This window comes from Myotis yumanensis, unplaced genomic scaffold, assembly GCF_028538775.1.
Source record: "Myotis yumanensis isolate MYYU_CA2020_CCGP unplaced genomic scaffold, mMyoYum1.0.hap1 SCAF_1, whole genome shotgun sequence".
Lineage (NCBI taxonomy): Eukaryota > Metazoa > Chordata > Mammalia > Chiroptera > Vespertilionidae > Myotis > Myotis yumanensis.
The window spans coordinates 193,188,955-193,261,043 of NW_027223752.1; the positions used below are offsets into that span (position 1 = coordinate 193,188,955).

The following is a 72,089-nucleotide window of genomic DNA, read 5'->3' on the forward strand; positions in this document are numbered from 1 at the left end:
TATTATTATTTAAAATTTTGTAGAATCAAAGGATAACTTTCACAGTACAAGCTGAAGATAACATTTTTAAGGGTTTCAACATAGAAAGGCAAATTTCAGTATAGAATAATATTGGGAATAGTGTAGAATTATAGAGAATATAGACACATCCTACATATGAAAGCTTAGGTGTGTGTCAGTTAATGTGGATCTGCATTTTAAGCACAGTGGTGGAATAGGAGAATGAGGATGTGTTTCTCTAACATCTCCTAAATCATTAACATGTTGCCTTATAGCAACCATGTATTTGTTTTAAGGACATTTGCCTTCAACTTCTTATATGCTTGAGATGTCCAAAACATACCTTGGAGAAAAAGAAAATCAAATGTCTTCTTTATGAGAGAAAAAACTTTTAATAAATATAAAAATCTCATGAGCTTTCTTATATTACTTTTGGAATGTCAATGAATAAAAATAAATGGCTAGATCACAGAATTTAAAACAAGTTTTATTCATTTCATTGTTAAATTTCCAAAATAATTTTTGGACATGATTAGATCATATCAAGAGTAAAAGTGTGCATGAAATAATTCAGAAAGGCCTCTGTCTCCACCACTACTTCCCTCAATGCCATTTCTCAGATGTAGTCACTGGTATCCATTTGTTTTGGGTTCTTCTGGTAGTTATTATAACTTTACATAATACAGTGGTAGCTCTATTCTTGACTTCAGTTTTAGACATTATTAAGTTCCTCTAATGAAGAAAAAGAACTATAATACCTGACACTGTTCCCAATTCCATTTGGTTCCCATTTTTTTGTAAGTTACAGCATAGTTGTATTTTTTCTGCATTCAGTTGCCTTTACGAAAAGACTTTAAACAACATACTTTAAACACTGTTTTGGATTTATTGAGTTTACATAGAACATTTTTACTTTCTCTAAATAAAAAATAGAAATGAGTTTATGCTACTGTTTTTCTTTTTTTCACTTTTTACTTTGTCAATTTCTAATCTCTTTAGGTTACTTTATTACATTAATTTTGCCCTATTTTGTTACTCCAACATCCTATTCTATTACTACTAGAGGCCCGATGCACAAAATTTGTTCACTGGTAGCGGGGGAGGTTCCCTCAGCCTGGCCTGCGCCCTCTTGCAATCCGGGACCCCTTGCTCCTAACCATCCTCCTGCTCACTTCTAACCACCCGCTTACTCGCTCCTTACCACCCCCCTGCTCACTCCTTACCACTTGGCTCCCTGCTCCTTAGCACTGCCGCAGAGGCGGGAGAGGCTCCTGCCACTGACGCTTCACTCGCCAGCCGTGAGCCCGGCTTCTGGCTGAGCAGTGCTCCCACTGTAGGAGCACACTGACCACCAGAAGACAGTTCCTGCCTTAATCGTCTGCCCCCTGGTGGTCAGTGCATGTCATAGCGACCAGTCGTTCTGGTTGTTCTGGTCATTCCACAGTAATAGTTGCTGGGCTTATATATATATAAATAATTAGTGTCCTTTTGCTTTTTTATATAGATTATTTTTAAATTGAAAATCAATAAATAGCATTTGCAACATTATAGAAACAAGCAATACATTGCATCTGTGAAGAAAGATGTCATTTAAATTCTGCTGCTCAAAATAGAATCTTGTCTATCAGTCTATCTCAAGGTGTCTTTCTATTTTGTTTTCTCCTCTTCTTATGGGTCATATGATCTGCTACTCTTTCTTGAACGACATGTCATTCCCTGTCATGTTCTTCCATTTAGGTTTGTTTTTTCCTCCTGGAATTTCTCCTCAGATAAATTTTTTGACATAGGGTTGTGTGAGTGTTAAATTCTTATACATCTTGAAATGTATTTTCTCTTACATTAGGTTGACAGTTGGCTGTATATCACATTCTACTTTCAAATTATTCTGCTCAGAACATTATAGTCACTGCTTCATTGCCTTTCGCTGCCCAGTGTTGCTGCTGAGAAGTTACATATCACCAGTATAACACATGTTATCACGCCTGTATCAGTTATAAGCTTTTAGGGGTTTTCTCTCAAGGAATATGGTAATGAATTGTGGATGGTATTTTAAAATAAAACAGAAGATCACCATTCCATTTCTTTTTTTTTAAATATATTTTATTGATTTTTTACAGAGAGGAAGGGAGAGAGATAGAGAGTTAGAAACATCGATGAGAGAGAAACATCGATCAGCTGCCTCCTGCACATCTCCCACTGGGGATTTGACCGGAATCAAACCTGGGACCCTTCAGTCCGCAGGCTGACGCTCCATCCACCGAGCCAAACCAGTTCTGGCAATCACCATTCCATTTCCATGCACTGTTAAAGCTTTCAAGTATAAGTAAATTTGATTTTTTTTTAGCTGTAAATACTTTTAAATGAAATTTTAGTTGAATAAATTAAAAGGCTTAATAATTCTGACAATAAAATGAAGGACAGAATTAAAAATTCTTGATATAGCTTTAAGTGAGAAATATGATGCATTTTCCACTTTTATTATTAAATGTTCTGTACAAACTAAAGTATATTTATAATGTACATGTCATTTTACAAATGAAGTGTTAAAAAAGAAAGAACACTTGGGTATTATCCATTCTCTAAGTTCGGTATAATTGACTTTCACCTGCATGATGTTAGGAAATCATTTGAGATTGATTCCTAATCAGATGTAATGATTTTTTCCCAAATGATTATTATTTAAACCACTGGCTTTCCCACCTATGGTTTTGTTCTAATTCATTTCCACCCCAAAGTTTTAATAGACTTCAAGAGGAACTATGTGGGATGCAAAAAAGAGGCAGATGACTTTCTATAAACATACTGTGTACTGTCTGAGTCATAACCATTTTGTTGACTGTTTACTTTCCCTGTTGTCAGCACTATAGAGCTGACACCAACGACTTGGAAGTGAGTTACACACTATTCTTAGTTTATTACCATCAGCTCTTGATAACTTAGGGACTCATGTACTCTGAACTGGTTTCATTTCTTACTGTGGACTGGAATATGGCCTTGCCCTGAGCATTAGACCCTTTAAAATAAGATGTTTATCACCGTGTTAAAGTGTAAAGTTTCCACAAAAAATTGAAAATAGAACTATCATAGCACCCAGCAAATCTTCTTCTAGATATGTATTCAAAGGACATAAAATCACTTTCTCAGAGATATCTGCACCCCCATGGTCACTGCCTCATTAGTCACAATAGCCAAGAAATGGAAACTGCCTAAGGGCCTATCCTATCTAATAAAATATGTCAGACAGAGGAAGATGAGTACTATATGATCTCACATATGTGTGGAATCAAAAAATGCTGAACTCATAGAAATAAGGATTAAAATGGTAGTTGCTAGGAGTTGGGAGGGTGGAGGCAATGGGATGTTGATCAAAGCATTTAAACTTTTAGTTATAAGATGGATACATTTTGGAGACCTAATTCATGACGAGCTATTACTAGTAAAACAATTAAAATACAAAAATACAGAATAATAAAATAAATACCAAAAAATATGAGGATATTAAGTAGTGGATAAAAGTTTGGCTTTTGGAGCCTTTTTTCAAATCTTGATATTTCTACTTATTACATACTAGAGGCCCGGGGCACAAAATTCGTGCACTGGGTAGAGTGTCCCTCAGCCCAGCCTGCACCCTCTCCAATCTGGGACCCCTCGGGGGATGTCTGACTGCCGGTTTAGGGGTCGGGTCTAAACCGGCAGTCAGACATCCCTCTCACAATCTGGGACTGCTGGCTTACAACCGCTCGCCTGCCTGCCTGCCAGCCTGATCACCCCCTAACCACACTCCTGCCAGCCCAATCGACGCCTAACTGCTCCCCTGCCAGCCCGATTGCCCCCAACTGCCCTCCCCTGCCGGCCTGGTCATCTGAAACTGCCGTTCCCTGCTGGCCATCTTATGGCTATGGTCGCCACCATCTTTGAGGGCAAGGCAGTCAATTAGCATATTCCCTCGTTATTGGCTGTGGGCGCTGCTATCTTTGTGACGGTGTGAGGGTAGATTAGTATATTACCTCTTTATTGGATAGGATAAGACTTGTAAAGTTACTTAATCTTTGATTGCTTTAATTTGCTAATCTACAAAATGGTAGGGTTATTGTGTCTCAGTAGACTGCTGTGAAGGTTAACTAAAATAACCCACATAAAACACTGTTTTTGGCTAATTGAAGCACACAAAGACTACTTTATTTCTTCATCTCTTTCTTTCTCTCTCTCGCTACCTCTCTCTCTTTCCCTGACACATATTTTCTCACTCATCGACCACTACTTATTCAGCCTGAAACTAAATCCTCTAAGGAAGCCTTCTATGACATTTGCCCCCTAACCCAGAGTGCATGCCCTTCTTACATATCTCCAAGGCACCCTGTATTTTCCCCACCATCTTGCAATCCCTAGTGACTACCATGTGTTCCAAATTGCACTGAGATGTTAATGAGACCAGGGTCAATAATATCTTGAATGAATCTTCAGTGGAGGACCCTTTACTTACCCAGGGTCTAGCACTGCCTAGCACATGAAAGTGCTCAATGAATAATTATTTAATATTTGTATAGTTCATTAAAAATCTTTTTAAATCCATACTTATACATTCATTTGATTTTTCTACCAAGATGCCAAATCAATTCAAGGGGGGCGGGGGGGAGGGGGCGGAGGGAAGGTCTTTTTAACAAATCTTGCTGCCACAACTGGATATCCATATGGAAATAAATGAATAATGATACCTTCTCACTCCAGTTATGAAGATTAATTCTAGATCCATCCTAAATCTAAATCCCAGAACTTGAAAACTTCTTAAATTATTCTGTCACATATAGTAGTCACTAGCCACATGTGTCTACTTAAACTAAATACAATTTAAAAATCAGTTTCTCAGTCATACTAGGCACATTTAAAGTGCTTCACAGCTGGGTATGCCTCCAGGTTATTGTACTGAATAGTGTAGCCATGGCAAGAAGTTTCATCATCAAAGAAAGTTCTATTAGGCTGTACTGTTCTAAAACTAAAAGTGTGAAAAATCTTATGACCTTGGCATGGATAAAGATTTTCTGGACAGGACAGAAAAACACTAAACTATAGAAGAAAAAATGATCTTTTTTTTTATTTCTTCAAAATTTCTGAGTCTCAAAAGTCATCATTAAGAAAGTGAATAGACAAGCCACAGACTAGAAAAAAAAAATTTATAGCACATATATCTGACAAAGAGTTTCCATCTAGGTTATACAAAAAATTCAATCAAACTGACAACACTAAAATGAACCATCCTGTAAAACAATGGGCAAAGACATGAAAAGACATTGTACCAAAGATTATATGAGTGGGCAATACATGAATGAAAAGTTACTCACTATCATTAGTCATCAAGGAAATAAAAATTAAAACCACAATGAGATACTGTTTCACAACCACGAGAATGGTTAAAATCGAGAAGACTGACAACACAAAATGTTGGTGATGATGCAGAACAGCTAGTCTCACCTCCATTGGTGGTGTGAGTGTAAAATGGTGCAACTACTTTGGAGAATTTTTCGCAGGCTTTAAAAGGGCTAAACTTACATCTAACTTATGACCCAGCAAGTCCATTGAGTTGGGAGGAGTGAGGTTACTGTATACTCCTTCCCAAAGTTTTCATGAAAAACTAAGTTTCAGCACCTATTCTCTTCCTATCTCCCCCTCTCCACCTCCTATACACCAACTTCTCCCCAAGCTTACTTAAAGATATGAGTATTTCCAAAAAAAAAACTGACAAAGATAGCAAAAAATAATAATAATAATCTCTCTGTTAAAGGTCATTTAGCAGAGACCATGAAAAGCAAACTGGAGGCCAGAAATTGAGTGAGAGGAGAGTGATACCTGTGGAAAGAGAAAAACACAAAATCTATACTGATGCTGAGCCAGATATTTTGGCATAAATGCAGGCAAGGTGGCTCTCAGTTTAGTCTCATTTTCTGCAATAGGAAATATAAATGTCTATAGAAAACAAGCCAAAAAAATTTTTAAAAAATGACAGGCAGAATCCTGCTGCCCAGAGCCTTAATATATTTATCTTCCTGCTGTCCTTTCCTCCATCCCTTTCTTCCTCCTTTTCCTCCTTCTCCCTTTCCTTCCTTTTCTTCTTCATAGATGGTAAATTGAGTCAAAGTCACAATGGAAATGATATCTCAGGGAGAGAAACATGTACATGAGGCAGAAGTGAATAATCTATGTTTTTCCTCCATATTTCAAGGAATTCTACCATTGCTACAAGCTGTCATGTTTAAATACCATGTGTCATGGGGAGGGAGGAGTGGAGACAGTGGAAATAGGGTTGTCTTTCTTCTTCACATGTCCTTGGCCTTCTGGAGCACCATGGCACAGCAGAAAGCATCAACTTTGGAAGCAGAACTAGCTTTACTTATAAGTTATATGATCTTGAACAGGTTGTTAAAAGCTCTTTCAGTCTCAGTTTCCTCATTTGATAAATGGGGACTAAGGAGTATTTTCTAGGCTCCCAGTAAAGGTTGGTTCCCTTCCCTGTGCTGCAACTTCACACAGTTTATGTCTTCGTTCTCCCCCACACAACACAGGTTGTTTTCCTCATCTTCAACAAGGAGGTAGATGCATGTAAGATGACCCTTGGTAATACAAATTAAAATATTTTATGTTTATTAAGTGCTGCACAGTGTACAAAGAGTTTTCACACACATAAATTAAGAGCATCTGGGAAAAAGAAATGAGTAAGCAGATAAAGGGAACCCCTAGGACCTATATTCATCTTCTGAGTTTTTGCTCAGAGAAGGACCAATTCTCATATTATACTCAAAATAGTTTACTTTTATTTGCTTTAGCTTTCAATTGACTAGCCCATTGCAACAAATAAGCTTGCTTTATTGCTTTCAATAAAATTATTTTATCAGTATAATTTGCATCACTTGTTTGTTTTATTCATTCATTCTTTTAATAAAAATCTATTTAATATAAATAAATATATTTTAAAATAACATTTACCAATTGCTTTTCTAGACATTGGAGATGAGCAGTGAACTAGACATATGAGGTCTCTGCTCTCATTATAATTTGGGACACTAAATAAATAAGTAGATAGATAAAGACAATTTCAAATGTAGATAAGACTGTGAAGAAAATAAAGTGAGTAAGAGAGGGCTGGGGTGATTGTGGCTACTGCATGTTGAAAAGGTCAGGGGAGTTCTCTTCCACTATGCATTTGACCTTGGACCATGTATAGATTTAGGTGGAGGGAATAAAAAGCATAAAACCCTGAGGCTGAAATATACTTCCCTAGGAGACCTAAGGACAAGCATATGGTGGGACTAGTAATCATATGGAATTTTATAATCTGTGAGAGGTAGTTACAAACATTTCCAGCCACCTGTTCCCAAATTAATAGAATGGACTAAGATTTTCCAGTATCTAAGTCAATAATCTATGATCACCTTTTATCCACAGGAGAACCAGGCTTGTGTGTCCCCATAAGAGACTTGTTGAATCACTTAATGTAGTGAGTTCTATTATATTTTATTCTTTAACCTTTTCTACCATTCAAGGAAGTGTCGAGAGGAATGCAGAGATAAAAGAGTTTTGTCCACATACCCTTCTCTGCTTTTACCCCCACTTGCTTTCTTGTTCTCTCCACTTGCTTTCTTACTCTCTACAGAGGCAGCTGTGACATCCTGCATGGATAAGGAAATGATGTATATCTTCTGCCACCCACTTAGAAATACTTTGGTGTCATTGGCTATGAATATTTTTCTCTCATCCCTACCCCCTTCTCTAGCCCTGCCTATCCAGTATGAGAACAAGAAACTCATTTTGGAAAACTTGATCTATTTGATCCCCAAACTTGACCTTGCTTATTCTTGGGTGATTATGTTAAGGATGGATTTTTTTCACTGTATTCTACTGTGGGTTGTTTTGTGTGTGTTTTTTCAGTAAATATAAAAAGTTATAGTTTTCTTATTTTTAAAAGATATGTCATCTCATAGTACAAGAAAATGATGGGTGGGTAGATTTAAATATTAACTTAATTTTCTTTATTTTAAAGCATTCTTCAGAGAACTATTTTCAGTAGCAAAGATGTTGTAGTGCATTTAAAATACATTTGATTCAGTCAGGAATGTTAAGGACATCTCTAGTACAAAAGGAATTAAACTTGCTGGGTGTATTATGGCTTTGGATAAGATAAACAGTTTGAAAAGGATATGATATCACTCATCTCTTTAGGAAAGCATTTCTCTGTCTTAGAGTTAAAGCTCCAGGCAGAGGAAATGGGAAGGCGGGAGAACATGGCCCAGTTCCAGAGGAGATGTTGGGTCATGGAGAATGAATGAGTCAACAGGCATCAGAGGGTGTGTAGTGAGGGACTGGAAAGAAGGAAGAAAGGAAGCAGTGGGGCCTTTGAGCGCCCTCGCACCTACACCCATGCACACACACCAGGTTTTGGGGAATATGATGATAAGTCCTTAGTATTTTCAAAGAGTGACTGTGTACCCCAAGCAACCAAATCACTTCCACAAACCGGCTTGGCTCTGGGGGAGAATCTGACACACCAAAGTTAGGGAGGTGATGAAAGTAGAAGAATCTCTACAGTAGAAGAAAGAGCATTGTAAATTGTCAACATTTCAGTCTTTTGTTTAGACAGGTTGGGAAGGAAATGAGAAGTCAATTCTTGAGAAGCAATGCAAATAAAATTGGTGGCACTAAGTTGAGGCAAAATTAGGTGTTTAAGGCACCCCAGAGATCTCTTTATGGCATCTGTGTGAGGTATTTTCATTTCCCAGTGGACATGGATAGGTGAAGGACCCTTGTTTCTGTGAATATCTATGTATTTCTGCAGCTTAGGCCTCTAGCACATAGACCTGACATTTGACCAAGTCTTTTATCAGATCTTGTTCATCATATTTACATTCCTAGCATTAAAAATTATTTGAATTTTTGTAATATTCTGAGGATCTTAAATTTTTTTTACCGGAATTTCTTACTTAATACCTATGCACTTTTAATTAAACAAATGGAACCACTGCTGTCATCCCCGCTATATCATATGGCTTTACGAAAATTTGCTACCCACATGAAGCAAGTAAATGAACAAAATAAAAGTATGGCCTTAGTCTTTTCAAATTAATGTTCTAACTTTTTGACACTTTCTCCTGAAGTAAACCAAGTATGCTTGAAAATAAAATAAAATAAAATAAAATAAAATAAAATAAAATGCCTTAAATTTCACCATAACAGCTTCCAGTGTGATCTATTAAACTATTAAATAAGATTATGTTACTTCTAGTAACTAGGAATTTTTCCCATAAGAAGGAAAAAACACACACCTAATAATTTCATTACAGCTAAAAGCACCTGTGTGATCTGGCCTCTGCCTGCCTGTATGGGTGGTCACCATGCACCTTCCTCTGTATCTAATTGTCTTAAAGTAATAAAGAATGCACTCTGCTACTCTAAAAAATATTGTTAATAAAGTAGGTAGTCACTCAACTCCAACCTTATTTTTTTGCCCCTGCCAAAAATGTCCCTCCCTCCTGCCTGGAACACATTTCTTCTCTTCATGTAAACATTTAGGCCTTTGAGTCTGCTGAAACTCACTTCTGTATATCCCAGTATAGTAAGTGATTACACATGTCATGATTTTCAATGATTTATTTAAGTTTATATTTTTAATATTGTCTTCTCCACAGGACTCTGACGCAAGAGCAGGACTGATATTCTGATGGTTCTACTGTAGCCTGGCAAGGGTGCTGTGTGTCTGCTTTTTCCATCATGGATACCGAGTGCCTTGCATAGTGTCTACAAGGTAGGCACGCACAACATTTGGTTAATAAATGAAAAAATGACAAAGCATGCCCTCATGAAGTCCATTTTCTGAATTCAATTAATCCAGCCTTTAGTGACCTCTTATCGTTGTCAGACATCAAGAGAGTAGTTCAGGAACCATCAGAATCAGCTGGTGCTTGATAAAAAGACTGAATCTCAGGTACAAACCTGCTGAGTCACAATCTACTATTTAACACGATACTCAGATGCTTCCAATTGCACATTAAAGTCAAAATGCAACAGTTTACAGTTATGTACTAAGCATGGGAAAATAAGAAGCTGACTACTTGGCTGGCCAGCATGGCCAGTGGTTGAGCTTCGACCTATAAACCAAGAGGTCATGGTTTGATTCCCGCCCAGATTATAGCTAGATCCTCAGTAGGGTTATGCAGGAGGCAGCCAATCAATGAGAAGCTGATTATTCATACTCTTCACTTTTAAGCAACTTTCATGGCCTACCAAATGGGCCAATTCCTATTTTAGATGTGGATAAAAACTTTGCTAGTTATCCTAAAATCTGTACATACTACCTCCTGTATTTCTTATAACTCACACAATAAAATAACAAATTCTATTAGAAAGTTTATGATTTCTTGTCTTGGCATGTTGTCTTAATCTAAGCAAATATAATTAGATTTGGGGTCTAATCTAAAATATAAAGGTATACAGACTATTGAAATTCTACTGTGGTTTTTAAATAAGTACAATTATCTCATTTAAAAAATATGAGTGAATAAAGGTAAAATCATAGTGATACATAAGAAACTCACTCAGATTGGTGACTCACATATCTTTCATGCATGTCTTCAAAGGCTCAGTGGACTTTCACATAAAAAGAATTTTTGCCTTTTACTTACTTCAGCAGAGTCAATTGATTTCCTGTTAATCAAGATTTGAAAATGTCACTGAGGTTTATTTTAGAATAAACTAGGACAATTTAGAAGGACCCAGGCCAATATCCGGAATGCCAGAGGTGATCAAATGAACTTTGACTCAAAGCAAACAATGTTACAAGTTCCATAGCTGTTCTGACATTCTCAACTCAGGAGCCTTCTTTATCAAAGGGCAGAGAGAGAAAATGCATTTGTGCATGCCAAGGCGTGTTTACGCTTCACATTTAGCATATGAGGTAGCTGCCAAATACACATCTTGCATATTAAGCGAAATTTGATTGATAATTATCATTGTACTCATTAAAATTTTTTGACTCATAGTATTGAAAAGATAAGGTAAGATACTAATTTGTCCTATAAGACCCCAAACCCAGAACCTAAAATCACAAGACTATTCATGGATTACTAAATTGAATATTTTATTGCCGTGTCTATTAGTGTAATGGGGTGCTTTAGCTTACTTCCATTCGATTCTGTAACTACCCAAATGAACAGAGACAAAGAACTAAGTTCTGGTGAAGGTGAATTCAGGGCACTGCCCAAGTATGGAAGTGTCCAAAGCTCTTCAGAAATGTCCAAGAGACCTGTGGGCGGCTCTGATATTGCTGAGGTGGTACAGTGTAGAGGCTAAGGCATAGGCTTTGGTGTCATAGGACTGGACTCAAATCCTGATGCCCATTACTTGCAGTAAGCCTCACCTATGGATCAATGATAAGAGTTACCTCTGAAAGGTTTTCAAGGATTAAGTCAAATAATCAGACAATGTGTGAAATTTACTATTAACAATTAAAATAGGACAACAGAATTAAAACAAAACTATTTTAAAAATCTTCAAGCTTTCTGGGGGACTTCAAAAGCACTGGTGTAAAAATGGCTCTATCTTAACACCATTCTTACTAGTGGCTAGCTTTGGCCAAATCATTCATTCATTCAATATATATTGATTGAGAATCCATATTGCATTATGACAATTACTATGGATCCAAAAAGAACACAAAAAGGTTGTAAAATACAACTTGGAGTTTAGTAGAGATAAGATTTTTAAAGTAATTAATATACCATCAAAAACTATGTGAATTGTTATAAATATGGAATAAAATTATAGTATGCTATTAGAATATACTAATATATCAAGAAAAATGAACTTAAATTGCAAGGTAAGGAGAAAAAGTGACATTTCACTTGATATGTGAAGAATGAAGAGGAGCTTGCTAAGGCAAAAGGATATAGGAGCTGTCCTGGTAAGATACAGTTTTGAGTCTGACAGAGTTTACACCATGGGAAGAGCTGATCTGGCAGAGTGGTGGGAAATGGTGCAAACCCTGGGGGTCTTTTACCCTGAGCACATGGGCTACCACTGAAGGGTTTTAAGCAGAGGTGGTCTGAGCATCTTGGTTTCAGTATGGTGGATGAATTAGAATGTGACCATAGTGGAAGGCAGGAGACTAGTTTATTATGGGAAAGTCTTAAAACACTGGAAACTGAATTTACCTTTCGCACATTCTCTGTGTAAGGCAACTTTACTGTAGAATGAGAAGCATGGGGCAAGTTAGGGTTTTACAAGTTCACATTCCAGTTCCCTTTTAGATTAGCTTAGAACATGTATTTGCTGAGGGATTAACTAAAACTGTCTATGTTGGCTCATCCACTTCCAACAAATATTTATTAAGGTTTCTCATGTGCCACTTACCATCTTAGGTCCTGGGAATAGAGCTGGGAATAAAACACATGAAGACATTGCTTCCATCAATATTTCATTCTAATGGAAGAAGAACTTAAACAAGTAAACAAATAAATACATCATATATAATAGGATAACACTATGAAGAAAAATAAATCCAAGTGAGAGGATCGAGAGTAAAGGAGGGTGGTAGAATTTTAGAGAGGTCAGAAAAGATTTCTCAGAGAAGGTGATTTTTGAGCACAAATGAAGACTAGATAATGTAAAATCCAAAAAGATCATTTCAGGCACGAAAAACATAAGTAAATGCAAAGGCCCTGAGATGAGTGCTGTGCTTAAGGTGGGAGGATGGGTGAAGGGAGGTGGAGGAGAGTATAGGGAGGACAAATGGTGATAGACAGAGACTTGACTTGGGATGGTGAATGTACAATACAGTGTACAGATGATATGTTGTAGAATTGTGCAGCTGAAACCCATATAATTTTGTTAACCAATGTCACCCAAATAAATTAAATAAAAAGACAAAAAATTTAAAAGAAAAAGAAACAGAATGAATATGATTGCATCATCTCCACCACTAACACTACCATTGTCATATTTATCACCACCATCACTACCATCACCACCACCCTCAGCATTATCACCATCACCACCACCACCACCACCACCACCACCATCATGATCATCCTGTAACACTGGGAAACTTTTCTAGAGGCTTCATAGGTCATGCTCTTGATTTGGCTCCATTAGAGATAGTCTTACATTAGGCAGAACATAGAGCTCAACAAAAGTCAAAATCTTTAAGGATGCCCAGGTTTTATAACACTGGGATTTTAAAAGTTAGGAAAACAGAAAGAAACCAAGATGGCGACATAGGTAAACACAGGAGTTTGCTGCCTTGAACAACCACTTCAAAAATACAACTAAAAGACGGAACGGACATCAACCAAAACCACAGGAAGGCTGGCTGAGGAGAGACTCTTCAACTAGAAGGAAAAACAACAGCATTACGAGGCTCAGAGGAGGCGCAGTGTGGAAAATTTAAAGGTACGGTGGTGCGGCGGTGCGCGCGCAAAGCGGGCTGGTGGCTGAGGGCGCGGTTGTCGTTTTCAATCAGGAGTGAGGCTCAGACTCTGGGCTACAGATCCGGGCGAGTCTCTAGGGACCCTGACTCAAACGGGAGAAGCGGGACTGTCTGGCTACGGTCCCTCCGAGGTTTGCAGCGGTTGCGGGGACAGAGAGGCAGAGCCCCTGGAGACGGACTGAGAGCAGCCATAGCTGCTCCCTCCCCCCGCTCTGTTGAGCCCGCCCCACCCAAGCCCTGCTCAGAGCCATTTGCCGATCGCCTCAGGCAAAGGCTGGACTAGCGCCTCCCCAGAGGACTGAAGTTTTCCACACAGCTGATTCCTACAGCCAGTCAGCCTGGTGGTCAAATCCCTCTAGTGTTAACTACAACAATTAAGGCTTGGCTAGAACAAGACTGTACACAAAGACCACAAGGGGGTGCACCAAGAAAGCATAAAAGATGCGGAGACAAAAAAACATGACAGAAATGGAGGATATGGAGCTAAGAATCGCAATTTTGAGGGCTTGCTATAAACTTGAGCAGAGCCTCACGAAAACTAATGAGACCCTCGATGCTACGATAAAGAAATTAGAAAGTAAGCATACACGGACTGAAATAAAGAATATTATACCCAATAGCAGACCAGAGGAGCACAAGAATCAAACCAAAGATTTGACAAAAAACACCCAACTGGAAAAGCAAAATGAAAAAAGAATCCGAAAGTGTGAAGATAGTGTAAGGAGCCTCTGGGACAGTTTCAAGCGGACTAATATCAGAATTATTGGAGTGCCAGAAGATGAGAGACAGCAAGATATTGAAAACCTATTTCAAGAAATAATGGCAGAAAACTTCCCCCACCTGGTGAAAGAAATGGACTTACAGGTCCAAGAAGCGCAGAGAACCCCAAACAAAAGGAATCCAAAGAGGACCACACCAAGACACATCATAATTAAAATTCCAAGAGCAAAAGACAAAGAGAGAATCTTAAAAGCAGCAAGAGAAAGAGACTCAATTACCTACAAGGGAATACCCATACAACTGTCAGCTGATTTCTCAACAGAAACTTTGCAGGCCAGAAGGGAATGGCAAGAAATATTCAAAGTGCTGAATACCAAGAACCTACAACCAAGATTACTTTATCCAGCAAAGCTATCATTCAGAATTGAAGGTCAGATAAAGAGCTTCACAGATAAGGAAAAGCTAAAGGAGTTCATCACCGCTAAACCAGTATTATACGAAATACTGAAAGGTATCCTTTAAGAAGAGGAAGAAGAAAAAGGTAAAGATACAAATTGTGAACAACAAACATGCATCTATCAACAAGTGAATCTAAGAATCAAGTGAATAAATAATCTGATGTACAGAATGAACTGGTGATTATAATGAATCAGGGACATAGAAAGGGAATGGACTGACTATTCTTGGGGGGGAAAGGGGAATGGGAGATTCGGGAAGAGACTGGACAAAAATCGTGCGCCTATGGATGAGGACAGTGGGTGGGGAGTGAGGGCGGAGGGTGGGGCGGGAACTGGAAGGAGGGGAGTTATGGGGGGGGAAGAGGAACAAATGTAATCTGAACAATAAAAATTTAATAAAATAAATAAATAAATAAATAAAATAAATAAATACATAAATAAAAAAGTTAGGAAAACAAGTTGTTTTTAGGCAGATATTTTCGTTTTCAGCATGAGTAGGAATCAACTGAGCTACTTAAAAGTGCCATTCCTGTATAAAGATCTTGATTTATTAGATCTAGAGTGAGCCCCAGGAATCCATATGTGCAACAAACATTTTAGTTGGTTTCTTGATGCAAGTGGTCCAAGGACTATTTTTTAAAAAATTCAATTTTAATGTCTTTTTAGGTATTGAGAATCTCACAACTTTTACAGTTTAAAATCACTTTCATCATTGCACATCTGTGCTTGAACTCAATAATGGGGACCTAAAATATTGTTCTCCAAATCACAAAAGTGACAGACAAGTCAAGACAAACCAACCTTAATGAGAAAACATCTAATATCTAAAAACTGATGGAGAAGTAAGACCAAAGAGTTAAAATTCATTGTCACTTGAATTATGACACTGATGACAATAATAATTTTGTTTTAATGTACTTTCACTTTTCGAATTGACATCAATGACAAATCTTTTACTCCTAATATAATTTATGAGGAATTCCTCAAGTAGATGCTATTTACAAAAGGTCTGGCACCTTACATTTCTAGAGAGTAATTTCATAGTTAATTAAGGTGTGCCAAAGATGATTTACATAAATATTATTTATTTGCAAGTAGTAGATTATACAAATATTCGTGGCCTTTAAATAATTCTTTATAATATTTCAATATCCCATTCTTATTATCACAATAATGAATAAAAACTATCAATGTATTGAAAATTTTAAGGAGTCCCAATTAATAGAGGACTTTGGTTAATAAACTGATGGATAATAGAAAACTGATGTAACTATATTCCTTCCTTGCAACATAGAAATGTTGTGCTTCCTATAAAATGTTTCTTGCCTTTATGTCAAGCATCAATTGATAATTTCATCTTGCTTAATTACTTGGTAGTAGCCAAAGTGTCCTCTACACAACCTTCATGCCAAGATGATTATCTCATTTTCCAATCTTTACAAGTAGTTACTGGAGCATCATCCTGTTCTGCCTTAGAGAGGGAAAGTGACACCTAATATGGGTCAGCTGTTTGGGTATGCAGTGTGCTTTTTTCTTTCCTACTACTTAATTCTTTTTATTATCTCATTTCAAAAGGTTAATAAGGGGCTGAGAGACATCTGTTCCTGAAAACATAAACCTGAGATTAGCATTCATAGAAACATAGAGGATATTAATACAGAAAACTAATTTTAGATCAGACACTGAGATTCTAACCTTCAGATGATTTACTATTCTTTTGTAAATAATTTTCAACGTGCTTTCTAACATAATAATGGTTATTGTGATTATAATTTTAGTTGAAAGTTGAACTTGAAAGTAGACTGTTTTTTCATCCATGTGCATCACACATATGTATACTTAAAATTCAAAATATCTCTTCTCCCCAACCCCACCTCCTCACCTCAAGTCTCAGTATAGTGGTAATTTTTTAATCAGTTGTCTGCATTGAATATTATCCTGCTCCCAGTTAAGCACAAAGAGATTTTTGAACAGAATCACTGCTGTTTGTCCATTAGGCTTGCCAGCATTCCTAAAAAGTCATTTGATCACAAAATCCAATAAGCTTGGATTCTAAAATCCACAGCAGAATTTTAATAGCTGGAAGCAGTTAAATTTTTGGCCAAAGAACAACCCAACCCAGCCCACAGTCTGGGTGCCGGTGAGCCAGTTGAGCCAGGATGCTACTCTGAGTAAAGTAGGGCCATTTATGATCATTTTTCTTCATTTTCCTTCCTCCTTCCCAAGGGCAGGATTTTTTTTTTTAATTTAAATTCTTTATTGTTTAAAGTATTACATAAGTCTCCTTTTCCCCCCATTGACCTCTCCCCAGCTTCTCCTGCTCTTTAGTACATGCCCTTGCCCCACTAGTGTCTGCGTCCATTGGCTATGCTTATCTGCATGCATACAGTTCTTTGGTTGATCTCTTACCCCCTCCCCTGCCTTCCCTCATAGGTTGGATGGCCTGATCGATGCTTCTCTGTCTCTGGATCTATTTTTGTTCATCAGTTTATATTGCTCATTATATTCCACAAATGAGTGAGATCATGTGATATTTATCTTTCTCTGACTGGCTTATTTTGCTTAGCATAATGCTCTCCATGTCCATCCATGCTGTTGCAAATGGTAAGAGATCAGTATAGTATTCCATTGTGTAGATGTACCACAGTTTGTTTTTTTTGTTTTGTTTTTTAGTTTAAAACATTTAAATTAGATTATAGCTTCACTCCTTCCGGGACAATGTCCGCTTCTCCATACGAGATGTGAGCAGGAGTGAATGTCCTCGCCAGGCCAGGCATGCATGACTGCTCAGGGATGTCGGTGCCTGACATCCACACCCCAGGCACTGTCCCCTGGAACCAGGAGCTGGCCTGGCTGTGGAGCAGCAGGAGGGTGCAGCCCCTTCCTGGAGCAGAGACCTTAGTGTAGTGACTGGCATAGAGCTTTCGGAAGAGGAAGCCCTGAGTGTCAAAACCCAGGCATGAAGGTCTGGGACACTACATGTCTCTGGGGCCTGGAGCCTGGCTGGGGTCTGTCGGGGGGGGGGTGGGGGGGGGTGGGGAAGCTCTGCAGGACATCCCGGTCCAGCATCACGGGGCCCAGCAGCCCACTGTGGAAGGCCCGGAGGAAGTCACGGGCTGCTGCAGAGTAGTTGGGCTGGATGACGTTCACGTTGCCTGTGCCCGTGAGCACCTTCACCTTCTGCGTCTTCCCCAGCTTTATGGCCACACGCTTCAGCACACTTGCCACGTCATCGCAGGCCTCGCCCAGGCCATAGTGCTGCACGTACCCAAAGAGCTGGTGCCTGTTGAGGGTGTAGAGAAGGTAGTCGGCCAGAGTCTCCTCCCCAACCAGGTGGTCCTACACGGTTCCACATAGGGCCAGCTTTAGGCCCGTCTCCACGCTCTCAATCCGAGGAGCCAGCACTCCAGGCGTGTCCAGCAGGAACATCAGCGGCCGCTCACTCACCTGAATTTGGACATCACAGCTCTAGTGATCCCAGGCTCGCTGCCCACCCTGGTGGCTTTTCCTTTCCTGAGGTGCTGTCTCCTGAGCGAGTTGAGTGAGCACTTGCCCACGTTGGGGACGCCAATCACCATGATGCAGAACTCCACATTCTCTCCTCGGTGGTAGCGGTAGCTGTTTCCAAACAATTCCGTGACCTTCGGGATGACCTGTTAGATGTTTTAATCCTTGATACAGTTGGTAAAAATGACATTTTTTAAGCCTTCTCTTTCCAAGTGTCGTATAATTTTCTGCTTCTCCTTCAGATCCGCCAAGTCCATTTTGTTGAGGACAAGCAAGTGAGGCTTAATCCCGAGGGTTTCCTGAAACAGAGGGTTGTGGCCCGAAAGTGGGATCCGGGCATCATGGACCTGGACGATGCAGTCCACCAGCTTCAGGCTGCTCTGCATCTTCTTCAGCCCTTTGGCCATGTGGCCCGGGAACCAGCGCGCCACATCGTGACCCCCCAAAGGGAAGCTCTCCCGCCAGGCGGCCCCCGGTGGCTCTGCACAGTCCGCACGGGGCCAGCCTCATGGCGCCGGGTCCCCGCAGGCCGCGCAGCGCTGGGGGCCGCTCCCGCGACGGACCCAGTTTTTTAATCCATTCATCTGCTGATGGGCACTTAGGGTGATTCCAAATCTTAGCTATTATAAATTGTGCTGCTATGAACATAGGGGTGCATATATCCTTTCTGATGGGTGTTTCTGTTTTCTTGGGGCATATTCCTAGAAGTGGTAAAAAGGCAGTTCCATTTTTAATTTTTTGAGGAAACTCCATACTGTTTTCCACAGTGGCTGCACCAGTCTGCATTCCCACCAGCAGTGCACAAGGGTTCCTTTTTCTCCACATTCTCGCCAGCACTTGTCGTTTGTTGATGTTAGCCATTGTGACAAGTGTGTGATGGTACCTTGTTGTTTTGATTTGCATCTCTCGGATCATTAGTGACTTTGAGCATTTATTCATATGCCTCTTGGCCTTCTGTATGCCCATTTTCAAAAAGTATCTATTTAGGTCCTTTGCCCATTTTTTTTTGATTGGATGGTTCATCTTCCTTTTGTTAAGTTGTATGAGTTCCCTATTTTGGTGATTAAATCTGTATCAGATGTAACATTGGCAAATATGTTCTCCCATGCAGTGGGAGTTCTTGTTGTTTTGTTGGTTTCTTTTGCTGTGTAGAAGGCTTTTATATTTATGTAGTCCCATTTTATTTTTTTCTCTTTAGTTTCCATTGTCCTAAGAGATGTATCAGTAAAGATTTTGCTACCTATGTATTCTTCTAAGGTTTTTATGGTTTCCCATATTACATTTAAGTCCTTTATCCATTTTGGGTTTATTTTTGTGTATTGTGTAAGTTGGTGGTCTACTTTCATTTTTTTGCATGTATCTGTCCAATTTTCCCAACACCATTTATTGAAGAGACTGTCTTGACTCCATTGTATGCTTTTGCCTCCTTTGTCAAATATTAATTGAACATAATGGATTGGGTCGATTTCTGGGTTCTCTGTTCTATTCCATTGGTGTATGTGTCTGTTCTTGTGCCAGTAGCAGGCAGTTTTGAGAACAGTGGTTTTGTAATATAGCTTGAAATCTGGTATTGTGATCCCTCCAACTCTGTTCTTTTTTCTCAGGATTCCTGAGGCTATTTGGGGTCTTTCTTCATCCCATATAAATTTTTGGAGAGTTTGTTCTAGGTCTGTGAAATATGCCATTGGGATTTTAATGGGGATTGCATTGAATCTATAGATCACTTTGGGTAGTATGGACATTTTAATGATGTTGATTCTACCAATCCATAAAGACAGGTATATTCTTCAATTTGTTTATGTCTTCCTCTATCTCTTTTTTCAATATCCTGTAGTTTTCTGAGTGTAGGTCTTTTACATCCTTAGTTAAGTTTATTCCTTAATAAACTTAAGGTATCTTAATTTTTTGTTGCAATGGTAAATGGGATTTTTAAATTTGTTTATTTCTCTTTCTTTGAATTTATTATTGGTGTATATAAAAAAGCCATAGATTTCTGGGTGTTAATTTTGTATCCTGCTACATTGCCAAATTCACTTATTAACTCTAGTAGTTTTTTTGATGGAGTCTTTAGGGTCTTCTATTTACAATGTCATGTCATCTGCAAATAATGACAGTTTTATTTCTTTTCCAATTTGGATGCCTTTTATTTCTTCTTCTTGTCTGATTGCTATGGCTAGCACTTCCAGTACTATGTTGAATAAGAGTGGTGAAAGTGGGCATAACTATCCTGTTCCTCTTATTAGGGGAAATGGTTTTAGTTTTTGTGCACTGAGTATGATGTTGGCTGTAGGTTTGTCATATAAGGCTTTTATTATGTTGAGGTATGATCCCTCTATTCCCACTTTGCTGAGAGTTTTTATCAAAAAAGAGTGTTAGATTTTGTCAAATGCTTTTTCTGCATCAATTTATATGATCATGTGGTTTTTGTCTTTTAATTTGCTTATGTGATATATCATGTTTATTGATTTGCAGATATTGTTCCAACCTTGCACCCCTGGAATAAATCCCACTTGGTCATGGTGTATGATCTTTTTAATGTACTGCTGGATGTGATTTGCTAAAATTTTGTTGAGGGTTTTCGCATCTATGTTCATCAGGGGTAATGGCCTGTAATTCTCTTTCTTTGTGGTGTCTTTATCTAGTTTTGGGGTTAGGGTAATGCTGGCTTCATAGAAAGGGTTTGGAAGTGTTCCTTATTCTTGATTTTTTTTGAAATAGTCTGGGGAGAATTGGTGTTAGTTTTTCTTTGGTAAAACTCCCCAGTGAAGCCATCCAGATTCCCAAGGGCAGTTTTGATCAGAAAGGCCTGAGAGTCTGATTTCTTCAGATCATGCTATAGTCCCCAGCTGCCTCTGATGAAACATTTCTTTTGAGAGTACAGCACTTACTAGTAATAGGTAGTTGTTCATTTAAAATAGTAGGACTGCAACAATGCTACGGGCTGATTGTTGACTGCCATTTAGCAAAGGAAAAGGCACATGTCTCTTGAGTGTGTGGGTTGTGCCAGTGTGCAGCTGTGCTGTGGCATGTCAGCAATGCTGTAAGGCATATGCAGCAGCCCCAGAAGTTGAAAATCTTAGCATTTCATTCATTCTCTGGAATGTAAGCTTCATGACAGCAGGAGCTGTAAGTATAAGGTTCACTCTATCTCAAAGGCCTAGACAGAGGCAGCCACAGAAGTTCTGGATAGTATTAATCAACGCAAATGGAATTCTCTAATCATTTATTGAACACTTACCAAGTAAAACCATTTGTCAAATACTTGTGTGGAATGCAAAGGTAAATAAGATACAGAAGTTAACCTTAAGGGATTTTTAGCTTATTAGAGGAGTTAAGGATGATAATACAAAGAAGAAAATGATAGGCAATATTAGAGAGGTATTGGTTTTGTATTTTTAAAAATTATTTTAAAGACATTTCCCCATATCAACGTAATGCCTTGGAAAAACACTCTGAAATGTGCTGCATGCTAAATAAATGTGAAGGATTATTACAGTTCTAAATGGCTGTTTTCTCTGAAGAGGCCAATGTTGGAGCCACTGCTTTAAGAGACTTCCTCTTCCTAGATTTCTACAGATGTTTAAACCAAAGATGCAGACAATTTATAAGATCATCATCTTGGTCTGGCTGCACATTAGAATCACCTTCAGAGTTCTCAAAACTCCCAATGTTCAGGCCACACCCAGACCAATCAAGTCTGAATCTCAGGGTGTAGACCCACACATCTCCACTTGATAAAGCTCTCCAAGGGATCTCATTGGTTAAGACCATTGTTCCAAATCCTGTCTGCTCATAAGAATCATGAGGAGCTACTACTAGTAAAAACCAAGTGTCACCCCAAGGGATGCTGATTAATTTGTCTGGAATAGGACCTAGGCATAGATATATTTGTTTGATCTTTTAAATTTAATAGTAATATGTAATCAGTGTTGATATGAACAGAGTTAGGGAATAACAAAAATTATATCTAATTGTGGGGAAAATATATTTTTGTCATTGTCTATTGTTACTTATCATCTGTAATAAGTAATAGCAAGTTTAAGAGACTACTCTACTAATTTTTCCCAGTTTTAAGTGATTATGATAAAAATCACAAAAGGTTTCTATCCCTAAACCTATGACTGGTTGGGCCTGCGCAGGCATAGACTGTCCTGAAATTCTTGGCCCCATGAGCTGGTATGGTCACTCTTAGTCATTTCTCTTTGATGGAAAAACCCTGGGCATGAATAGCGTGCAAGCCTGTGTGATCATTTCAACACAGATGTCACCACCCATAGGAGCCACCATCTGGGAAGGAACCTTATTTATCCCTTGTACATCGTACATGGATAAAACAAAACATTGTGTTATTTCAACTGTGATTTGTTTATAAATACTTCTGTTGTGTAATCCATGATAAAGTTTGGAAATTTCTTGGATGATCAGTTACTCAGAACTATTGACATAAATGGATCCTTCTGACGCATTGTATCAACTATTTATAAAAAGAAAGGATTACAAATTGAAAGTTTACTGGTAAAGTCATATACCTTCAATCAAAGGCAAAAATACCAACTTTAATCTCAAAATTTAAATAACAGCATGCTGGTTTTACAGTCTTGAGAGAGTCTGTGTGATTTAAATGTACAAGAAAGATTGAGGGCAAGGTGAAGGAAAAGGTGAAATAGTTACAGGAAGACTAATGATTCTAAGTAAAGTCGACAGGAATTCTGGTGTTTTCGGAGAAAAGAATTGACTCATCTCTTGACATTTAATTCATTTTACTTAGATCACTTAATATAAACTTTTCCTTACACCTTCAAATAACTTCACATTTCCATTCAAATGAATCACATGAATGGTAGCCTAGGGGAGTTTATTTTGTTAGAAGTTTTTTTTGTTTGCTTTTTGTTCAGCTTCACCTGAACAAAGTCTGGCAAGTTATGGATTCATAACTGCAAAACTCTTCTTTGAGGAGAGCAATTTTGATGAGAAATGGAATCTAAGACAGCATTCATGTGCTTCTGTTCAATTTTCCAGCAGATTGTCTAACTGATCCTAGGCTCAAATACCAACTTTAGTAAAGGGTCCACTCCTTCTGGTTAACCTTGGCTTCTTCTCAGAATAGCCCTTCTTTTGGAAGAAGAGAAGGTAACATGCATATACTGAATATCCATTGGATATGTTACTCCATGTAATTTGTACCACAATCCTAGAAGACATGGTAGATAATTATACTAATTTTAAGAGTAGAAAACAAAAATTACTAGAAATAACTAATATTTGTTTTTAAATATTTTATCATGTTCATTTTTATAGATGTAAATATGTAATTTGAAAAGGTCTACATCCATATTTTAGACTACTCATTTATACTCAGTTGATCTCATACCGCTTAAGCTAGTTGGAAGCTATGTGAATTACAGACATTGGGGAAAAAAATTACAGGCATAGGAAAAAAGAAAATCTGTGAAACACTGGACTCTCAAATACAAACCTAAAATGTTAGGTCAATTATACTTGGATTAAGGGATTTTAAGAAGAATGTGTCATGTATTCTACTATCTGAATCTTTGAAAAGCTACCTTGCCCATTGCTATCCTTCTTTCTTTCCTCTTCCTTTTAAATACACTTTTGGGGGCACAAATTAAGGCCATGCTAGTTGTCTGAGCTGATAACTCAAACCCCCTCATTGAGAACCTATCTGGGAGCCAGAGATGGGAATAAATAGTTAAAAATTCAAGTTCCTTATTGTAGCTGTTGAGTAGTGGTTCCTGTAAAAGGTGTTGGGGAGGGAGGACACTATTGGTGGCGGTGTGTTGTTGCTCTTAGGACAGACCAAAATCCTTAATAGGACCACAGGCCCTACCTAATCTGCCCACCTCACTAGTCTGATCTCCCCCCACTCACCTCCTTGCAGTCTGGACTCTGACACACAGGCATTCCCCCAGGCTTCATATGTGACAGGTTCACTTCATTCTCAGTCTTTGCCCAAATTCTTCTTCTACCTGGACAGGAAACCATTCTTCTCACTCCTTCCTCTTAGCTCAAATGTGCTCAGGGCTCAGTTTAAACATTTGCTGCTGTGGAACACTCTCCTGATTCCCTCGGATTTGTGTAGGTCTGGAACGTACCGCCATAGCACACTCTGGTTCCTCCTCTGTAGCACTTAGCAGCTTCATGATTTCATACTTAAAGCCTATCTTCTTTAGTCTAAGGCCATGGTCAGCAAATTGCAGCTCGCAAGCCACATTCGGCTCTTTGGCCCCTTGAGTGTGGCTCTTCCTAAGCCTTAGGAGTACCCTAATTAAGTTAATAACAATGTACCTACCTATATAGTTTAAATTTAAAAAATTTGTCTCTCAAAAGAAATTTCAATCGTTGTACTGTTGATATTTGGCTCTGTTGACTAATGAGTTTGCCGACCACTGGTCTGAGGGAATAACTAACACATTTACTGTCAGTAACAACTCTCTGAGGGAGCTATTATTCCTATTTACAGATGTGATAACTGAGAGTTAGTGACATTGAATAACTTACCCAAGGAGACAGTAAGGGATAAGCCAGGTTTTAAACCTATGTCTTTGACTCCAAACCCATATTCTTTTTTTTAACACTGTCTAAGTTTATATAAAGGCTTGTCTCATAGAAGAGAGAGCACTGGAATAGGTTAGACTTTGTTGCTATAGCACTCAAATTCTGTCAGACAGTTTTGACCATCTGCCTCAGAATGTTACTTACAACAAAGCCATACTCTAAATCACTGCTGTTACCTGAGCTTCACCTGCATGTATTCTTTTCTAATCCATACTTTGCACTTTACACAGTGCCAGAAGCATCTGGAAACTCATACATACTTGTTAAATGTAAGAATAACTTAGTTCCAAAAAACAAAAAAGGTAAGAATAAGCCCTAGCCGGTTTGTCTCAGTGGTGAGCATGCAGGAGGCAGCTGATCAATGCTTCTTTCTCATCATTGATGTTTCTATCTCTCTCTTCCTCTCCAAAATCAATAAAGTTATATATTTTTTAAAAATTAAGAATAAAATAAAATAATATAAGAAAGCCCTGACATCTGACAACTCACAGCTAGGATTAAATAGTATAAACGATACCCACAGAGTATCAAGAAGAGTCAGAGAGGGCCCTGAAACATGACAAAAATAAACCGCTTTCCAATCATGTGTCAACACAGAGACAGGGTGTGACGCAATCACAAAAATACCCAATGCCCTCCTCCCCTGGCTAAGATGCGTAACTGTTATTTCCTTATCAATGACAAGTCTAGCCTCACATCCTTCCTCTCTGTCCTTGGAATGTAGTTCTGCCCTCCTTTCTCATGGTAGGAGCCATTTTCAAGGATGTAGCTTTGAGTAAGTAAGGTGTTGCTGAAACCATCTGGACAGTGCATCTTTATATAAGCTATGCAGGCTTTTATGATTCTGGTGGGTGGGCACAGAGATCTCATCTTGTGACAGCCTAAGACGAGCCTTCTATGGAAGTCCCTTGCTTATTAAAATTGTCATCTACAATCTGGAGTGGTCTGCATCTCTCTTAGGTCTCTACTTGCCCTCTGTTTACCAGGGTCAGTTTGAAAACCGTTACCAGGAAATCCTTTTACTATTGCGATAGACTGATGAGTGGCTGTTATAAAGGGGCATGGCCTGTTGGGTTTGTTTCCTGATGAAAATATCAAGGCTGAACCCAAATGCTGTGCATTCTGATAAGAAAACGCAACATGATGTATTATAATCTATGAAAAAGGCACACTTTTTTATCATTTGCTAAATTTACATTTTCTCAATGTGATGTCCCGGACTTATAAAGAAATTCAATGATTTCTCTCGTGATTGGATGTCCAAGGTTAGTTTAGTTTCTTACGTGTTTTTAAGGACCTAAATTTTAGATTGTATGGGCCTGGATTTAGAAATGATTTCTGTGTTTAAAAAGAAAATATTTTCTTTGTCATTCAACTTTAAATAATTGATTGTAGTTTTATCTGTGTATTGCTATAAAAATAATGTGTTCTTGTGTGTGTGTGCGCGCGCGCACGCGCGCGCTAACAAGGCAAATGCTATGTCTATGATAGTCTTGGTTTGGGTATTTTTACAATTTAGATTGATCTTAATGGTGAATTATTACTTATCATATTAGTAATAAATATTGAGCTCTTCTACTAAGTACCACAGAATGACAAATGGTCAGAAGATGAATATATATTAAGCATATAAGCTACTAGAGGTTGGGTCCCAACCTACCAAATAGTACAAGGAGGCTATGGACTATTGGAGACTGAAGCACAAATTAAAAAGGCAGAAACAATGTTATAATGAGGCAATTTATTTTGACTCCAAGCCCTCATTAGGTTTCCCAGTATGTATAACATGGGAAGCAAATTGTTACCTCTGAGAAGCCAACTGTGATTTATACCCATTAACGGAAACTTCCTACTCAGGATTTCTAAATTACATGTCACTAACAACAGATCAGGAGCCGTCATGTGCATTGGAGGGGGAACAAATTCTCAAGATCGCTCCTGAGCATGTTCTTCAGTTCAACTCTCTGTTCCACAGCCCAACCCATGTTTTATAAAGAGGCCCTACCCAGTGATAAGGGGCTTATTTATATTCCCACAGCAATATCCTCCTCCTGTAATCTTGGCTTCATCTTATGTAAGCACATGACTCACATGAATTGATTGGTCGCTTTCCTGAAACTTGGGGTGAGAGCCAACTCTCAGTTACCTGTGGTATGAATGCCAGAGACAACTTGAAGAACTGAAATCCATTGGTTATTCCCAACTTCTATTTTAGCAAATAATCTTACTCTCCTCTCTGATGTCAACTTTCTTTTACTATTGATTTTAACAAACACAGAAAAGTCCAAAGAGAAAAACTACGTAATTATTGAACAGTTGAGAGCTTTTCATTTCTATTCTCCTTCACAGCCAAGATTCAGGATAGGTATTTTCCAAAAGCAGTCACCATCAACTCCTTTAATCTAGTGTAATCTTATCCATCATCCACTAAAACACTTTTTCAACCATCTTGACATTCAGCAGTCAAAACCAGTGGCATTTTTTCCCTACCTCAGTTTTTTCTACATTTCTTTTGTACTTGACAGTGTTGACTACTACTGTAAATCTTGTTTTATTTTTTTCTCCTGGTTTTCATGCCATTGGGTTACTTTAGTTGTTTTCCTGGTTATAACCATAAGTAAGTCCTGGTGATATGAAGTGTATTCTAAATATAGCCCAAGTTCAACCACTTCTAATCACCTGTACTAATATATCTTTATTCCTAGCCATATTATTAAGCAGGTGATTAAAATAACCTTCTACCTTTTCTCCAGGTTTGTCTTGCCCCTCTTTAGCCTACTTTCCACAGAGCAAATAAACTGGCCTTTTCAAAATACAAAGTATACCAACATCCTATCCCCAATCATCTAATAGCTTATTGCATTTTTAATAAAAAAAAAAAAAAACACTATCAAAGTCTATGCTCCCTAAATTGCCTACCCTTGTGTATCTCTCTGACTTCTCTTGCCACTGACCATGGAACATGCTCCAGCCACACTGGCCCTACTACCCCTTAAACTTTAGCATTTTTGTACTTGCTGTTCCAGATAAAAAATAGTTTTGACTCCACGTGTTTGTATGGCTTTCAGTTTACTGCTATATGTCCCTGTTCATGTTACCTCCACAGACATGCCTCCCTGACCACCCCAGATAAAGCAGCCCTGAAGCTAAAGCGTGTATGTGTTACTATCTTATTTTTATCACTACCCATGCAATCTTGTGCAAGTTGCTGTGTACCTGTTTCCTCATCTGAGAAATTAGTTTCATAAAAATAGTTATATACTTCATAGTGTTGTTATAAGGACGTCCCGACTTCAAGATATGTAACCTTAATCACATCTGCCATGTCCCTTCTACCATGTAAGATGACGCAGTCACTGAATAGGACATGGGCATCTTGGAGGAAGGCGGGGGTGAGGAGGCATTATTCTGCTGACCACACCAACTTATGCTGTCGCTCTTCAGATCAAGAGCTTTAAATGATATCCATTTTCCATTAATGTGAGGTTTATCTTCTCAGTATGGCTTTGAATATCCTTCAAACTAAATACTTAACTATTTCCAAATAGAGATCCTATCCTACTGTCAAGAGGGTCTCCCTGGCATACCTTAAACATACTATGATTTTTTCTGGTGTTTTTGCTGATTATCCTTCCCTGTCTGACAGGCTTTCCTTTGCGTATCAAAATCCTGTCAATTTTTCAAGGTCTAGTTAAAGTTCTATCTCCCCAATAAATGTTTCCCTATTAAGGAAATCTTCCTCTAAATTATTTGATACGTTACTATTTGGTATATATGGGGGACTTCTGTTTATCTGTTCAGAATTCATTTATTCTTCCTCTGGTAGAGACACTCTGGTTTTTCTTTAGGGGAAATTTCTCTCCCATTAGATACAAATTTAGTGGCTTCTCAAGCAAAATGCACTGCCTTCCTGACCAAGAGGTGAATCCATGATCCCGGGGAGGCAATCAGATGCTGTCTCAGACCACAGGCACCCAAGAAAAAATAATGCTATGATTTTTAGAACTTCACCTTTTAAACGCAGAACATAGCTAACTAAGTCACCAGGACTTCCCTGGTTCATTGGCTTTTACTTTAATTCTATCTAACCTCCCATATCCTTCCTAAAAATTTCTTCTTAAGCCAGAATTCTTTTATGTTCTATAAAAATCAAAGAACCCTAACTACTAAAGCCTTGAATTTTTCTTTAAATGTCCCCATAATTGCAAAGTTCTCTTCTAATTTTCTTGAAAATGGCAATATATTTTATCCTTTCTTTAAATATTCCACAACCCCTTACATATTACTAGATACAAAAATGCTTTCCAATAATTAATGGTTGACTAATTAATAAAGTAGTAATTTTTATTATCTTTTTTGAAGAATGTGAATTGCTCTTTGTATCAAATTGAGGGCCAAGAATCTGACATATATTTCCTTGGTATCAATTCTGCCATCCGCAGAATAATGGAAATCATTGCTCTCTCTTGAGAAATTGAATGGAAAAGTCACCATTCCTCTGATAGTGCTTTTTATGTATGGTTCTTATATCCCCAATGAGTATAATAAAAATGCTTATCTGAAGTTGTCTACCATCCTATCACAATGGATTCATTCCAAATGCCTTCATTAAATGAACCTAGGCTGTGCTTATATGAAATTTTTGGAAGACTTTTCTCAAATACCTCTCAGATATTTAGATAAACTGGATGGAGTATCTGTGTTTGGTTTTATATGAGGGGTAGTTACCATAAGCTGGTAACCAAACAGGATATTTAATAGATACCCATGTTTTATGTCTCCTTCTTAATGAATCCATCTTGAAACCTAATGAGCATCACTTATGTTTTATAATGTTTTGTAACCATGTGGGATAAAATATGTTTGAAAATTTATCAAAGTCAAATTCAGTGCCTATAATATCTTCCTTTTAAAAATTGTGATATTATATCTAATTCTGGTTCCCTGGAATTTTCTTTCTTCTGCATAATCTCTTCAAAATGACCAATTATGCCATTGTAAAAAGTTTAGGGTAATCCTTCCTCAAATCACTTGAAACTGAGTCCCTCAGCGCCTCCCAGAGGATGATATCAGATTTTTGGCCTGAGTTATAAGAAGGATGAAGTTGAATTTAATTGAAATGAGAACATTGTAGAAGGAACAACTTTTCAGGGTGATATGAGTAATTGAACATGTTACCTTTGAATGTCTAGTGGGTATCCAAGTGATGTTAGATAGGTAATTGGATAATGAAGTCTGGTAATTAGCAGAAATATCTGGGCTGGGAGTACCAGTATATACATGGCAACTAAAAGCATAGGACTGTATGAAATAAAGTAGGGAGTAGCTATACAGAGAAAAAAGTTTCAAGATCATGAAGTGGAGGCACTCCAACATTTATAAATCAGAGGCGGGGGATGGGAGATATTAAGGAATGTCTAGCACGAGACTGAGGAGCAGGTGGAAAACCAGGTGAACGTGGTATCCTGGAAGCCAAGAGGAAAGTGTTTCAAAAGAGTTCTTTTTCTTACTCTCTGGCCTCTCAGACTGTGAACAGAGTCAATCTAATGGTTCTATGAGAACCCAAGAATTTTATTTTACACAAATTTCTGGTTCTCCAAAGGAAACTCTAAACTAAATCTCAGATTATCTCCACGTGATTGTTATGCTGCTTCTTACAGGGCCAGGATGACAGTGGAATCGAGGATCAGAAGACCTTGTTTCTCATACCATCTTCACCTTTTACTATCACTGTGATCCTGGACAAATGATTTTACCTCCCTGAAAAATGGTCATAGCTATGTCTCCCTGCCCTATCTTCAGACTGTGACATGGTCCAAGGAGCTAATAACTGGTACAGCACTCTACAGGTTGCTGAAGCATGAACGAAGAAAGCCATTACTGCGATGGAGTTCAGAGGGACCAGCTTTTCGTGCTCGAAAGGCCTGGGGAAGCCAAGCCTCTTAGTTGGTAGAAGCTGAGAGCATCATGATACATGTTCTGGCTGATGTATTCTTTCAAAAGTTACTCCTTAGTAAGGTATTTATTCTTTCCACTTTATTTATTTAAAAATTTTTTCAATTACAGTTGACATACAATATCATGCTGGTTTCTAGTGTACAACATGGTGATTAGACATTCATATAACTTACAAAGTGATCACCCCATTAAGTCTGGTACCCATCTGACACTATACATAGTTATTCACATACACATATTTTTTAAAGGAAAAAATAAGTCTTTACTTAAAATAAGTGTTCTGTGAGCACAAAAATTCTCTTTTAAAATAAGAAGCTGTTCAATGAAGTTATTTATGTTAGTATTCAGCATATTGCCACTACTTTGCTCTAAGTCGGTGGTTCTCAACCTTGGCTGCACATTAGAATCACCTGGGAATCTTTTTAAAATCCTGATTTCTGGGCCAGGTTGAGAACCACTGCTCTAAGTGAAATAAGTCAGTCAGAGAAAGACAAACACTATATGATTTCACTTATATGTATATTCTAAAAAACAAGATAAATGAACAAACCAAACAGACTCAAAGGTACAGACAGACTGATGGTTGCTAGAGGGGGAGGGGGTTTAGGGGAAGGGTGCAAAACATGAAGGGATCGAAAAGTACAAATTGGTAGTCCCAGAATAGTCATGGGGATGTAGAGTACAGCATAGGAAAATATAGTCAATAATATTGTGATAACTAGGTATGGGGCCAGGTGGGTACTGGAAATATCAGGGGAATACTTTGTAAAGAATATGATTAACCACTATGCTGAACACCTGAAAGTAATACAAAATAATATCAAATGTAAAAAAAAATGTTCTTCAAAATAATATCAATTATTTTTTATTAAACAGGGTATCTATTTTGTTTGAAATACTCTTCTTTAATATTCTAAATACTTTTTTAAAATACTAACACCTAGAATTTTATAAATAATGTGACTTTTATATTTCAAAGAAATTTTTTACTATGGTGGGCAATAAAATGTGATAAAGTTATATATTGCTTTCCCAAACTAAGACCATATGTCTTTATATCTAACCACATTGTAGTCCTGTCACCGCTTTTAAGTCGTAGCATACAATATGAGGAAAAAGAAAGAGACTATATTGGTAAAGTTTTTATGCACGGCTTTATTTTTCAAATTTTTTTTCCATTTCTCAACAAAAATAAATAAACATTAATAATTTCTTGTAAAGTATCTATATTCTCCTTCAATATCTTAAGGTACACAATTATCAAAGCTGATATTGAACACAAACAAATTGATACAATTCAGTACTCTGATAAAATTCATTATCAAATAAGTTACTTTAATCCGCGGGCAATACAACTTTATGTTCCATAGCACCTTTAATATAAACTGTATACCAAAATGGCTCTTCAACTTTAAAAAGTGCAATTACAGAATACAAAAAAAGCAAAGAGAAAAATACTTTCAACATCGTACCAATTTGAATAACAGCTATGTTTTAGGTAAAATTTTTCTCAAATTAAAATGTTACAAAGTACTCCAGAACACTGTTTATATAAGCTGTTACTCCCTTTTCTCCCATATAAGTAACAATAGAAAAAAACTGAAAATATTAGGAAGCAAAATAAATGCATTTTTTCCAAGTCTGTAGAATGGATATTGCAGCAAAAATGACAAAGTGGATCAGACATTAGCTTTTACAAACTGCATTATTGAAATCAATAGAAATTAGAAACTAGTATTATGCATTTGTTGTATGAAAATATATTATCTGACAGAAATTGATTTTAGCTTTTTCCCAGACACAAAATAAAAATCTGAATTAACTAGTCATGCTAGTGCACCATTTCTCCCATTGCTTTGACATTGGCAGAAAGATGAGAGCAAAATAAAAAATGTCTAGAATGGTAGTGATCTATTGTACTATAAATGTTCAATATATATATATATACATATATATATATATACATATATCTCAATTTTGAGGTAAAACCTTTAGTACTAATCATAGTACTTATGTTCTTGGCTATAGAGTATGTTAAGCGAGTTACATTATTGTATGGTCTTGGTAGGAAGCCATGAATGATCATATATACATATATACATTGGATTTACATTTGTTCTCAATATCTTGGCTATGAGTAGCCCCTTCTAGAAATTTGGTGAGAAATATGTAAAAATAAGGAAAACAGACTAAATGTGAGCCAACATATTTCCATTGCTTATAGGAAACATGAGCTGATAGTAATAATTTTACTTTTATTTTTGCCTAGCATTATCCTCATTAAGGCAATTATTTTTTACTTACTTTTCATCCACAAAAAGCAATCTGGGCCCTACCTTTTGATTATTTAACATGTATTTCTAAATAAAGACTTAACTTTTACAGGGGCTAGTTTTATAAACATCCTTAAATGAAGATTAAAAACACACCTAACTACTTACAATTAGTGATGCAATATGAGTTGAGATGCTTCAGATAAACCACTATGACTCCCTTCTTGTCAGTAAAATTAATGAAATGAAACTGATTTTTTGGTTAGTCAATAAATACTCTGAAGCAATGCAGATCACTTAAAATAGGCAGACTTTGTTTACAGGTGTCAATAAGTATGCATAGGATTTAAAATGTGTTCTTACACATTTGACTTCAGCTATATTAGATGGCAAACAGAAATATCCTTTTTGAGCTCACTGAATTTTATTTTACTTCTCTTTATCTTGTTTTTAAGTTTTATATATTTTTGATAAAGTAACAAGTGATTATAATTTGATTAACTGAGCTCACATGTACATGTGTGTTTGTATGTGAATATGCACACATACACAAATAATTTGTTCTCCTAATAGTAAAGAACTAGGTTCAGGACTTGGATAAGCATCATGTGAATGCACCAGGTTATATAATGCAGGGGTACATGTGGAAGCAAGTCCTGGCACCTGGCACCTCAGACGTTAGCCATTACTTATTTTATCTTTGTTGCCCTAGCCTAGCACATGTCAGGACAACAAGTGGGAAAGAATAGAGACCCTCCCTGATCAGGTGTGTGATGCTGAGAAACTAAAGGTCTATATTCAGCGAGATAGTCTCCCTGCGACCCCCAGGTGGTAACAGCCGTGACTCCTTATGCAGTTGCCCCAAGCATCCTTACTAACTCACTTAGACCATTGGCTCTGAGCACAGGAGAAACCATAGTCTCTTCCCCAAAATAAACAAAAGACAGAAAATAAGGCCCTGGTTTCATCCCAGTCTTCATCAGAAGGAATGAATGGTTAAGTCTAAATTGTAAAAACTTTCAAATGTGTTCATTTGGAAAAATACATTATGGCTTATTTTTTCTTGTTTTCCCCGTGTTCTGCATCAGGATACAATTTTAAATATATAATTTCAAATTCTACAAGAAGCTACTTACTTTATTTCTTAAGTTAAAAATTTATTCGGTAGAAAACAACTATTTCTGTCTTTAGACAATATATATAACTATTGTCTTGTACTTTAAAATAATGATTAGTCCATCAAATTTTGGACTATGAGTTAACCTTAGAATTCAACAAAATCCTTACAAAAATAAATACTCTTAAATAGAAGCTGTAAATGTGGGTTTTTTTTAAAAAAAAAGTCTCAGAAGCAAGAGTTGCCTCACATAAATGCTGTACAAAAAAAGGAACTTTATGAAGCTATAAAAATATCTACTATTTGCATAAAAGATGGTATAAATTGGTTCATTTTCCTTAAGGAGGATCTGTTAGATGGGTGACTAGTATCCATAGGAGCTGTGGGTTGGAATAAGGAATTGTTCACTTCCCCTTTAAGCAGGTAAACAGAGTTATAGCTGAGGATGGGCCTGGAGGGAGCAGAGCTCTCCCAGTTTAGTTTGTTTCAAATGTGTAGTGTTTAGCATATGATCTATATTTGCTTCTCCCCAATTCCCATTATATCATTGTTTCAATATATGACACAGTGGAGTCAAGTTATACATCAAACTACGGTATAAACAAACCAATCATCATTGCTTTGAGGAGTGGAAAAATATACTTATTAAACTGATTTGACCATATATTTAGGCTTACAGCAATCTGTCCTTTGCTGACACTTCCCGAGCAACTTGTTTGTAGCAGACAAATAAGTTTGAAGCTTTCAATAAAGCACTTAGCTCAAGAAAAAAAAATATCAATTTTCTTTCTATATTAGTTTGTGTACATTTCCAAATAGTTTGTTAAAAATAAAACAGAAGTAAAAAAGTTTCCAAATATATTAAAAATATACCATTGTTGACTTAACACATGACCCAACATAAATATTATTAATAAAATAGGAATATTAACATCATCAGGCTTGCTGTGCATCCCGGCCCTTGAGCTTGGTGGCGCCACTCAGACTTGTGGCAACGCCAGGTCTCCTGAGGTCACCCTTTCATACTCCTGCATTGACCTTTTACTTTCTCGATTTCTGTACCTGGAAATATTCAGAAATGAAACTGTTAGCACTGCAATTAACAGTAATGAGAATAAAGTGTGTTAACAAAAGGAACACGTATATGGACTCAAAAGGTGCATCTGCATAGTGTTTCCAGAATGACAAAGGTGAATAGGTTTGGGTTGGACACGAAAAAAAAAAGAGAGAAGAAGAAATAACATTCTGTGGTCAAACAATTTTTTTGGGGGGGCGGGGGACTTAAAAATTGGGGGGAGGAAATGGTGAAACATAGTTAAAGAGACCTCAGAGGCCTTAACATTATCTTGAAAATTGTAAAATTTCAAGAGCATGTGACCACATTTAAGCCTCATTTGTTTTTGTTTTTTTCTTCCCCTCTCTCTCTCTCTCTCTCTCTTTCACCTTTGTTTCCTTCATCTCTACCTACCTACTTAAGAACTAGTATTTTGAATATCACACTATATTATTACATTCTACCCATCACAATGATATAATGCTATCACCAATAAAAATTAAAATAACTAGGATTTATCAGACACTAGCTAGGTTACTGACAATGTTCTAAGTGCTATACATTCATTATTTATTTTATCCTCACATTTACATTGCCATCTTCATTTTACAGATGAAGAAAGTGAAGTGCAAATAGGTCACATAACCTGGCCAAGATCTCCTACATAGGATTCATTAATCTATCACCATTTATTTTGTGGTTTTTTTAAAAAATATATTTTTATTGATTTCAGGGAGGAAGGGAGAGGGAGAGAGAGATAGAAACATCAATGATGAGAGAATCATTGATCGGCTGCCTCCTGAACGCCCCTTACTGGGGATCGAGCCCGCAACCCAGGCAGTGCCCTTGACGGGAATCAAATCCGGGACCCTTTAGTCTGCAAGCCAACAGTCTATCCGCTAAGCCAAACCGGCTAGGGCTATCACAACTTAGAATCATCTTTCATTCAAGCTATCTTCCAAACATTTTGAGTTTATTTTCTACCCATGTTGGAATGAAGCATATAGCCTATGCGTAGGGGAAGAATACATTAAAAAGCCTTCGTTTAGACTCAGTCCTGCCACTTGTCAACTACATGAGCTGGGGCATGTCAGGTGGCCACTCTGGACTTCATTTTCCCATCTTTACCAAGGAAAGAACTGTAGTCGAAGACCTTCCAGGTGTATTTCAGATTTAATATCTAGTTCTGTGGTCATAACTAATTAGGAAGGCATTATTATTTGGTGAATAGTTAAAATCAAACATAGGCAAAAAAAATTAATCTTATAAAAGTAGCACACTTCAGACCATCAACAGTAGAAGTCCACTACTTTCATAAAAATTTATTCAAATGTACATGGAGCGATTTTTAACAGTTCCAAAATAAGAAGGATTTCATGGAGACATTTTAATAGCATCTGTTAGGATCTGATTCACACTGTTCCCACACCTTGGTCCTAGCAGCATGGCATTGTACATGAGGATGGGTGGGACTGTTCTGCAGACTGACCTGAACCACATTTTAAAAGTAAGGTTTTATAATTGCCTGGAAACTCATTTCTATTAGTCTGCCTTAAATTTTAAGACCCTAAGTTTCTGGGGTTATTAATTTATGATGCTGTATTTTATGAAATACAAAACTTGACCCAATAAATTAAATACAAGTGCCTAAGTATAACACTGGCATCATGGCTTATGGCTTATTTCATATTTATTATCATATTCAATACTGAGTTCTGTAATTAATGTAGGATAAGGAATTCTCTCTGCATTTTATAAGGAACTGATACTCCCAAGTTTCACACTCCCTATGCATAAGGTCACATAGGTAATAAGTAACAGAGATAATCATAGAATCAAATCGAGATGTTCTGCTACTACAACTTCTCCTTAAATAAAATCAGTGCAGAGTCTATCTTCTCCCTCTAAAGAATACTTTGTCCATGTTTTTACCCAGTTTAAAAGTCTGTATTGTATAAAAGTGACTGATAAAAACAGTGTAAAAGCGCTGTCTTACCATCTCCAGACGTAGTATATGGAGCCAGCGACGAAGAGAAGAACGAAGAGAATAAGAATCACAGTCAGAGCCACGTATTCTTTGCTCAAGGGTTGTTGGACCGTTAAAAAGAAGTGCTCACATCGGACACCAGCATAACCCACCTCACACCTAAAGGGAAAGGCAAGAGGAAGATCAATGAATGTTCTCAAATCATGGCTGTGGCTTAGTTTTGTAAGAACTAATCTCACACTATGATGCAAGAAACCAACAAGGTTTGGCAAAAGATGCATTCAAAGCCTGACCTAGAACCAGGCCGCTAGATACGAAGAGCCTCATATTGCTCTCAAGCTAAATTGTGGTATGAGAATGACAGTCCAGTTCAGCGGCCAGGTGACTGTCCATCTGGAATAGGGTTTTGTAAGTTTTTCAGGTTTGAAGTGCTTTTTGTCTACATCAGTGGAATCAATTCCTAAAACAGTGGTTGGTAACTATACGTCCAGGGGCAAGATTAGAAATTGAGCTGTTATTGTGGCACATGGGAGAGGGAGGCATCTGAACCCCTCCCCAATCTGTACCCCTGAAGTATCTGTACAATTTGATAATTACTACTATTTGCCCCCTAATTAAAAAAAAACCACCTACTTAATAAAGTGTTTAATCAGACATATAAACTGTATGCTCATAGTACATATAAACTGCTCCCCATGGAAATATAGAGTAACTTCAGTAAGTAAATAAAAATAGAGAAATCTAGGTTAAAAGATGTTGTTTGTTTGTTTGTTTGGGGATATTACCTGCAGTATTTTTCACTCATGTCCACCAGGAAGATGCACTGTCCGTGCAAACAGTAGCCATTCATGTCAGAGCTACATTTTGTTATTGACACTAGAGCCACGCGTGGATTGTTTTCTGTCTTAACTGTGAAGAAAATGGAGAGTTGAATATATTCTATTGCCTTCTTGGAACCATGAATCATCCTTTAATAATAGTAATCACTGATCTGCTCTGATGAAGCAGGTCAGGTACCAATCAGTAGAGACAAATTTTCAGGAACACGGAGTCACTCTATTATCACACTCCCTTATCAAGAGACAACACCTCAGTCCAAAAGAAAGTGGCCAACAGACTAAACCAGACAGACCTGGGGATTTAATTCTCAAATGACAACATGTAAAGGTAGAAAAGGTAAGTTGAGGGACACACACACGTACACACACACACACATTATTACCCTCCACAATTATTCACTTAACCAAAATGAGTCCAATTTTTTCAAATCTCAAAATAATTCTGAAATTCATTATTCCAAAAGCGATTTTAAACTGAATACATTAATTTATTTAAAATAGTTTAATTCTATAATGGCTTGTAAGCTAGTAAGGCTTGCTTTGGTGTGCATTCCAGAATTGTTGAGGTTATCATCAAAGAAATCAACCAAAGCCTCCCAACATCTCTAACACTGAGTCCTGAGCATGAACTGGATAAACCTCGAGTTACTGAGGCCAGTTATAGCAATGGAAATAGGAGCTTTGTTAGAGACAGTGTTGCAGTTTACATGTACAATTCACTTTAGAATATTTTAGTTATTAAAATGTGAAGAATGCTCATGACATAATTTTTTTTAAAAAATAGCATCTTGATTGCAATACTCTAGTTTAAATAATCAAAAAAGGGTGAAGAAGGCAGACCAGACCTCCAGAGAGCACCGTGATGAAGGACGACAAGAGAGAAAGTGAGTTTTTGGAAAATATCTTGGTTCTTCAGATAATGCTGGCCTCAATAGCTCAGGATGATAACCTTTGACTCAATGTCTCAACAACCTTTGACTAAATATAAAGCAAGTCTCTCTTGAACCCCCATCAGAGTCCTCTAGGGTCCTTGAGAGAGACTGTGCATCCACTTATCTTTGCATCCCTAGGCCTAAACACTATGTTTGTCACATAGTAAGTAATCCATGAATGTTTCCGAATGAGTGCTGTGACTACAAAGACAGAACACCACTTCTTCCTCTTACAAAAATAAAATGAAAATACATTGATGATCTACTGTGTACAAAGTTTCAGCTTGAGCCACACGTGGATTGTTTTCTGTCTTAACTGTGAAGACAGTTTTGCCTGGGATCCAACCTGTAACAATGTTTTCTCAGCAAAGCTCTGGGGAATGGCTCTAGGGCAGTGGTTCTCAACCTTCCTAATGCCGCGACCCTTGAAAACAGTTCCTCATGTAGTAGTGACCCCCAACCATAAAATATTTTCATTGCTACTTCATAACTGTAATTTTGCTACTGTTATGAATTGTAATGTAAATATCTGATATGCAGGATGTATTTTCATTGTTATAAATTGAACATAATTAAAGAATAGTGATTAATCACAAAAACATTATGTAATTATATATGTGTTTTCCGATGGTCTTAGGCGATCCCTGTGAAAGGGTCATTCGACCCCCAAAGGGGTCATGATCCACAGGTTGAGAACCGCTGTTCTAGGGAATCTGATTTTCTTGTTTCTTATCAGTTCAAGATCAAATTTTTCCATGTAACTAGAAACACAGTCCCTCTTCCTTCAATTATTTCTTTGTATGTTTTCCAGGTTGCTAGTTCATAAGGGAGTTAAAAAATTCGTTTGTTAACACAGTAGCTATTTCCCTTCCTCCCCCCCCCCCCCCCCCCCGCCACTTTGATATGTATTTATAGTCTTTGAGTTTGCATTTCTGTTAACAATATGTAATCCTCTGAAGCGCTGTTGATAAAGTTGGGCTTACCTAAAGCTGTGCAGTTGTCTTCAGATTCTCCCGGGATACACGAAGGAATCACAGTGGGTCCAAGAACTAGATGTAGAAGATGAAAACCTGTTTATGGGGAAAAAATCAAATATGTAATTAATGCTTCAAGGAAAAAAAGCTTGGTCAGATTTCCACAATAATGCAGCATTTAGAATTTGATCCATTGAAACCATAAAAGAAAATCATTCCTGGAAACAGGCATATAATTGAAAATGAACCCCCAGGTCTTAGGGCCAAGGGTAAAAGCTTTGGCATTGTATTCATAGTTAGCTACAGATTTAACCTGCTTCAAATCTTTCACAGGAACCTTTTCCAAGACCTGATTTTGAAGTTTGATATCCTAAGAAGCTTAGAAATTCAAAAATTGTAGGATTTCTAATGTTTTATTCCATGTTATGCTTGAAGCAATGCTCCAAGATAGAACCTATCACAAAAGAATGATTCAAATAAGAATTAGGTTCTACTTTTGATAACAACTATGCAGGACTCTCTACCTAAGATATATTCCTTGTTGACCTAAGTGCCTAAATTCTAAATTACTCTTGCATTGTAAAATGTAAGCTAGGCAAAGTCAGGGTATATCTTATCTAACTCGGAATGCACACACATACACCGAGCCGTAGGAACACAGTTTCTGTCAGCCCAGGAAGCATTTGAACATAGCGTTTCATCCTGTATCTCCAACAAAAAGGCAAATATTGGAAAACAGGCACCAGAGTGACTCAGGTAGTTTCTTCATTGAGTAGAAAGCATAAGATGAATGTTTTTAATTGCATAGGTATTTACTAAAGAGAGTTTAGTCTCATCTGTTTAATAGTCAGGTATTTGTACTACAACCACTCTTTCCATTATTATGAGTAATTATTATATAAATATAAATGGTGGCCGAAACCGGTTTGGCTCAGTGGAGAGAGCATCAGCCTGCGGACTGAAAGGTCCCGGGTTCGATTCTGGTCAAGGGCATGTACCTGGGTGGCAGGCACATCCCCAGTAGGAGATGTGCAGGAGGCAGCTGATCGATGTTTCTCTCTCATCGATGTTTCTAACTCTCTATCTCTCTCCCTTCCTCTCTGTAGAAAATCAATAAAATATATTAAAAATATCTATATAAATGGTGGTGTTAGTGGTAACATTGGCAGCAGTTAACATTTCTTGAACACATACTACATGCAGGGATGATTCTATCCTCCTTGTCTTTATTACCTCATTTAATCCCCTATGGACTCTTAGAGGAAGATACTAGTGTTGCTATTAGACATATGAGAACACTAAAACATAAAAAGTTTAAGCAACTTTCCTGAGGGTACATAGTATTGTTGTGAACGGGGCACTTGCAGAATTTGGAAACAGACAACAATGTTAGCGTATAATAGACATCACATGGAACAAACAAGGGAAATGTAATTGAAGCAGATTATTTAATCCCAAAGGGAGGCAACAAAAGGCAATCCTGGGAGAAAACCTGAGCAATGTATTTCCCTCCCTTAGAGTTTTTGGAAGAATTAAATAAAATGGTATTTTTCTGAAATAATGCCTAACATTCCAGAGATCACCAGAGATGTTCCTTCAAAGTCAAGATCTAGTCTCTAATGTTAGCAGTATGTACAGGCAGTGCCCTCTGCTGGTCTGTACCAAGATTACTTTCTTTTTCTCCAAGGAGGCATGTATCTGTTAAGCAAATTGCATATTTTCTGTATCAGCATCTGCCCGAAGCCGGTCCATTCTTGCTGCTTGACACAGTCGCTGCAGGAAAGAAACATCTGCACAGCATATGTTTCAAGGGACCTGGCATATATAGCATATTGTTCTTAATATGTTTGCTCTCCTTAGTGCCATGTGTTTTAACCAAGGTCACCTCTCCGAGAAAGGTTGTTTCCCCAGGTGGGGATTTTTCCCTGAGGTTAGGGAGGGGATACAACCCCCTAATTAAGTGCCAGGCGGGTAGTTAAGCTACATAATCTTTACTCCCTGGAATGGAGATAAGAAACGCCCTAACCTTTGTAATAGAAATTGACAGGATTAAAATCGGCTGGTATAAATACGGATGTAACAAGACAATAAACATCAGATCCTCATCAGATCCTAACCAGAGCTTGGCTGGAGTTCCTAACCAGAACTTTGGCTGGAGATCCTGGCTAGAGGTCCTGACTAGGCTGCTGATCAACTGAAGGCTGTCTTCGTGTCATTCCTTCTTCGCCGACTCCGTCCACACCTTTGAGGACCCCTGGACCCGCTGGGGTTGGATTCCAGCAAGCATCATAGTTTGTAATTTAATGTTTTACACTTGACACTTCTAACAATTCTGTGAAGTAGTTACTAGCCCCAAACAACCTTAGTGCAGTTAAATTAAATGTCTTGTCCAAGACCAATTATCCAGTGACCATAGAAGATAAGAATCAGAAATGTACCTTTTGACATCAAGCCTCATAACCTTTCAATGATTTGAAAATACTTTTTGAATATTAGAGCTACCCCCCCTTCTGTATTTCTACAACAATGTAAATGTTGCCTCAATTACTATTATAAGGGGGAAGGAGGAAACCATCTTTCTTAAATGAGAAAAACAAAAAATGGCTAAAGTTTGGATTTTATTGTCAGTTGAGCAGAGATGAAAAAAGATTACTTTGTCCACATAGTTTTTCATGGAGAATGAGCTAGAATCTCATCCAAGTCCATTTTGTTCTACATCTCAATATAATTTTGCCATGCACTTTAACGACTGGAGAACTAAACCCTTTAATGTATACAGTCTGCTCAACTCAAACTGAAGTTCTAAATAAGTATTTTTACATCCTTGACCCTCCTAGTCTTCCATATTTCTCCAACTGAGGAGTGCTTGGGAGGTAATGTTACTAATTCTCCCACCAGGAAAGGACCAGCCAGGTCCCGTGTGCAAATGTACACTTGAAGCTCATTTTTTTATCCTTTGCAGGAATCAGAAACTAGCCTCTCCTGTTCAGGATTGCTTCCAGCTGCAACCTGCGACGGTGTTAGAATCCAGCTAATGGTTTGGGGGTGTTGCTTCTCGGCCTTTTTTTTTTTTTTTTAAGGATTTTAGCAGTTGTTCATTTTCCCACTGTTGGGCACTTTGTTCCACTTGGTCAGGCCACAGGTGAAATATTTGTCTTTGTGAACTAAAGAATGTTCAGTGCAGGGCGTGCCTCCACAAAAACTGGGCTCTCCTAACCTGTGACACTCCCTTGGACATAGTCCATCACTCGGGATGGTTTCTGTGAGACTCACGACGTTAATCCAACATCCGGGTGTTTTACAGAAGAAATTGTAAATAATTTTAAATGCTACTCTCAAAAGCAAGTGTGTAGACTCCAGTTCCATCGCGAATGTATGTAACCAGTAAGATAGCAAAACTAACTCTCAATCATGTGTCCATCTGCACAGCTCTATTGCTTTAAAACAGTGGTTCTGAAGCTTCCCTCCACCTCACCTCTGCCCCAGACCCCTGCAAACTGGGGTAAAGGAGTAAGTGGAGGTGATAAAAAAAAAAACTGAAACTCCACCATGAAAGATTCTGATATCTACAATCCTGTACGCTTAAGAATCACTACTCATTACTTTAAAGTCATACAGGAAAGGAATAGATGCTAACGTCATATCCATATATTTCTTTAATCTTATAGTTTTTCATGACTTTAGCATCATAACTTTAGTGTTATCTATACTAATAAAAGGGTAATATGCTAATTAGACCAGATAGACCAGACGTCTTCCTGACATTCTTCTGGATGTCCTTCTGGATAAAGCTGAAGCGGCTGTGAGGGCCGAGGGCCAGCGGCACATGAGAGGTGGTGGCACGGGCCGATTCAGCGCAGCGGGCCCCTTCCGCAGAGGCAGCAGGAAAGGGGGCTGCGCGGTCCCAGTCCCAGTGCTGCCCCTTCTGCAGAGGCAGCCACAGAAGCAGTGGCACGGCCACGTCCCGGTGCCACACCTCCACGGAGGCTGGATGGGGTGCGACCTGCTGTGCCTCAACCTCTTACAGCCCCTCCCTCAGCTGGCCTGGCCCCAGATCGCCCCCCTCCCACAGGTGGGCGGGGGGTGGGGCCAGCACTAAGAAGTGAGGGTTGAGGGCCAGCAGCCACAGCAGTGGCAGCAGCAGAGGGTTGATGGGGGTGGTGCCTTCCCCTGGTCAGCTGGTCACCTCCTGCAGAGGAAAGCCAGACTGGGGAGTGGGCCTAAGCTACCAGTAGGACATCTCCTGAGAGTTTCCAGATTGTGAGAGGGGGCAGGCCAGGCTGAGGGATTACCCCTGCCAGTGCATGAATTTTCATGCACCGGGCCTCTAATTTGAACATTATGATCTCTCTAAGATTCAACTACTTGGGTTTGGATCCTTGACCAGGGGCCCTGCTAAGTAAATAATTCACTATGATACTAAAGATTTTGGATAGTGTCCGTGTGTGAGAAAAACAGGTCTAGTGGCAAGTTCACATTGGTAACTAAAACACGAGGAATTCTGCACAAGGTGAAAAGAGGTAAATGATTTGTGAACTCAAAATTAGCAGGTGAAATGTCTGTTTCATTACTGCTATAAAAATCAAAATCCCTTTAGAGGTCATTTTTTCTGTCAAACTTCCAAATGGGTTTTAGGATCCTGAAGCTCACCTATTCATCTCTCTACCTTCACCTTTCAAAGACTGTGTCTCAGTGAAATCTCAACTGCGCCAGCAGGAAGTGGTGTTGGTGACTCACAGGATACAAACCACCTCTACCCTGTGAGTCAGGGCCTGGGCCTACACCCTTACACAATATTGGGGACCGCACGCGTGGGAGAGGTGAGTGGCATTACCTGAATGGGGGTAGCACTAAATGTTGTGGGCCCTGGAGCATTAAGAAGTGCTTGCCCAATAGCAGGAGGAATGCCAAATGTCAAACGTGTCTAATTACATCTGGTTTCTTTTGACCTTGCTTTTTTTGCCCGCACTGAGGGGCTCATCTAGAAGAAGGCAGGGACTTGGTGACTAGCCTACCAAGTCAAGTCAGCAAAATCAATTGCAGTTCCGGAAATAAATTGGCTTCCCTTTTTTCTCCCTTTGAAAAAAAAATCAAGCACATAAAAATGACCCAAAATAAAATGAAATGGGCTACAGAATGAAAGGAATGCAATTTTTTTCTCCCTAATTTTACCTTTTATGTTTAGAACAGAACACCAAACTTATAATAAATTGTAGTATTTTTCCAGCCCAAACAGGTAGTAAAGCCTGTTTTATTCACATTTTTGCTTTGGTCACATGTCAATCTACTCATGGACTGCTAGATTTCCACCTCTTCCATGGTGGTCTATAACTTTAGCATATGTGTGTAACACAGTAGGCACCTTATGTCTTGTACACTTTGAAAGAGTGGATATACCTTCACCATTTCCACATGCTTTTGTTTTAAATTACATTCCACTATTAGATGAGGTCTTGCTGCACCTTGGTTAAAATAACTGGAAAATCTTTATTACATGACATAATGTAAAACACTACTGGCAATACTTTACAGTAACATCCTACTTTTCATATACTTATAAATAATTTTGTCTTTGTTTCAAGCAACCACTCTCTTCTTATAGGTTTTCAATGTTAACTTTTCAACTAAACTTCATTAAAAACTAAATGTAAAAACCAATTAAAACTATTTGAGACCAAACAGAATGAAACCAGAGGTGGATATGATAATGGTTTCAAATAAGTATTTCTTTTAATTTTGACATTAATAGATAGCCATAGGATCCTATTTGTCAAGGGAAAAGGAAAGACTTCATAGGCCTTCTTTTTTTTTCAATTCAGACGCATTATACCCTTCAATTTTGGTAGTAATTTCTAAATCATACTTCAAAGTGCTCATAATTAGTCATACAATACTACACTTAAAGCCATTCAAATCAAGAACCAGTGTGTCAAAATATAAGGGATTAGTTTATTTCACCCTAAAATAGATTTAGAGATATATCTTTTTCATGATAGAAATCTTCTCAGAATGCAGGTGGATGCATATCACCTCTTGTATAAAGGGTACAATGCTATTAATCTCAGTGTTTGGAATTTTGTGGCTTAAGACCTCCTCATATGGGGCACGCATTCCCTAAAAGCCAGATATATTTCTAGAATATTATTTCAAATGTTTTATTGTACATTTTTTCCTTCCAAGATAATGTCATATGAAAGGATCTTTATATAACTTTTTTTTTTTACCTTGACTCCTTTCCATCTTGTTTCTCACACCTATCCCTATAGAGCCAATTCAGAAATATAAATTACTATTACATCATTGTTTCAAAAGAAACATCTCCTAACGGGGCCACAGTTTAGATTATGAGTGTTTTGCCATTTGCCTTCTTTTCATTGTGGTCATATTGTATGTGGCCTGAAGTTTTGAATATGTAATGGCATCTTTAGAAACAGATTATTATCACATGCATTCTTTCTAAAGACCTAATGCCAAAAATGAATTTGCAAAAGAACTGAGTTTTAATCAGCCAGCATCAAAAAAAAGAGGAAAAAATAAGTACACAAAGGTAACATTAAAGTCTCAAAGCTAATTGCTTTTCATTCAGCAAGACTGCATACACCTAGCACATCTGAAGCTGCTAAAAAGTTGTACTTTGTGAAAAAATATTTTTGTTAAATTGGAGATTTCAGCTTCAGTAAGAAGCACAAATGCAACCGTAGTATAATGCTAGGATGGGAAGAAGTTAGTTACGCCCAATAAATAAAAAAGGAGACTAGATTTGCCTATATTTATTTTTAGTAACTACATGTCTCAAATTATATTTGTTCAAGACATATCTACTAAGGGTTTTCTGTCTGTGAGATATTGAACAAGATGCTGAAAGGAAAATTGGTGGAAAATATATAGCTCCTGTCCTAAATAGAGTTAATGGGGTAGACACCTGGGGATGAAGAGGACAGGAGAGAATTCATACATGATGTCAAGTTCCTGGCTAGACAATACCAAGGAGGGTGGTGCCATTAAAAGAGTAGGAAACAGGCAGACCAGCAGGTTTGCAGAGGCACTTGGAAATACGGTAGACATGAACGGAGAACATAATGAGTGAAGGAATTTGAGTATGTAGTTCATATGTCACCTATTTACACTTATTAGGCCCTTAGGAATACAAATCTTAAGTAAAAGAGTAAGAATTGAGTTGATGGAGTCCATTTGAAATTCATCTGAGGGAATATGACCTTTAAAGGGATAGGAGCCATTCAGATGTCCCAAGGGAACTAGCATGAAATGGAGTATGATAGAACTTCAGGAAATAGGTAATCAAGAGTGATTAGAAATGGCCAAGGAAATTCATGAAAAAAGGAAGTTCAGTGATGTATGAATCAATAGGTAGAATTATAAAAGGAGGCATGGGGTAGTCAGCAAAGCAATTATATATGAAGAAAGTATGAGTGACACCATCATAAATAGGATTCATCATTATTCAGGGCAAATAGTGCTAAAATCAGCAATAAAAATTGCTCAGTTGACTTTTTTAACACTAGAATTGGTTTTATGCTTGCATCTGGCTTACCATTAATATTAATTTTATTTGTCTTGGTAACTCAAGCATTGATTATTCAAACTTTGAATTATGAGTGCTAGTGGAAAACCCATTAGGCTAGTGATTCTCAATCCAGAGTAATTTTGTCAACCAGGGACATTTGGCAATGCCTGGTGGCATTTTTGGGTGTCACAACTGGGGGGGGGGGGGGTGCTACTGACATCTAGTGGGTAGAAGCCAGGGATTGCTGCTGAACACCCTGCAATTCATAGGAAGGCTCCCATAAAAGGATTATCCAGTCCATAATGTGAATACGGCCAAGGTCCCCAAACCCTGCATTAGAGACAGGAGGGATGGAGTCTAGTTGTAGCTCAGAAACTAATTTTATTTCCCTGCAGCTGAGATTCCTTTTCTCTGAAAATAGAGACCTAGGAATGGAGTAGGTTAGAGGGGGATGGAATTTAGATTAAATTACTCTAAGGTCCCTTTCATTTCTAAAACAATACTTTTCTTTCTTTTACTGACTATTCATCATTCAGTCAATCACTGCTCAATTTCTCTCTCTCTCTCTCTCTCTCTCTCTCTCTCTCTCTCTCTCTTTCACACACACACACACACACACACACACTGTGTAATTTAAAATATGCTTAAATTTTTTTAGGCATATCATCACTGAATACAGACATGAATGGGGAAACGTGGGAAGAACAATTATTAGGTTTTATAGAACAATTATTAGGTTTTATCATAAACAACAAAGTTGAATTTTAAAGAACTACTGCTTAGTCTCGAAATATTTAGCTTCTCAAGTACATTTCCGAAGAACAGCTGGCTGAGTCAAAACATAGTGGTGAGAATTCTAAAAGTAGCAAGCTAATCATGCATCCAACTAACATTTACTGAGTGCTTAATATTACTGTATCACAGTGTGAATGAAAACAGGCGAGTGCAGCACCAGTAAGGAGAAACAGGGCTAGATGCACAGTATTACTTGAAAAGGGCAGGACCACAGAAATGGGAGAGGTATAAGGGGACTGGGGGACATGCTGCACATTTATTTATGTATTTTTACTTTATCTTATATTGTTTATTTATGCCAGGGGAGAATGTGAACACAGTCCCCCACTTCCACAAATTGTGCAATCGAGTTTCCCACAGTTGGGGACGTCTCAGGGGTCAGCACATCTGGGGTGTAATAGATACCCCTGGTCCTGAGAAAACCATCTTTGTGACCATGGTATCTTCCCTGTCAGGTAAATCTATATACTTCTTTTTGAGTGGTGGGAGAAGAAAGTTGGAGGGGGTTATCAGAGAAAGCTTGACACTTTTCTCCAGACTTAAAGAATGAGTAGAACTTTCACCAAAAGTGAAGAGTGAGTTAGGGTCGTCCCCAGCAGAAGGTCCCCACATTAAAAAATAAAGCCTTATGCGAGGGATAACACTTCTTTTTAAATTTGTTTCCTTGTTTAAAAAATGTGAATAATGATACCTTTCCTGGTTAAAAGAGAGTTAGAAAGTTTAAATGAGGTGTTTTATAAGAAAGCACTTAATGATGATGATGATGAAAATAGCTCTAATTTTAAAAGTATTTTTTTATTATTTTCTAATATTCAATTTGTTAATTCCATATACAATAACCTGATAACATAGTTATTATGATCTCCATCTTACAGATGAGAAAACTGAGGTTCACAAAGGAATAAATCTTTCTGGAAGTATCAAATAAAAAAACTGGGGTGTGAACCCTATATTCTATATACTATCTATGTCTCTTGATTCAAAACTATCAAATTTGACATATATAAATGTGTATATTTTTATATATGAGAGTGAGACTTTTTCCCTGATCTGGAGGGTTTGCAAGAGGATTTGCATTTAACTCACTTTCATGCCTCAAATTTAAAATTCAGGATTTTTGTCCTAAAAAAGTTAAGGGTTAACATTTTTTCTGGACAATTATCAAGTCATTCTATTATAGATAGAATCCTAGTTAATAAAGTCATTACTTTAACCTAGAATGTCACAGAATTTTTCTTTGCCCTGTAAGTAGACACCCAGTCTTTCATAACACATTGCCAGAGGACACTGAGTCTGCCATATTACTTCCCTTGTTAAAGCTTCCAGAATTGCTATACCAAGGGGATGGCTGTCAGGGTGCTCCTCCCCAAGGATATCACAGCTTTGGGGTGTCTCACCATTGTCTTCCTTTCTAAGAAATGTTCCCAGCAGAAATTACAACCTTATTAGTTAGACACTTTGCATAAGTCTATACTCAGGGTGAAGTCTTACAGATGAGGAAACCACACCTTAATTATAGTCTCTTTGAAGAGGATTTCTTACATGACATTTGTATCTTTTGTGTGACCATTAACCAGGAAATGGGAGATTCTTGGGCAAAAATGGACAGAAGACATTTATTCTTGCCATTTACTCTAGTTTCTTTCCTGAGCCTTAGTTTCTTCATTTGTCCAACTGGGCTATTCGTACCAACCTTATACAGTTACTTTAAGAAGTAAGTGAGATGATATGTGTAAAGCACCTACCACACAGCATGATTGGCTCACAGTAGGCATTTGGTAACTGTTAGTTCCCTTCCAAACTCCTAGATTTGGCCCCCAATGTGGAACCACATACCCCAATTACCCAAGTTGTTCATATGGCCAGGTGATGTGGAAGGCAGCTGGGTACCTGGGTCAAAACCCAGACAGGAGAGGCCTGTCGTCATGTTTTCTGCCTAGAGGTGTCATCTCAGGTGTGCTAACATTCAGGCAGCTCACGAACTCTCGGGTCAACAGAAAAGATCTGAGGAGAGCCAATGTCTCATTGAGATCCATGCTTCTCATATTTTCAAGAAAATAAATGTTTATTCTGCTCAATTCTCTGTCATTGTGCAATGAGGTACGCAGAAATTGTCTTGGAGATATCATTCAGGAAAATGCTCAAAAGCCCATTTGGGTATCAATGGAAATGCTTTATTTTAGATCAAGAGCCCCTAAGTATCAAAGAGACATATGAATTCCACAAAATGGAAATAATAAACAGTTTGCTGAAATCTAAAATAAATGAGAAAAGTCATTTGGGAAAAGTTTTTCTAGATTATATTTTCTTGGGGAGGGGGCAATTTCAGAATTAACAGATGACTTTATCTTTTCCCCCCAGGTGCTTTAGAATAAAACTATTGGACTTGCATACCTCCATAGAGTGTGGAGAAATGATATAGAACTTCAAACAGGAACTTTCCTAGTGGCAGAGAAATATCTGAACACACTGGGAAAACAGAAACTGACCTAGCTCATTTGGAAATGGGCTTGGCAGCTGATGAAATAAGTGAACTATAATTAAGTAATGCAATAAAGGAGTTAAGCACTTTCATGACAACAAAAACACACACAACATAGGTGGGTAGTAACCAGGTTATTCATAGGCTCTTGCTGTCTCAAATTAGAATATTTAATGACTGCCCCGGAACAGACACTTGGCATTGTTCAGATGCAACCTTACAGGTGAGGGGGGAAAGCGCTAAGCCATTGTGACCTCTAGGTTAAGCTCTAACTCTAGGAAGACTGTCACCTTTCCAATTTTATTATTTTCACAGAGATTTAAAAACAAAGACAGCAAAAGCCACATTATTTACTAGAGAATCTTCTACCAAGTCCTTAGCACAGTTCTGGTAGAAATCAGACATCCAGTTTCCACTTACATTCCTGAACTTGGACAAGTTCCACTATGCGTAGCATGCATTTCATTAGGTCTCAACCCCTGAGATAAGGCGTGTCGAAATAACAATTTAACTGTCACATCCTGCACAGGTAGGTAGGTAGGTAGGTAAGTAGGGGAATTTGCCTCATTGCGCGTCCAGAAAGAATGTGAGACTGGCAAGTTTTATTTCCTTATTTAGATCTTCATATGCAACTCCAAATTCCTCTTCAACTTTAAGGAATGGAGAGAAGCTATATATATATATATATATATATATATATATATATATATATATATATTTTTTTTTTTCAAACTAGGAAGCTTAAACTAGATTCCACCACCCCCCCCCCCCTCCCCCGTCGACTAACATTAACTCATTTCAAATAGGATGATGATAGGCATCAAAGTACACTCAGCGATTACAGGCTGTGGGGCGCCATGCCCGCCAGTGAAAAGCGCTGACCAGCCATCCGCCAGGAGGGTTCAGGGACAAACCCGAAAGGGCAGGTGAGCGGGCGATTGGCGGCGAGGAGCTCCAGGACCTGGGCGCGTCCCTCGCTCCAGGTAAGAACAGCGGTTTCATCCCGGGGGTCTGGGGCTCCAGCAAGCCTGCCACCCGGCCCCCGGGAGCTCATCCAGGCTTGACTTAGAGAACGGAGGGCAAACGGCAGGAAAGCACCACTTTCCAAAGGGTCTCCCGAGCCCCGGGCTCATCTCCTCCCGCCCCCTCCCCACCCCCGGCCCCTAGAGAAAGATCGCGGCTTGAAGTGTCAGAGCGCATTGGTCTCTAGAAAGCAAATTTAAAAGCAAAACCCAAAAACTTTTCGACTTTTTATTCTGCCTAAAACGGAGCTGTATAAATCCATGCATGACACATAGACCAATAGTTAATTTATCAAAGAAAAGCGTTTCTTTTGCAGATCCCCCTACCTCCCGGGCTGGAGGGAGAGACGGACGGGCACGCAAGAGACATCATTTCCAAGGTGCCCGGTAGCCGGCGCTAACTCCCCGATTGTCAAAGGACGAGCGCAGCGCGGCCGCACGGGCGTCCCGGCGGCGGGCGGGGGCTTACCCAGGCCGAGCAGCAGCGCGCGGGCGCGGGCGCGGGGGGCGAGGCGCGGCTCCATCCTGTCCCGCGGGGACTCCGCGCTCGGGCTCTGCTGGGCGGCGGGCGGCGCGGGGCGGGAGCTCCCCGGCCCGGCTGGGAGCGCGGGGTGGCCGGGCTGCGGCTGGAGCGCGGTGGAGAGACCGGAGGGCCGCCCGTCTGCCGCGTTCCCCTGACACCGGTCTGTCCGGCAGTGGAGCTCCCTGGCCCCATGACGTGACTTTTATAAGAGCCCGGGGAGGAGCCTGGGGCTGGAGGACTTCCTAGCGGGGTGAGGTGCAAAGTGTCCGGAGTTTCATAATGGGCCGCAGGGGAGGAGTGGCTCGCGCGCAGTCCGGATGTCCTCCTCCCTCTCTCACACCTGACAGTGGCTGAAAAAATGCCCTTCGGACTACTCCCCAAACTTTTCCATCTTCCCCTCTGACTCCTCAGGGCGGAGGTGGGGAGCATGGGCCAGGTGGATTGGTTTGCTCTGTGGGGTCACTTGCCTGAAGAGTGGGTGGCTTTAGTTGCTCTAGGTGACAGGCATAACTTGACCCCAAACCAGCGCTGGTGTTCCCAATAGTGGAAACGATGCCTGGTTTCTGCCAGAACTGTGTGTGTGTGTGTGTGTGTGTGTGTGTACACGTGTGACTTCTCAGGGGTGCCTTTCATGTCCATATCTTCCTTCTCGGTGCCTCTGTTTCCATGGTGCTACATGCATTTAAGGCTTCAATGTAGCGAGTAAGTATGAAGAAAGTTCTAAATTATATATTTCGTTCTGTCCTGTTTGCTATCCATCAGACTGCTGCTTATGATTGAACTTCCCCAAATTTTGCCTTAATCCTATCACTTCCCTGCACAAAATCGTTCAGTGCCTGCTCATTGCCTTTTGGACAAGACCTGCCACAAACCTGAACCCAGTCTTTTCAACCTCAGCTCCCACTAGTTCACCAAATGGTCTCACCCCAGCCTGGCTGGAAAACTCACTGCACCCTTGCTTATTCCCACTTTCCTGTCTGTGCTGATGGATTCACAGTTTGCAGGAATGGCTGAGTCTTACTGGAGCTACTCAAGTCCTACTCATTTCCTCAGTTCTCCTCAAAGGCCTGGGTTTCTTGACCTTCCAGATATCTCTTTTAATTCTGACTTCGTACAGCCATTATTTTTTATCTTCCACCTAGACTCATAGAATTATAGATTTGGTACTTCACACCCGATGAAACTACTTGGTATTATTTAAATGTTATAGGTTGTAAGTCAAATATTCAAATCTGTATGAATACATAACTGATTTTACTTTTTATTTTATCCCCCAGTAAGGCCTAAGAACAGTGAGTCATTTTAATGTTACTGAAACATATTTGAATAGAAAATGACATCTGATGGATGTTAATAACTCCTACCTTCTGACTTTTTATTGTTTTCTTATTATCCTTTTTCCCCCCACCTTTTTCTTCCTCACCCCAAATGGTGCCCTTTAATGTCCAGAACTTTCATGTTGGAAACAAATGCTTACTAAATCCTTCCATCTATGCTTAATTTTAAGATCATGGATTTAGTAAGTCTGCTTTTGAACCCTTGGGTAATTTAATTTCTTTCAGTTTTCTCATATGTAAAATAGGTATAATAATAATAAAAATCAAGATAATGAAGGTACTTACCACAATGCCTACCACAAGATTATCACTCATTAAAAATATCTGTTATTATATGTAAACATTGATGCTAGCACTTGGTGGGATGGTGGTACTTGGTGGGGGGTCAATAGTCATGAATCAATGCATAGTGGGAGAGAGGTAGAATTATGGGCTCCAAAATCCAGCTTCTGAATCTACCAAGAAATGAAGCAGAAAGTGACTTATCACTTAACTGCTCTTTTGTAAAGAAAAAATGAAACCAAGAAATATGATCCTGGGACTAAGTTGAGGTTTTTCTGAGCATTGATAGAGATCACAATTTGGTAAATTAGAATTAGGAAAAGGGACTTCTGGCTATGTAATAGCTTTTGTTTTTCAAAAGTAGATTTGGAAAATAAATAGCTCAAGCGTTTGAAAAATTAAGGCAGAATTTGAAAGAATGAGGTGTCAACTGGGAGTGTTTCCTTACTCTGTACAATGATAGGGAGGCACTTGCAAGGAGTGACAAGAAGAATGTATCCGTCCTAATGGCTTGTTTCACCAAATACAGTCTTGTGCTTTGTGCTCAAAAGAAGGATGGGGTGGAACGCACTGAGGCGGATGGGTCATTCCGCAACAGTCAGCTCTATGGTATTGATATGTGGGGAGGAATTTTTTACTTTGTGGCTGATGTTTGCAAGCATGAGATATTATCACTGTGAAAAAAAAAAATGCTGTGCTTCTCCCAGAAGTTTCCACAGCAATGTACTCTTCGTATGGTGTGAAGAAATCTTTTCTTTATTGGTTCTATGTTTACTCAATTTTGTAGCCATTAGTTTTTGAGAATGACTCCACCATGACGCATCGGGGAAGATTGGCCACTGCCTCCGCAACTTTTTTTTTTTTTTTTTTAATAATTGAGGACTATTTTCATTAATTGCTCACTTAAATATATACCCATAGTATGAATTACAATTATAATTCCTCTTAAAGGCACAAACATTTTTGAAGATAGAACAACTTGGGAAAAAAATAATCAAGTCATATGGAATTTTCCTACTAGGAAGTGAGTTAAACATATTAGCTAGATGAGCAATTCCACGTCTGAGAGGTATTGGGGTTTCTTTTAAAAGGTTAGTAAATATATATAATGCTATTCTTTAAAATTCATTGAGTCTCTATTATGATTATTAAAATGTATTCATTTTAAATTGATACTAAACTCAAGGTGGATCGTGGCCTATGTTTGTAATTGATACATAACAAACATGTAACCACTGCCAGGCAGGTAAATGCTGCAAACATAATCTTTTTACATTAAAGTGGGTCCTCTTAGAAGTGAGGGAATCCTGGGCTGCCAGCATCCACTTTCAGGCCCTAAACTGGTACAGCCCTACAGACCACAGCCAGAGCAATCACTGGGCCAACCCTAAAGAGCCACCATCCAGCCTCAGACAAGAACTTATAAAACCTTACAATTCTTCTTCCTTTCCACCCTATGCCCGGCCCCAAGTTGGGGCTCTTTGGGACTGCAACTGACACTTGCTTATTTTGAAATCACTGCTTTTTAAATTGACAACAGAGCACACCTGGTGAGTCAGCTTTTTTATACCACAAATGTTTAAAGTCTTTCATTTAGTTGATCCTTAGTTGGAATGATATTGGATCCCTTTTTGCCAATGAAGGCATTGAAAAATAAGGAAAGTGTCCAAAATGAGAGTGTTATGTTTAATATTCAATATATAAGAACTTAAACATAATTCTGTTCTATTAGATGCTAACTTTTGGGAAAAAAATGATTTTATTCTAACTTTAGTTAGATGTAATCTACATGGGGCCTTTTGAACAAGTTCACCTTGAATGAAGAATTTATGTCTTTCATGATAATTTTTAAAATATATGTTTAAATTAAATAAAGTCTTATGAAATACAAAAAAAAGCACACATTTCCAAGAAAAATTCTGGGCTCCATATTTACCCATAACCTTTATAAGATAATAACTATTTTGCTTTTCTCTTTGACCAAAATCAACAGACTACAATGCTATTTACACAAATCTCTCTTTTAGTTTATATGCTCGTCAAATATTTATTGAATGTCTTTGTAATGACATTGTTATATGGATACAGATAAGACAGGTACATCCCTGAAGCCAAGGAACTTTTAATCCAGTAAGAAACAAAATAGAGAGGAGGAGGAACATATATTGAATATATGGTACTCTCTTTTATTTAAATAACCTCTATCATAGACTTTTTAAAAAGAGTCTTTCTCTCTGGAGTAATCCATTCTTAATTGAGAATTGGTTCAAGAATTCAAAAGGTAAAATTATCTTCTTTTTCTTTTAGCATGCAATCAAAGATGTAGAAGAAAATAAAAATGGATAATGCTTTTAAGTCTACTAAATAGTAAATTATATTTTGTCATTGATTGACTTCATAATTTGAGGGTTTTTCTTTTTTTTTTTAATATATATTTTATTGATTTTTTACAGAGAGGAAGGGAGAGGGATAGAGAGTTAGAAACATCGATGAGAGAGAAACATCGATCAGCTGCCTCCTGCACACTCCCCACTGGGGATGTGCCCGCAACCGAGGTACATGCCCTTGACCAGAATCGAACCTGGGACCCTTGAGTCTGCAGGCTGACGCTCTATCCACTGAGCCAGACCGGTTAGCGCTGAGGGTTTTTCTTAAATTAAAAATGACAACACATTTGAAAAGTCACATACTCTGAATGCTGAGTGATTAAGTGGTTGGATAAGGGGACACATTAAAAAACAATATCTGCTGTTTGTGGTTTCTTTTAGATTCAGAACTGTAGGTGGTAAGGAACATGAAAGCACTTGATATTTGTTCTTAAATCTAAATGAGATGTGCTTAATAACAATAATGATAGCAACTAATATTAATATCTAATATTTTAAATTCACCTGGCAGTTTTAAATGTTTGCTCACATTATTTTGTTCCTCAAAATAATTCTTTGGGGTAGGTACTGTTTTATTTCCATTTTACAAAGACAGAATTCAAACCAGGCAGCCTAATTCCAGCCAGCACTACACTCTTCACCACTGCACTGTATCATTGCTTTTACTTATAATAAGTAGTGCACTTTAGTGAAAGTTTGTTATATGTGCGGCGCTCTCATACAGTCTCATTAAAATCCACATTTCTGGTTCCCTAGTTTCAGATTATTGGCTAAAAGCATTCACATCCCTTTGCAGATAGTTTTACACTCTTTCCTTGAGAAGAGCAGTCTATGTTGTTATTTTCCTATGAAGGAGAGAACTGTGTGTGCCTGTCTTCCACCTCCCACTATCAGAGCAGTTGTCTATCTTTTTTATTGTTCCTTGTGTTTATGAAAATCATGTTATTCTAAAAATGTCACATCAAACATGCTTTTTGTGGATTTTATCAACAGAATCCTCTGAAAAATCATTCAGTAACCACGGAATGTAAAAAGAGCAGATACAATTTGAAACTCCTAGGAACCTGAGCCATTCTGAAGCTGCTGCTTCTTGTACTTGCCATGAGTTGTGCCCTAGACGCGCCTCCTGGGTCACTTATGTATAACCACAGACCATTAATTTCACACGTAGTGATGATGAATTAGGAATGCAGGCAGATTAACATCCCTATTTAAGGCAGTACTATTTCATGTTTAACTGACGCCTAGTTGCATGTAATTGCACATTACCTCCATTCAGGCTGCTACTCCTTACGTAACACTTTACAGTTAAAATGTTAACCTCCTTAAAGTTATTGATTCAACAATCATTTTATGCTTGGGCATTCAACAGTCATTTTATGTCTCATTCAACCACCAATCAGCCTTTGGGGAACTTTGCATTTTATTGCTAAATCATTTGCGTGATTATGGCATGATTACATACGGATTTATGCAATTTTACAAGTATTGAATATTCATGTTCTTCTCTGGTGTGTAAAAAGGCAAAACATGTGTGATAAATGTTTAAGCTTGAAACTTTCATATCTTTTAATCTTCTCAAAGGTACCTGTGAATTACTTTCTAAATCTAAATGGTAACAAACATTACCTAGTGTAGTCTAATTTATGTAGACACTGGGGGTAAAAATATTACAAGACAGAGTGGGATGCCCCCCAAATTCTAGGAATATTTTATGATTTATTTTTTCCCTCTGCTTAGCACTAGCACTAACAGACAAGTAAAAACTTGCTAGTGAAGGCTACAAAACAAAAAGCTACTGAAGTCTTTATTTTTATTATATTGGATATTACTAGTAATAATGGACTTGGAAAATATCCCTCAATAAAATTACACATAAAGAAGATAATACTCTATCTTGCAATGCATCTTACTCTAGAAGGAATTATTCGTGTATATTGTTAACATTTTGTTATTCACTGGTTCTCGTTTATGGCTGCTCTTTAAAATCACTTGGTCAGCTTCAGGGGGGAAAACTGGTCCTTACCTTCCCAGAGATTCTGATTCACTTGGTTTGGGAAGGGCCTCAAATGAATGTATTTTTACAAACAGGCAGCTTGATGTTTTAATTAAAACATGGAAAGAGGGAGAGAACACTAAACCACACATTTTAGATCCAAGGTCTGGTCCTGACTGTAATTGTTGTGTGATCTTATATAGGTCATTTAACTGCTCGGGGTCAGACTCTTCTCATCCTTAAAATGGAAGTTTAAACTACACAATCTTTAATGGAAATTCTCTCTATGGCATCTGAAATGTGGTACTAATATGGAACCACAGCTTTACTGTCTCTTGATCCTGTGTCTTATAAGATTGAATGATTTTAGACAAGGATACAAAGGTATTGGCTAAAATATGCTAGAGTTACAGCACAGATAATGTCCTCGGGATATGAAAAGGTAGTTTATCCTACATCCAGGCTTCTACACTGTTCTAGAATCTTGCCTCCATCACCCCTAAGATCTTTGCTTAGGCCTGTTAAAATTTTCTTTCCTTTGCTCACAACTTAAGAATCATGAACTCTACCAAAAGTAAAAAAAATGTGGGGCTTTAGCAACTAGGAAATCTACCAGTAGACCCTGTAACACATAAAGAAAACTGCATTGTTGTATGACCCAAACCACATTTATAAGGAAAGTTTCACTCTTTTTGATGAAAAAAAAAATTATAGGTATTAAATGTCCTAAAAATCAGAAAATAAAGCAATCAATTGACAAAAACTGATATTAAAATAGTAGTCAGAAGCTACAGGTTGAAATCCTGGCTCCCATCAGTTGTTGACTCTTTTGACCTTATGACCTTACTTAAATTTTAATCACCTCATCTGTAAAACTTAGCAATTATAAGTGCTCCTGTCTTTCATTCATCTTAGTATTTTTATGGAACACAAATTAATGTTTAATAAAATAATGGGACAGAACTATAAGATATGTATTAACATTAATGAATATCAGATAGTTATTTAGTGCCAGGACATACATAAGAGAGTTTAAAAAAAAAACATAAAAGGGCAATGATGACAGTGCTGGATTTCCAAAGCCAAAGGAGGTGGGCGTTCCAAAGAGGAGGCCCCGTCACCAAGAGCGGATGGAGCAATGAGGTCAAGATAAGAGGAATGATGGCAGAGATTTGGCAATAGTGAGGTCACTGGTAACCTTCCGGGAGAAAGTTCAGTAGAATGGAAAAGATGGAAGTCAAATTACAGACATTAATAGTCTGTTTTTCTTCTAATACCAAATATTATGATAAAAGAAGATGAGTCAGCTGTGGTCCTCAGCAAGGGAATGTTTATAGCACAGGCTTCTCATAAATTGTCAAGACTAAGCGTAAAACTCACGTAATAGAGATGAGTCATTCTTCCATGTAGGCCTTTGTTTAACCCGTACTATATTCAAATGAATGAGATAGAGAAGCTGCTTGTGGTGGGCTTTACTATAACATGCAGTTCTTACTTTCTTATTATTTAATTTGGAGGGAAATATTTAAAAAATAATTTTCTTCAATACTACGTACGTAGCTTTAAGAAGGTATCCTTATACATTATAGTAGAGGAGTTAGGGGCAAAGTGATTTTTTGAGATACTAAGATTCTATCCTTATCATCTCTCCTTATTTAAATGCATTAGTCTTTCCTTTTATTCCTTTCCCAGCTGTCCCTATTTCAGTATTTGCATATGTGTGTGGCGTGGTGGGGGGCTGTGATATATACACATCAGACACTATTTATATATTTTTGCTTATTTCTTGTTCTGGCTAACACTCAAGTGAGTCTCAATTTTAATATTCCTTCCTCTGATAGCTTTTCCTAATTTTCCTAGACCCTGTTAGGCACTCTGCTGAGTGCATAAATCCTGAACTTTCTCTATCATGAAACTTATCAGTTGTTCATACATTTGCTTCTTTGCTTTTCTCACTGTAAGATAAGCTCTAGGAGGAAGGATCAACAACTATGCTTATTGAGTAACTTATGTGCCAAGCAATGTTCTAGAACATGAAGTTAAAAATTTTAGAAACTTGCCTGACACATAAGTTATACAATAGGAATTGACTATTTTATTGTGACTTTAAAAGTTGTCATCTCAATACCATATTCCAATATTCTTGAAGCCAAAGTGATGTCTTCCTTGTGCTTTGATGCCATGCTGTTTCTAGTGTAATGTCTTACATATAGTAGGCACTAAACATATTGTTGTTGAATGAATTTGTGGATTACAAAAGGTAAATTCATATTATAAATTATAGAAAGAGAAGGAAATTGCATTGGGGCTCAGTTGTCCCATATATGGTAGTGATCAGACATTAAAATGTTAATTATTGCAACTGTAATTCCTATTACATTAATGATATGCATATTCGTTCAACTAGCTCCTGGACCGGTTTTGTGAGACACCTACAGACCAAATTCAGAGCCAGTGGTAAAGAAGTCTTGCCCATTAAGCAGGCTACTTAACAATACTCTGCATTGATCAGTACCACTTAAAAGTCACTATGTCATGTGATGGGCTTGGTGTGGACAACTAAAAGCCTGTTGCGCAGAAGAAATTCTTTAAGCAATCTTTATCATATGCTGTTTGTTGAAGACTCCATAGTATCTTGAATCATCCTGAGACCTGGTCAGAGATGAGATGAATCATTCTGAGAAAACATTGTGCAGCTCAAGGCCAAGGGACTTATTCTATTGGGAACCTAGTGATTAGGAGCTCAACCAACAGAAGACCCTTATGCGCCACATGAAAAAGAGCTGATCACATTTGGATGATCATTAATATGAAAATTAACACAAGAATGATACTCAGACTTAAAAGATAAACATATCTATAATGCATGAAGAGAAACAACATCATCCAATGTAATGATTTAATCTAGTTATTACTATTACATTTGAAGCGTTTGTAATACTTTTATATATGCATCCCTTATTTGTGAAAGACTTAGTGACTATGATAGAGAGGATAAGGCAGCACATAGTATTCAACAATCTTAGGCTTAAAGCTAAAACATTTTTGATAGGAAAAAAATAACATGGAATTCATAACTAATAAATTCTAAAATAAAAATTTAAAAAGATCCAGCTACTTTCTTCATTGCTAGCAAAAGATTCTTTCTTTGAACTTCTTCATTTTATTCTGAGTAGAACTCCATTTTATTAGAGTTGGAAGTTTATAATTTCAAATTATTTTACCAAAGTGTTATTTTCATGAGCTTTTCTCAACCTCATGAAATAGTGTGTGGCGAGGTGGGGGGCGGGCGGGGGGGTGCATTCAGAGTTTTCTTGACTAGAGCTTAAAATCACTTTACATAATGACACAGTATACCCAGGCATATATACTCATATATACCTGACAAATATTTCAAAAGCAATACTTTATCTGGTTGAAATGCACTGTGATGTACTTTATTTCATATGCAAGATAAAATAATAACTGAGATTGATTAAAATTTACTGAATGACACACTAATTAATTATGAAGGAAACCACAGATTTGCCACCCTGAAGTTGTCTTTTGGAATATTGATTTTTAAGCTCTTTATTAATAAACAAAGATTAAGAAGGAAGCTTTGACCCTCCCCCCTTTTGTTTTTTTTTAAGTATATTTTTATTGATTTCAGAGAGGAAGAGATAGAAATATGAATGATGAGAGAGAATCACTGATAGGCTGCCTCCTGCATGCTTCACACTGGGAATCAAGCCCATGACCCCGCAGGCATGTGCCCTTACTGGGAATCAAACCATGACCTTCTGGTTCACAGGTTGATGTTCAACCACTGAGCCATGAGGACTGGGCGACCCTTCCCCCCTTTTCTGCCCAAGAGATTCAGGAAGAGAACCTTAGGATGTTCACCTTGGCCTAACTTGAATTAAGTGTGAAAGACAAGAGCGCTTCAGGAAGACGTCTGTTAGCTAGATACCCACTGTGTCTCATGGTGTCTGAGTTGCCTGGCAAGGATTTTCCTGCCTTGTATGTTCTGCTCCTCCTCAACTTCTTGTAAATCTCCTTCTCACTTCTGAAATCTAATATCTCATTCCTCTCAACCTTCTCCCTTGTCTAAAAATGTCTTATATACATAATGTTGCCTCATTGTCTTTGGAATTTTCATGCTTATGTGAATGTGCATTTATTAAAATTTTGATTTTTCTCCTGTTAATCTATCTTTGTTAATTTGATTATTAGTCCAGCCTAGAAGAACTTAAAAGGTAGGAGAAAAAAGCATTGTTATATTTTTTAACTCCCACAGATACAACATGCAATTTAAAAAACAACAACAACTACAAAAACAACAACAACCAAATAGATCAATGATGCTTCAGAGCAGTAGTAACCTGAGGAGCTCTGAGGCCTGGGGGGCCCAGAGTGTCTGTAAGGTTTGAGGGGAGAGACAATATGTGTTCCTGAAGCAGATGGATTCTAGGTTCTCACTCCCACTTTTGCTATTTTGTGTTGTATGCATACAAGTCTCCCATATAAAATTTCATTTAAAGAAACCTATTATTGGTTTTTAAAAGTTTGGCAGTTACCTCTGTACATTATAATTTCCTTATCTTATAGGACAAATCTTATTATGACAAAATCACTACTTCTAAAATCACTAAAGATAAAACATTTTTTATATGATGTGCTGTTTATTTCAAGCTATACTCCAGGAACAAAGTTGCAAAATAACTCGAAAGTGTTTATCTAGGTCCTTAGGATTTTCTTCTAATGCAGTTTTCCTTACATCCTTTAAATCTGGCATTAGCATTTTCAAGTTTATATTATAAGATTGTGTTAATTTTTTATATAATTTGCATGGAATTTAACCCTTCGCTTAAAATTCTATGCTTAATTTTGAGTGGTCACTGTTTTTGTTTCTGATAAGTGGATTTATATTTTTTCTTTAAATCATTTATTTATTGCTTTACTCTTTATGATTTTTCAGATAAACATTTTATTTCAGTGACAGGGAGAATTCAAATATTTTTTAGACTTTATCTGTTTGTCAGGGATGGCAACACATTTTCCCCAGAGAAATATATAATATTTTAAGCACAAAGGTGATAATTCACAGCTTTAAGCTAATTAGAAAGAATTTTAAATTGTTGTTAGAATTTCCTAAAATCACATCTGTTTGGGAAAGGAACAGTAAAGCCAATTTATAAAGAAGAATCAAGATTGGGCTGGGCGGATGTGGCTCAGCCATTGAGCAGCAACCCAAGAATCAGGAGGTCACGGTTTGATTCTGGGTCACACTTTGATCCCCAGTACGGGGCATGCAGCCAATCAAAGATTATTTCTCTCTCATTGATGTATCTATCTCTCTTCCTTCCTCTCTCTCTCTTTCTAAAAATCAATAAAAATACCAAAAAAATAAGAATAAAAAAGAATCAAGATTGGGATGTAGATGAGTGAGGGGAAGATGATTAAAAAGCAGAACAAGACAACTTGTATTTATTGAATATTGACAATATGTGAAACATTAGGCTAAGTGCATTACACGTCTTCCTTATTTTAATCGTCACAGCAATACACTGAGTCGATGTAAACATCCCCTATTACTGATGAGGACCTGAGTGTTAAATAACACATCCAAGTTCAAGCAGTGATGGAACTGGAATTTGAAATTAGATTTGTTTCAATTCAAATCCCTAGTCTTTCCTGATGTTCCCTTTGCTTCCCAAAGACCATTCTGTTTCTGCATGGTCCCTGTAATTACGCTCCTCACTGCTGCCCAAGCACAGGCTCCCTCACTGACCATGTCTGACCCTGAGCCACATTCCTCCTGCTCTCCTCTCAGTCTTCTTATGAACAATCATTCTCTTTGTGATTACTCCTTCCATTTGGGGGTCCATCTCACCCTTCAGGCACAGCACTCTGCCCCCCTCCTTGTTTCTTAGCTTCACTTGACCCCAGTTTAACTTACACTTTGGACTACACAGCCTCGGGGTACCTTAGAATAAGCCTCTGGGTTGAAAATGGTCCCAGAGTGCCGGAGCCCGCCGGCACTACAGTCGAACAGTATCTGAAAGGGGGGTGAGGATTAAGAAAAGAGACAGACACAAAGATGGGATCGGGAGGACTGACAGTTCAAGACTGCAGCCCCGAGCTTATTTCACACAGTCTTTTTATACATTCACTGGCTACATATGCACTTAGCAGAACTTAAGCAACTTCCGATTTGATCAGAGCAAGCATCTCCTCTAACAGTCTCGGCCAATTGCCTTTTTGCCAATCAGTCGGCGGCTGAGACCGACTTTCATGATCTAAGCTCAGCTAGACTACTTCCTTATTCTCACAAGCTATACTGCTGCAGCACAATTTCCCTGCTTATTTGGCATTTAGCAAGCTAAATCAGTAACTTGAACTTTAGTGGGACAGAGCGTGTGACAGCCCACCTTGTGAAAGACTGTCTCCTCGGGACCTTGTCAAACTGAGACCGCTCCCCACATCTCCCCCTTATTTATTAATTAAAGCCTAGTTTTTAATCTTATCTCATGGATACCTGCCTGCAAAGCTAATAGACCAGCAATTCCTTTTCTGACAAGAAAAGGAAGTAAGCATAATAATACTACTACTCCTGTCCCAATTACTGCAATAGTCAAAGCCAAATGTTGGATATCTTTAGGAGATGGGACAGCCTTTAACATCTGTTGCAAAAACTCCGAAGCGGTTTGTGCTGCATTAAAATTTAAAGGTTCTGCGCTTTGGAGTCCTTGAATTTCTTTATGTAGTTCTAACAAATCTATTGACTCGTTAGCATGATGCCAAATACCTGTGAGATGTTTCTGTACCTTTTCCCATGTGTATAAGCTCCGATGATATCTAATAGAAGTAACACAAATCCATTTATATTGAGCATGACTTTCTAGTCTAGTTCTTAGCTTAAGGCTCTGAATCTATTCCCCCAAGTATTGCACCATGTCATAGAGTGCATTTAATTTTTCTTCCATTTTTTTGTCAATAGATTCCTGTGTACCAAGAGCAGTGCTCACATTCTTAGACAAATCATTTACAAAATGTGCAGTCTGAACAGTCTGAGTTAAGGCTACAGCGGCAGCAGAAGCTGCAGCAATCATGGCAACAAGCGCTGTAATTCCTGCAATTAATAATCCAATAAACCTTCTAGGCCTAGTCAACGCTGCATTTAACTCTTTCCAAACTTGGATACCCCTGTCTGAAAACCATGGTTCAGAGATATTGACAGGTAGCATGACAAAGGCTGGTTGGTGTAGAACAACCACTTGCTTCCCTAATGGGATATTAGTAATACAATTAGTTAAATGACAGTTCTTACAGGAGATGTTAAACATTGTTCTCTCAAAAGTAATATTTACATTTCCCACCAATAAAGCATAAGGATCTGGTACACAAGCCGTTACATTTACAGTCCAGCTGGTGGTCATAGGCTGTTAAATCCAGGTCTTATTCGGGAGTAGCCACCAATTATTCCTCATAGCAATTATATCTCCAAAACTGGCTACTAGCTTCCATAATTGCAATTGTACATATCCCCCCTCAGATGTCCAGAGTCCCTCATACATGCCTTGTGACCAGGATGTCTTGTTTGGTTGTGCCCAGTCCAAAACAGTCTTGTTAGCTCCAGGGATGACATGTTGCACAGCCTGCGGTATATGACATCAAACCCAAGGGACAACATGTTGCTTGGTGAACACCCGTTCCTCACACGGAGGAAGGTCCTGTAGCTGAGTAAGATTTACAGCAGTCCCATTTTCCGCTGGAAGTCCCCAAAGCCTTACGTTCCAAGTTGCTGAACCATTGGCACTGGCATCCAAGGATCGCCAACATGGCCAGGAAGACCGTGACAGGGGTCCTACAGGATCCGCTAGCAACAACAAGCTGATCAGCTCGGGTGGTCAGCTGCTTCAACTGGCCTCAGGTGGGCAGCTCTGCATGATGTGTGGAGTACACTTGCCCATACGGTGTATAGCGAAGTTGAAGCCTCTTCATCTTCCTCACCAGGTCCCCGGTTCCCCGCAGGTCGTACCAGTCTCTCTGGGAGCCAACTCGGACCTTCGGCATCCTGTGGGAAAACCCACACATGCCCTCGCCCCCAGATTAGCACTGGATCGGGCCCATACCATGAGCCTGTCAAGGGATCTTTCCAGCGCACCTGAGCATAAGTATTTTTGGTGCCTGCACCCCAAAATCGCTGGGCGGCAGAGTTCCCTTGTAAGTCCAAAATTAAAAAATTAAGAATAAAGAGAGCATGATGTAGAGAATTCTGTGGAGATATAGGATATAGCTCCCCCTTTTTTATTTTTTGCAACTGATTTTTTAAGGTGCTGTGTGCTCTCTCAATTATACCTTGACCTTGAGGGTTGTAAGGAATACCTGTTTTATGATCAATCCCTAGAGTATGACAAAATTTTTGAAACTTTTGACCTATGTAGCCTGGTCCATTATCCGTTTTCATGCATTTGGGTTGTCCCATGACTGCAAAACATTTTAAGCAATGAGCTATGCAATGTTTACTTGCTTCTCCAGCTTGAGCAGTAGCCATCAAGAACCCTGAAAAGGTGTCTATAGTGACATGCACATATTTTAATTTGCCAAAAGAGGCAATATGAGTGATGTCCATCTGCTATAAGTGATTGGGTTTTAACCCTCTAGGGTTAACTCCATAATGAGGAACAGTATGAGTTTCAGGACAATGGGCACACTGTTTGACAATTTGTCTGGCTGCTTCTCTGGTAATTTTAAATTGCTGGCGAAGGCTGTTGCTATTTTGGTGATGTATAGCATGAGATTGTTGTGCTAATTGTTCTTGAGAGTAAAAAATTTGCTGTGTAGCTAGATCTGCCTGATTATTTCCTTCTGAACGAGGGCCTGGAAGGCCAGTATGAGCCCGTAAGTGGCCAAAAAAACAGGGTAAAGTACGCTGCAGAAGAGCATGTTGTATTTCCCTAAAAAGGCTCTGTACCTGTGGATTGGTAGTCTCTATGAAAGGTACAGTCTCTATTACCTCCATAGCCCATACAACATAGTGGCTATCTGTGTAGAGATTAAAAGCTTGAGTAGGCAAATGCTTAATAACGGCTAAAACAGCATGGAGTTCTACAACTTGAGCAGAGGTGTATCTAGTATTAAAGACAGTAACTTGACCCTGGATTGTAAATACTGCTCTTCCATTGGAAGAGCCATCAGTGAAAACCAAGGCAGCTGAAGCAATTGGAGCATCCCTTACCACTTTGGGAAATATAAAGGCATGGTTGCTAGCGAATTGTAATAATTTTTCCTTTGGATAATGATTATCTAGGACATTTGAATATTGTGCTAAAGCGATGGCTCAATTATCACTGTTTTGCAAGAGCCAATCTAACTGTTGCTTGTAACAACCTGGATACAAATTCCTGAAAAGGCTCATCAGGCCCCTGACGGATTTTGGACAAGTCCTCCGTCTGCCTACCACTAGATGGCAATTTCTTCCATGCCCTTAAGGCTGCTGTATTAGTCTGGGCATAGACACCTGGAGCAAAGTGAATTTGCTGATCAGTTTCTCGGTAAATCCCTTCTCCTGCTAACATGTCAAATACAACAGGTATTTGCTGAGTCCTGTTTAATTCTGCAGTAGCTTGACATTGCTCTGCAAATTCTGACTTCCATAGAAGATAATCTCCTCCACTCAAGCATGCCCTAGCTAACTGCTTCCAATTATTAGGAGGCAGTGCTTCAGTGGCCAGGCTCTCTAGGAGAACCTCAGTGAAAGGAGCTGTTGGGCCATATTGGGCACATGCTGTTTTTAATTCTTTTAACTGCTTAAAAGGAAGAGGCTGATGGTATCTTTGCCTTCCTCCCTGTCCATCATCTCTCTCCATTATGGGATATAATTGAAAACCCCCAGTGTCCTCTCCTCTTTCTACTGCTTTTTGCAGGGTAAGCTGAAGGGGAGACACTCCAGCTCCCTGCGGCCCATTATCTACCCTAAGATTTGTAGGTCCCCATGGAGGGTCTTGATTAGGCAAGGAAGGTATAGTTAAAGATCTCTGCTCCGGGGCCTCTTGTGCCACAGCTATTACTGGCGTTTTTACAGGTGGCGGGGTAGCTGACTCATGTAGGGTCGCTCGAGAGGACGCCCGTGAGGATATAGGTGTTAAAACTTTTCTAGACACAGTTTGCTGCTCAACCTTGCTAGTCAAGGCTGCTATGGCCTCTTGCAGCTTTCTCATTTCTTCCTTTAACTTTCAATTCCTATCCTCGGAACCTTGTTCCTCTTTTAACGGGCCTCTGGTCGAGAGCACTAACCACTCATCATCATCATGATAATGAGCAGCAGCCTCCTCTAAGGCTTCACGATCTTCTTTAGGCAATTCAAAAGGCTCATCATAATCATGATCTTCCAAGGTCTGCTGAAAAGCCATAAGGGGTTCTTTTTCTGGCTTTTTACTATAAGGATTTTCTGCTGGTGGAGAAGATGGAGGCGGTGGCAAATTTAGCTTATCCTCAGCCTCCAGCAGCGGCGGAGCGGAGGGTGCCTTTACAGGCTCTCCCTTTTTCTGTCCTCCGAGACTAGGACAAGAAGGGCTCCGTTGTCTCAACTTGGGCTCAGGTTCCCACCTATTTCCTTCATGTCTGGGATCAATACAATCCCTGATTAAATTCCACAACGAAAATGTGTCTACCGGAACCTTCTTTGGCCCATGCACAGAAGAATGATCTTGTAATCTCTCTCCTACTTTTGCCCAGGTTTCTAAATTTACAGTTCCTTCTTCTGGAAACCATGGACAAACTTCTTCTACAAAGTCTAAAAAACGCTCAAGCTGTTTCTGGCCAACCCTAGTTCCCCTAGCGCGAAGCATATTTTTAAGCATGTGCATAAACAAAACTCGGCTATTGCCTTGCCCCATGATTATTCTCTCCCGACTCTAATACTCACTGCCCCTGCTTACCTGGATCCGGACACGTCCCCTGCTTCGGCAGTGTCCTTCACCTAGTCCCCTGTTTCAGGTCCCTGTTTGGGCGCCACCTGCCAGAGCCCGCCGGCACTACAGTCGAACAGTACCTGAAAGGGGGGTGAGGATTAAGAAAAGAGACAGACACAAAGATGGGATCGGGAGGACTGACAGTTCAAGACTGCAGCCCCGAGCTTATTTCACACAGTCTTTTTATACATTCACTGGTTACATATGCACTTAGCAGAACTTAAGCAACTTTCGATTTGATCAGTGCAAGCATCTCCTCTAACAGTCTCGGCCAACTTCCTTTTTTCCAATCATTCGGCGGCTGAGACCGACTTTCATGATCTAAGCTCAGCTAGACTACTTCCTTATTCTCACAAGCTATGCTGCTGCAGCACAATTTTCCTGCTTATTTGGCATTTAGCAAGCTAAATCAGTAACTTGAACTTTAGTGGGACAGAGCATGTGACAGCCCACTTTGACTGTTGGGACCTTGTCAAACCGAGACCGCTCCCCACACCAGAGCCCCAGTTTGAAGATGTCTCCTGCAAGAAAGTCACATCGCCTCGGTTTAGGCTGGACCTTAAATTAGATTAATACATATGCAGAGACTTCACTTGATAGTAACTCTGGCTTTGGTGAGAAAACATTTAGGTCTGGGCTTGGAGGGTGTGGGGAAGAGGAACTTTTCCTCCCCTGCTTTCTCCTTTTCGTATTTCTAATACACTGATGTTGAGGGGGAACAACAAAAAAAAAGGTTTTCTTCTCGGTTTTAAGCCTGAGAAAAATAAAACAATCAAGAAATTTTTCAAGTGAAGTACAGATCCTCAGCCAGGAAGGTTTGCTGCACCTGGGATCCTATGGAACAATCTGGAGAACTCTGGTGTATAGAATTTCCCAAAAGACCCTCCTCTTTTGTAGCTCAGGGAAGGACATGGGGAGAACCGCGTTTCCCCAGGCCACACTGGAAAGGCCAAGCAACACTTTCTGAGTTTCTCTCCTTTTCTGGATGGTGAACCAAGTCCCATGTCTTGCACTTTTTTTTCTTATCATCCACCACCTGGCTCAATACCTGGAACATAATCAGTGCTTTATTAATGTTCGGTAGGCGAATGGATGGGTTGGGCATTGAATAGGATGATGTGTGAACGCGTTGAAGAAGGTGCAGGGTTAAAACTATGGAGCCAGATTGCCTGGTTTCAAGTTCTGACTATCCCATCTACTGACTGTGTGACTTTGGGCAAGTTATTTAATGTTTCTGTGCTCTGTTTTCCCCCCACTTACAAAATGAAAATAAAAGTATTACTATCTCTTAAGAATGTTGTGGTTAGATAAGCACGGAGTTTTTAGAATTATGTCTGGCTCATAGCAAGAGTTCAGTAAACTTTAGCCAAATGAAATTTAGAAACTTAGAAACTATAAACCATACAAGGTTTTTATTGTTTTTAAAATAACCAAGATCAGATGAAAGGCAAGTGCAACACAATAAACCCATGGCATTCAAGTGTCTAATATTTTAAGTTTGACTGTTTATCATTAGTCCTAAAGGTTGTAACTTAGAGTAATTTGTAATTTTATTTATGTATCAATTTAAATTACCAATACTGTTAGACTTGCTTGCAAGACAAATCTTTTTTCTTGAGAGTGTGCCTCAAAATTTGTCCTCAGCACCTGACACTTCTTGTAATTACACATTCATTATTTATTTTTGTAATAAGCACTATAAGGACCAGGACAATGCTTGTCCCAAACCCTAATTTTTTTAAAAAAGCTAAAAATTATGATACATTTACAATGTGCCAACTACTAAAAGCTTATATAATTAACATCTATTAATATCTCATTCAATACAAGAACCATTTAAAGTCAACACAAGGAAGCTACGTTATTAAATACAAATAAATACAACTTAGAGTAGAGGACTCTTGAAAGCACACATTTGATTGATTTAAAGTTATGATAATCACCATAAACAATAATAACATTGTAGGCAACCTGAAAGATTTAGTAATCTATAATTCTGTAGTTATCTGTAAAACTGCAGGTCAATTAATATTTGCTGCAAATACTTCTAACATTATTTATTCATTTAAATATTAGTCACAGACAACGTGACTTTATTGTTGGTATTAGAAATAAATTTTCCAAACAATTATTTATATTTACAGAACTACTATTTTTTTCACCTTTTAAACCACTTTTTACCATCTGTTTACCTGGTTAAACAAATTGTGTCAATTTGACTAGTTTAAGTGAGAATAATTTTGCACTATCAAGATAAAGACAATATCATTTAAAACAGGATGGATAATGATTTCCTTTATGGGCTTAATTTTGTCCCTCCGGAATTCCTATGTTGGAGTCCTAACCCTTAGTGCCTCAGAATGTGACTGAATTAAGAGATAGCATCTTTAAACATGTGATCAAGTTAAAATAGACCATTAGGTTGGTTCATAATTTAATCTAACTGGAGTCTTTATAAGAAGAGGAAATTTGGAAACATGGAGATGTCAGATAAATGCGTGTCTATAAGCCAAGAACATATGAATAAGTGGCAGGAAGGTAAGGCCAGATAAAGGCCCCAGAAGAAACCAAATTTTCTAACACACTGATCTTCGACACTCCAGACTCTAGAACTATGAGAAAATAAATTTGTTGCTTAAACTATCCAATCTGTTGTATTTTGTAATGTCAGCTCTAGCAAACTAATACATATTTTATTCTTACAAACTCTTGGGACAAAGTTGTGACTATTATTATTTTTACATATTATTATTTTATAGACAAGAAAGGAAAAACAACAACTGTGGGAAACTGATAAAGAGTTAAGCTTCGGACTGACCTGCTAGCAAAGTCACAAACAAGTCCTGGCTTAGAGGGCACAGTCCTCTTAGCATAATTAAGCTTGATCTTATAACACTCCCTAGATCTTATCTGGGAAGC

General features: G+C 38.4%; 1 protein-coding gene, 2 non-coding genes and 1 pseudogene across 3 annotated transcripts; all 4 read right to left on the bottom strand.

The window, feature by feature from the left end:
• Positions 1 to 17,592: 17,592 nt before the first annotated feature.
• Positions 17,593 to 18,663, bottom strand: LOC138993627 (mitochondrial ribosome-associated GTPase 1 pseudogene; annotated as a pseudogene).
• A 6,084-nt stretch (positions 18,664 to 24,747) lies between these two features.
• Positions 24,748 to 24,871, bottom strand: LOC139001367 (small nucleolar RNA SNORA28). Its single transcript, XR_011469965.1, has one exon. It is a non-coding gene; the product is annotated as a small nucleolar RNA SNORA28 (small nucleolar RNA).
• A 6,951-nt stretch (positions 24,872 to 31,822) lies between these two features.
• Positions 31,823 to 52,367, bottom strand: EREG (epiregulin). The gene is made up of 5 exons (XM_070395036.1): positions 52,157 to 52,367; positions 39,873 to 39,959; positions 37,904 to 38,027; positions 37,128 to 37,277; positions 31,823 to 35,139 (listed from the first exon to the last, which is right to left on the bottom strand). The coding sequence occupies exons 1-5, from the start codon at positions 52,209 to 52,211 to the stop codon at positions 35,058 to 35,060; spliced, it is 498 nt and encodes a 165-aa protein (XP_070251137.1). The 5' UTR covers positions 52,212 to 52,367; the 3' UTR covers positions 31,823 to 35,057.
• On the bottom strand, positions 48,483 to 48,646 carry LOC139001370 (U1 spliceosomal RNA). The gene has a single exon (XR_011469967.1). It is a non-coding gene; the product is annotated as a U1 spliceosomal RNA (small nuclear RNA).
• Positions 52,368 to 72,089: the final 19,722 nt, after the last annotated feature.

What these genes read in the sequence shown, in the direction of transcription:
- EREG (XM_070395036.1), bottom strand. Translation starts at nt 52,211, where the DNA reads ATGGAGCCGCGCCTCGCCCCCCGCGCCCGCGCCCGCGCGCTGCTGCTC. An exon ending in CGCGCTGCTGCTCGGCCTGG is followed by an intron (nt 39,960 to 52,156) that starts GTAAGCCCCCGC and finishes CCCCATAAACAG; the next exon opens with GTTTTCATCTTCTACATCTA. An exon ending in ATGAGTGAAAAATACTGCAG is followed by an intron (nt 37,278 to 37,903) that starts GTAATATCCCCA and finishes CTTTCCCTTTAG; the next exon opens with GTGTGAGGTGGGTTATGCTG.